Source organism: Euleptes europaea, chromosome 12, assembly GCF_029931775.1.
Source record: "Euleptes europaea isolate rEulEur1 chromosome 12, rEulEur1.hap1, whole genome shotgun sequence".
NCBI classification, from domain to species: domain Eukaryota; kingdom Metazoa; phylum Chordata; class Lepidosauria; order Squamata; family Sphaerodactylidae; genus Euleptes; species Euleptes europaea.
In genome coordinates this window covers 12,698,955-12,770,714 of record NC_079323.1, presented here as the reverse complement: position 1 = coordinate 12,770,714, position 71,760 = coordinate 12,698,955, and the positions used below count along the sequence as shown (strand labels likewise).

Here is a 71,760-nt window from a genome sequence, read left to right as displayed (position 1 = left end):
TTCTCTTTATGGAGCTGCTCCTCCAGAGGTTTACAAATTTGAGTAAGACCAAATTGTACAGAAGCGTTTTCACAGTTGATAAGTAATACCTGATGTGAACAAATGTGGCTGGAAGATACATGTACAACATCAGGGGTTTTCTTTTTGTGTTCCTATTGTGTTTTGTGTTCCTAGTATTCGATTGTGATTTTAGATAGCTGTTCAGTTTTAGTTTTGTGAGCTGCTTTGGATCCTGCTGTGCAGGAGAAAAAATTATTTAAACCTGAAATGGTACAAACGTAGGAATTCTACACCGTCTGACTTATCAGCTTTGAGCCTTGCTGGGCCTTATCTGGCTTCGTGGGAGGCTACAGCTAGCCATCTGCTCCTCAGTGATCTCTGCTGGCTTCTTTGAGTCCGAAATTATCGTATATTTCTGAATTCTCAAGCCTGTAATCAGGTGCATTCTCCACATCTATTCCTGCATTCATGTGTTACAGATGATATTTAGGAAGCTTTCTAATGTGCATTGTGGGGCTTCTGGCCGTGTCCTCTTAAGACATAATAGGAAGGTAAAAAAAGGACTGACTTATCGTGAAGAATAAGTGTAATGGGAGCAGGAATCACTGCCATTGTCAAGAGCCTCCTGGGGAGGGAGAAAGGGACGGAAAGGCTCAGAAAGATGACGGGTGTGCTACTTAAATGCACGGGGCGATGTGTTCCAATCACTCATGCAAACTGAACACATGAAGCTGCCTTATACTGAATCGGACTCTTGGTCCATCAAAGTCAGTACTGTCTACTCAGATCAGCAGCGGCTCTCCAGGGTCTCAGGCAGGGGTCTTTCATATCACCTACTTGCCTAGTCTCTTTAACTGGAGATGCCAGGGATTGAACCTGGGACCCTCTGCATGCCAAGCAGATGCTCTGCCACTGAGCCCCAGCTCCTCCCTGCAAAGAAGCAGGAACTCTTCCACCAAGCTAGGCTCTCTCTGCCTTTTACCCATCAGATGGCCCAGGCTAGCCTGGGTGATCAGAGTCTGCCTTATACCAAACAGCTAGATTTGAGTGCACTGTCACCTCAGAGACCAACAAGATTTTTGGGGTATGAACTTTTGAGAGCCAACACTCCCTTCGTCAGATACAAAGGGGGCTTTAGCCCTTGAAAGCTTATACCTCAAAAATCTCATTGATCTCTAAAGTGTTCTTGAACTCAAATCTAGCTCAAAACTAGGCTCAGAAGGATGACAGGTGAGCCACTGAAACGCATGAGGCAACGTGTTCCGCTCACTCATGCAAAGTCATCAGAGTCTGCCTTATACCAAAGAACTAGATTTGAATGCACTGGGACCTTGGAGACAAACAAGATTTTCGGGGTATGAACTTTCAAGAGTCAAAGCTCTCTTCATCAGATACAAAGGCTCTTGAAAGCTTATACCTCAAAAATCTTGTTGGTCTCTAAGGTGCTCCTGGACTCAAATCTAGCTCTTCTACTGCAGACCAACATGGCTACCCATCTGAAACTGCTGAAGAGCCAGTGTAGTGTAGTGGTTAAGAGCGGTGGTTTGGAGCGGTGGATTCTGATCTGGAGAACTGGGTTTGATCCCCCACTCCTCCACATGAGCAGCGAAGGCTAATCTGGTGAACTGGATTTGTTTCCCCACTCCTGCACATGAAGCCAGCTGGGTGACCTTGGGCCAGTCACTCTCTCAGCCCCACCCACCTCACAGGGTGTCTGTTGTGGGGTGGGGAAGGTGATTGTAAGCCGGTTTGAGTCTCCCTTAAGTGGTAGAGAAAGTCGGCATATAAAAACCAACTCGTCTTCTTCTTCTACTAAGTCAAGGTGTTGGTCTGTCGAGCCCAGTGTTGGCTCTTCTGATGGTGGTTCTCCAGGGTGACAGGGTGGTGTTCTTTCCCGTTGCACTACAGGTATTTCCCTATAACTGTAATTGATCCTGGGACCTTCTGTAGCCATGCATGGCATGCACTCTCCTGCTGTGCTACAATCCTGCCCGTTACTCTCTGCCTGGGAGGGCCTGTGGCTCAGTGACAAAGCATCTGCTTGGCATGGAGAAGGTCCCCGGTTCAATCCCTGGCATCTCCAGTTAAAGGGACCAGGTAAGTAGGCAATGTGAAAGGACCTCTGCCTGAGACCCTGGAGATTCCCTGCTGATCTGAGTAGACAGTACTGACTCTGATGGACCAAGGGGTCTGATTCAGTATAAGGCAGCTTCATGTGTTCATGTGACTTTTGTGGGGGAAATGTTCATTTTTTCATCACTTTGTGTCCCATCTAGTAAATAGATGAAAGTACAGGAAATATCTGAGCACAACTGTTTCTATTGGAAGGTGTACAAGATCAAAAAGGAATCTGACTCATCTCCTTTTAGCGGACCAAGACAGAAACCTCACTGCTTCAGTAGCTTCCTTCCTAGCTTCTGCCCTTACCGAGAAAAGCATCAAGCCCCCCCAGTTTAAGGGAACTTAAATACAATTTTATTCGATAAATATTATTTTTAATGAACAACGGAAGATTTTAATCCTATTTTCGCTGACGTTTTGGCATGTTATGTTATGATGCCAATAAAGGTGTTGTAATGGAAGGTGTTTTTCCCCCATCCCCAATCATTTGCAGGTCAGTTAAGATCAGACAGAGAAAACTTGTAGATGTTTTGCCACGGAGAGGCAACATTTATTTATACAAATTTGTACATTGGCTTTAGGTACCATGTAACAAACAGCCCATGCAATAAATTAATATTAAGAGTTCAGCATACAGCAATGGCTCTTAGTCACAGCCTTTACAGGCAGTTCTGAAATCAGTGGTTTTCAGCCTGTGTTCCAAGGAACCCTAGAGGACTCTTGAAAGTTTGTCTGGAGTCCCTAAATAAATAGATCAATAATGGCCTATAAGATCTGCTGCATTTCTGCCATCTCATCATGCTCTGCGCTGCCACAAGAGTTATGGATTGGCACCAGCAGAAAATGTGACTGCCTACCTTCCCAGTGCAGCCCAAAATTTCCCTGAAATATTGTTCTTGGGTTGAGTTGCCAACCTCCCAGAATTACAATCGATCTCCGGACCATAGGGATCAGCTCCTCTGGAGAAAATGGATGCTTTGGAGGGTGGACTCTATGGTACCCTGTTGAGGTCCCTCCCCTCCCCAACTTCTACCATCCCCAGGCTCCACCTCCAAATCTCCAGTAATTCCCCAACCTGGAATTGGCAACCCTACTCCCGGAGAACAGGTGGCTCCACAAAAATGGCAGGAGTCAGAAGTCTTCAAGAGTAGGGGGGAATTTGCCAAAGGGGGAAGTAGTGCCAATTCTGTGAGGCCTAGCCATTGTCTTGTGTGAACTGGGTATAGGCCAGGGATACACTGCAGGATTCTCTACAACACAGAGAAGTTCTGTGGCAGACATGCAAATGTATCTTGGCAGACTAGTGGAAAGGCCTCCTTCAAGGGAGGCAGTGTGGTATAGTGGTTAGAGTGTTGGACCAGTATATGAGAAACCGGAGTGCAGATTCCCATTTGCCACGACACTCACTGGGAGACCCTGGGCCAGTCATTCTCTCTCAGACTAACCTACCTCACAGGATGGTCATGAGAATAAAATGGAGGCAAGGTGACATGGCCCAGGAATCTCTACCGAGAAGCTCTGAGGAAGGCATTTTCTTGGCCAAAGGGTAAAATAAAAATGTGGTAAGATTGATGGTAGAGTTTGAAAGTGGTTGTTGTAAGCAAACCAATCTCATAGCGACTAATACACTTTGTACCATGTTAAGATCCTAATGCTTTCCTATTGCTACCACACACAGTTATATCCTTGGAAACGGGGTCCCCAACCTTTTTGAGTTGTGGGCATATTTGAAATTCTGACATGGCAGAACAGTTGGCAGGCACCAGAAAAGGAGTTAGTGGATGCCATGATGCCCATGGGCACCACATTGGGGACTCCTGCTCTGAAACAACTTACACATATTGCATTTGGGGTATATTTCCATCCCAAACTAAATTCCCCAGGTATCTTGGGGTCAAAATGTCCCACAAAGTTTTGATGTTGTTGTTACAAAGGGCTGTATCTCTCCAGAGTACCTAAAAATGGTTCCCTGGACCACTGTTTCCTTAGTAATCTCATGGGGTAGAAAAATACCCCAGTGGGGTATTTCAGTACCCCAAGAGGTTAAAAAAATTCCCCAGTGCTAAAAATGCTTAAATTATCTGGGATTTCTTTTCAACTTAGGTGCTTGAAAATCAATTACGTTCTTTGTGATGTCTGTACGTTGGGGATATTGTTTTACTACTGTACAGATGACAGAGTCCTAAGAGGCAAAGGTTGTAGAGCCACTTTTCTCTGAATTCTACCAAAAGAAGTACAAATAGGATAGGTAATTCTTCCCAACAGTGTTTTAGGGTTACGGGGAAATTCATACCATCACATTAACATGACACAGTAGTTCTTCCCAGTTGGCAGCATCCTAACCTGCTCCCTAACCCTACGTTCAAACAATCACCCCATGCAATTATAATACACCAAATAAACAGGATCCTACCAGATCACATGGGGAGGATGAAATGCAAGGACATTACAAAAAAAAGTTTCAGCTAAATGGTTACGAGTCATATCTTTTAAAAAAAACTTAAAACATTTCCCGTGAATGCCAAAGTCAGCAACTGAGTTTAAGGTGGGGGGTTCTAGAGCCACCCCGTTGCGATGATTTCTGTCGAGCCTTCTAATACTTCAGCGTTGTTAGTATGTTCCCAGGTGGCAAAAATGGAAATCTTTCCAGACCAATAGACTGGTCTTGGATCAGTTTTCAGGGCTGTCTCCAAAATGTTCTTGGAGAAATGAGGGGACACTGAAACACTATTGCTGGAAGCAGCTCCCACTTCTGTTGTTTTTGTGAAGGATAATAAATAATTTGTCAGCTTTTATTTTTAATAAATTATATCCATTGATAGGGCTATGTGAATCCCGAACGTTATCCCTCAGAAAAGACTATGGGTAACTGTTCGATTACTCGCACATGGATATCTGGTTTATAGGTATCTTGACTTGTGCTTCAGAGCCCAACTAATGCCTGTTATTAGAACACCGTTTATCTGAGATAATCCGAATTCTCTGCGCTCCTCCTCCTAGTATCACACCAGCACCTCCCTGCCACCAGAGAAGTAACTCCTTTATGTTTCGACAGGCAACCCAAAGAGGCCAGATATTTGTCCAGGCCTGCTTTGTAAAGATCGTGCCATATCTAGCGGAAGGCTAAAAAGCTGCCTATCACACATGGGAGTAAGGAAAAAATGGGATCCAGGCCCAAGTGCTGAGCGATTAAGTAATGAGAGATCATATAAACACATGCAGCTGCATCCTACCGAGACAACCACAGTTCCATCTAGCTTAGTACTTTGATCATCAGAGGCTAAGGTTTTGGGCAGGATGGAGTTTTTCCACAGGTCCCACACAACAGAAGGCAAGTACGAACTGATCTCAAGTTTCTTTTCTAGTGAACAATTACTCTTTTTTCCCCTTCCTTCGGCTTCCTCTGTTTCTCCCAGCTATCCACTTTGGAACCTACCCACGTCATGGATTTCAGCTTTTTTCCAATGTTCTTTTACAACAGAGATTGCATAAATGAATGCAACGGCATGCCCTTAGACACAGAAGGCTGAATAGGTATGTAAACATAGGTACGGTTTGTGTCTTTTGCCCTTAGTCCTAGTTCTTTCATTCTCAATCATCCATAGTTGAATATGGCGAATCCTGGAGTATCCGGCAAGACCTCTCGTAATCAACCCGTCACCAACTGGACCGCCATCAGCAAGAAGAATCCAGAAGCCTCTGACGAATCTTGCCATCTTCTTTACTTGTTCTTCCTCCCTCACCTGTCGGTGTTGGTGGTGCCAAATCTGTGAAGACAGACAAGCAATTACAAAAGGAAACTGCAATATTCTCAAGCTCCAATAAATAAAGTAAACCTTGCATAATGGGAGTGTGCTACCCCAATACGTGTAGTCACCATTTTGCGTGACTAGGGTAACACACGCTGTTTCCAGCTTTGGTACGTCTAGACGCACATCCTCAACAACCTGGGTTTTGGATCAAGCACATCAAAGCTGGAAAACACGCCCTATTCTCCCAAAACAGAATCCGCACATACTAATAAGGTCTTAGAAGAAGGAGGAGGAGGAGTTGGTTTTTATATGCCGGCTTTCTCTACCACTTAAGGGAGAATCAAACGGGCTTACAATCACCTTCCCATCCCCTCCTCTGTGAGGTAGGTGATGCTGAGAGATTGTGACTAGCCCAAGGTCACCCAGCTGGTTTCGTGTGTAGGAGTGGGGAAACCAACCCAGTTCACCAGATTAGCCTCCACCGCCCATGTGGAGGAGTGGGGAATCAAACCCGGTTCTCCAGATCAGAGTCCACCACTCCAAACCACAGCTCTTAACCACTCCATCATGCTGGCTCTCCACACAGTGTGATCGCCATCACACTTAGTGTGATCCCTCCCTTATGTCTGCTTGCATCATCAAAATTGTAATGAATGAACAAACTGATCATTGGATAGATACATTGACCAAATATGCTTGCCAGATCCAGGACAGGAACACAGGAATCTGACTTACACCGAGTCAGATCACTGGTCCATTAAGGTCAGTATTGTCATTCACATTACCTACTACTTTATTGCTTTAACTGGAGATGCCAGGGATTGAACCTGGGACCTTCTGCATGCAAGGTAGATGCTCTACCACTGAGCCACAGCCCCTCCCCTAGCAAAAGGCGCTTCATATGTCAATTTAACCCATACATGTACACAACCAAAAACAGCTTTACCCTTTAACTCGGTTGCACTCTTTGAGGGTTCTCCATCAAGTTTCTTTCCAGATTTGTCTTTGATGGTGAGTGACCTCCCGTCTGCTGCATCTGTTTTAATCATGCCAAGATTCACCAGGAGTTGCATCGCGTCAAACTTCTCTCCGGTGTCTTTCAGGCTCTCCAAAACTTTGAGGCACTTATAAGATTTAAGCTCGCTTACATTTTCCTCGAGGAAGAGGAGGTAAAGGCTCAGGTCGTCATAGTGCTTTGTTTTGACCTTGAGAACATCAAACGTGGGCAGGATTTCATATAACTGCAGTATGTCTGAACTCTGCCTGAACGGGACCAGCAAGGCATAAAGCACGACGGGCACCAACAGCACATACACAATTAAATTGATGTAACTGAGCAGCTGGAAGACACCGACTGCGATCAGTTTGCACTGGACCCGTTCCGGAATAGTTGTGTCATTCTTTAGGATCCCGGTTTTCAGGTTGCAGACGAACTCGTCGGTCATAGAGGAAAGGCTGATATAATAGCCCAGGTAGAGGCAGGCCAGCAGAATAATTGTCAGTGTTAGCAGACGGCAGACGATGTACTTGATTATCAAGTGCTTGGACCTCTTCCTTGTCTTCAGGTACTGTTCCACCATGGGGTACTTAAAGTAGCTTTCGGATATCTCCCACAAACTAGGGGAGAAAAGAGAATATCCAGAGGAATTACAGGAGGATTATAGAATCACAGAGTTGGAAGGGACCACCAGGGTCATCTAGTCCAACCCCCTGCATAATACAGGACCCCTACTCCATGCCCAGAAGATGGCCATGGCGCCCTCCCTCTCATGATCTGCCTAAGGTCATAGAATCAGCATTGCTGACAGATGGCCATCTAGCCTCTGCTTAAAAACCTCCAGGGAAGGAGAGCCCACCACCTCCCAAGGAAGCCTGTTCCACGGAGGAACTGCTCTAACTGTTAGAAAATTATTCCTAATGTCTAGATGAAAACTGTTTTGATTTAATTTCAACCCATTGGTTCTGGTCCGACCTTCTGGAGCAACAGAAAACAACTTGGCACCCTCCTCGATATGACAGCCCTTCAAGTACTTGAAGATGGTTATCATATCACCTCTCAGTCTTCTCCTATTCAGGGTAAACATAGCCAGCTCCTTCAACCTTTCCTCATTCTTTTGCTTTCAAGCCACACAAAAAAAACACAGAAAGCTGGAAAAGTAGGTCAGATTCCTTGGAGCTGGGACCAGTTTTAGACAAATGCTAATCTGGTGAAGCAACATGGCTATATGCCATGGGTGCATAACATATGACACAAAGGCCACATGGGGGCCCACAAGGACATGTTGTGTAGCCCAGGGAGGCACCAGCACTTGGAGGTTTGGAGAAATCAGAATATCCACCCCACATTTCTCACCGACCTTCCCAATTTCTGGGTGAGTCTCAGCCAACTCTCAGTGCAGAGAACAGCAGAATAGTAGCATTCTCATTGCCTCCCAGCCATTTCGCTGTTGCACCTCACGGGCTTACACGTACAGCAGAGAAATTTCCTGTGGGATAGAGGTCAGAACGCTGCCACTTCTTACTCCAGAGAAGATCTGAGAGGCTCCATTTGCCCCAAACCAGTGGGTCATACTAGAACCAAGTGAGGTCATGGGGTGGCCAGCTTAGCTCCAGAGAAGATCCATTATAGCCTAGGTAACCGTTTTGAGTAGTGCACCCCTTCTATAAACATACAGACGTAAACTTTTAATGACCATTCCTTCCTCCTAGGGAATCCCAGGAATGTGTTTGAGAGGAGCAGGAGGGAAAGTAGGTTCTAACAGAAAATTCTTAGAGCTGACCAAATTCCAGCTGCCAGGATTAACTGGGGTAAAAAACTTATGACAACTGAATGATAACCCCAACATAAATAAGTACTGTAGATGGAGCCTGTGCATTACTTCATTTTAGAAGTGGCTAGTCTGGGGAGGGGCCATAGCTCAGTGATAAGAGCATCTGCTTGGCAACCAGAAGGCCCCAGGTTCAATCCCCGGAATCTCCAGTTAAACAGATCAGGTAGTAGGTGATATGAAAGACCTCAACCTGAAACCCTGGAGAGCTGCTGCCAGTCTGCGTAGACAATGCTGACCTTGAGAGACCGATGGTCTGATTCTGTACACAGCAGCTTCATGTCGTTGGGAAAATGCTGGATGTTGCCAGAGCTTACCCTCGTCTGTCTCATGGTAAATTAGGAAATGGGGGGGGGTTTACACACCTTCAATGGCTCTCAAAACTGTATTTTGAGTCAGTGGTATTAACTTGGTTTAAAGAATGGATTACATTAAGAAATTTAAAACTCTTGGCATTCGAAGGGTTGGCATGCTTATATTTGGTATGGAAAAGAAAAAAATAAACAAAAGATTTGGTCATCATATACTGAGATTTGCAATAAGTAAGGTGTGGAATAGATATAGAAATAAATTAATGGCTAAGATCCCTTTATGGCTTTCATCACATGAGGCTCTAAGAGTAGGGCAGGTACGGGAAAACACTGGCTTACATATAAGGACTTACTATTAGAAACTATTGAAAAGGACAGAGTAGTGAGCAGTACTTTCCAACTTGAAGTCTGTTAAATAAAACAAAACGAAAACAACACAGAGATTATGGCAAGAGGGGTCATGTTACCTCTGACCTGTGTTGTCACTAATAATGGGTGGTGAGCTGGAGGGATCCTTCAAGTCCCCATTATGGCAGCTGTTGGCAGCTCTGATCGCTCTGTTGTAGGCTCTGTCAAGTTCTTCCATAATAAACTGCAGGTCGGAGCTAAGGTAGGGTGTCGCGGTGAAGCGCCAGAAGAGATATGGCAGGTACAGCAAGACAGCAAGGAGCAGAAGGATGTATGGGAAAAACTGGGGGAAAGAAGAAAATCAGGTTAGGGAAGGAACTCAGATTAGAATCCAGCTGCAATCACATGCAAGCAGGAAAAAAAAAACCATATACCTGACATCTTACAAATTCAACACATGTTCCTTCCAGCTCATGTAGGTATAATGTTCACATTACAAATTAGAAAATGCAAAAACAAGTGCATTTAGTACCATGACCTAGAATTTTTGGTTTGACCTTTGAAGATCATGGGCAGCCCATTCCTGAAGGGAGGGGAAGTTTCTTTGGAGCTGGTGTGACCCTGCGTCAGTATAGGTGCCACCTTATTATGAAATAAGGTGGCACGTACGCTGATGTGGGAGCAAACACACCGGTGTCTGGGCACCGCCAGCCCCCGGCGCCAGCGCAGCCATAGTACTTACTTCTCAGTAGACCTGTTTAGGATTGCTCCCTGTGTCTGTGAAGGTGGCGGGAAATAATCTGAACTGGCTCTTTCCTTTTTAGCTCTCAAAGGGTGCTTCATTTCTTTATCAGAGGCCTTTGTCCAGCCAGACGATCACAAATAGAGCAGTTCAGAGGGCCATGATGCTCATAAGGCAGAAATTGCTTTATGTGTCTAGGAAGGTTCACAAGCAACCCTTTTGCTTCCTATGCACAAGTATTATAGTAATCTTTGTGTGTGTGTGTATGCTGTCAAGTCACAGCTGACTTATGGCAACCCCATAGGGTTTAGGATTTTCAAGACAAGAGGCATTCGGGGGTGGTTTGCCATTGCCTGCCTCCGCGTCATGACTCTGGTGTTCCTTGGAGGTATCCCATCCAAATACTAGCCAGGGCTGACACTACTTAGCTTCCGAGATCTGACGTCAAGCTAGCCTGGGGCTATCCAGGTCAGGGCTATAATCTAAACCCATTAAATTAGAGTAACTCTTCAGAGGATTAAATGGTTGAATCTGGACTCCACTATTAACTAACATGTATGTCTTACAACTTTAACAGACATACAGAATACAGCTATAGACATGTTCTGGGAGTTCTGGACTTGGAACTTAATTATTAGATGTGTGGGGGACCCAACTTGGAGCAGGAGCAAAGAGTGGGGGCAGGAGCCTAAGCATCGCCCACCCCATGCTGTTTTTCAAACCTGAAATGGTGCCAATGAGCCACTATTTGTCCCATTATGGAAACTTACATGTAGTCCTCAGTATGCCTAATTTACCTCAGACAGTTAGTAGGTAAGGAAAATGCCACTGGGGGAAAGCTGAAGCCTCCTCTCCCTGCAGTCCTAATCTGAATTGGTCCCATGTATCCCTGAAAATTAAGTTCCAAGTACAGAGCTTCTAGAATATGTCTGTCAACAGACCTGGGAACAGTGTATTGGGCCGTTAAGCTCCGAGTCAGATGACTGGTCTCTCAACAGTGCGCATCTGTGACATGAATATTTCAATCTCACTGCCAAATGGCTGAGATTTGATGAGACATGTTATAGCAATGTGTGTGTGTGTGTGTGTGTGTGGCCACTGCTGATGGGAAAGCACCGAGAAAGAGCAAAGGCCAGCTGAAACCACTTGGGCAGGCTGACTCAAATGTTCTCTCTCAGGAAGGAAGCCAGGAAGAGAAAACATATCTGGAAAAGGTCTTCATCGCAGCGAGGAAATCAAATTGCTTTGCAAGAGTTTGCGCTCCATTGAAAACCAAGAGGAGCTATGTGTTTTAGCTTCGTATTGGTCAGAGAGTATTCTGTTTCTGGATTTTTAAGTGGGAACGCATGCTCTCTTCAATCCCAGAATGCTTTCCCCCACCATTCTGTTTAATTTTTACTTGATGTAATCTGCCGAGAGCATTGGTGTTTCTTTTGATTTCATTGTTGTACTGTTACGTTGGTTAGGACACATCCCACTCATTCTTGTGGGAATGAATGGCATTGTTTGGTACAGCTGTGAGTGGCTCAAAACTGACTATGAGGCAGGTTCTAGGAAGGCAGGTGAAGGACCATGGGGCTCAGGTGGTATTGCTGCTAGCCGTTCCTGTAGAGGGTTTTGCTAGAGAGAAGAATACTTCAGGTAAATCACTGGCTACCCAGATGACGGTGTTTAATAAAGGAAAGCCAGGCTGTGGTCCCAGAAACAAAACCTCTCTCAACACCGTCACTTGGGTAGCTAGTAATTTACCTGAAGTATTCTTCTCTCTAGCAAAGCCCTCTACAGGAAGCACTAGCAGCAATACCACCTGAGCCCCATGGTCTGTATTAATGAAGTACTAATGAAGGTACAGGATGTACTTCACATGGAAGAGGGGAAACGTGTTTGGCGTTAGTGAACATGACCAAGAGGTGTTTAAGCTAAACTCTGTGTGGTAAGATAGGGTGTGGGTGCTACGGGAGAAACTGGGGGAGTTGAGACGGTGCTTCAAAACCACAGAGAAAATCACCGGGACAGTTAATAGAGCACAATATTCACAGCTTTCAATACCAATGCTCAGAGTATGGGATATAAACAAAACAATGCTGAGCTCCCAGTGCAGGAAAGCAAAAATGACTTAATAGGTATGGTGGAGATTAGGTGGGAGACTTCCATAAAAATAATATAGTTATAACTAGAATAGTTATAACTAGAAATATATAACTAGATATAACTAGTTATATATATAAAACTAGAAATCATTGTACATCATGGCCAAGCTTCACTTTATGGCTCAGGAAAATGGCACTTGGGGTGGGGGAGGCTGGAGCCCCTCCTCTTCTGAAGCTGCAGGCCCAGTTCTTATTGTGTAGTTTGGCCTGCAGTGATTTGCTATTTGTGTGGCTCTGAGACAAACGGAAACAAGAAGGCAGCGGTGTAATGTGCTAGGGATGTTTTCCCCCCCAAAAAGCAATCATTTCTTTCAACAATATTGGAGTATTGGAGAGATTCAAACAAGCCCACGCTTGACTGACACAAACAAGACAGCCTCCCGTGCTGGCACCAAACAAAGAGCTGCTTTCACACACGTCGGATAATGCACCGTCAATGTACTTTAGCAATCGTTTGAAAATCCATTTTCCTGTTTGAAAGGATCGGAGAAATGCGTTGACAGTGTGAAAGCAGCCGGGCAAAGAACAAGGATGGGAGAGAGTCACAATCTCAGATTTCTGAGGTAAATTTTCATTTCCCTGAAGAAAGAAGAATAATTTTTTTTAATAAAAATGTATCTTTACAAACTTTATGAAGCCAGAGAGGAAGGTGTCCCGAGTCACCCCACGAAAGCTGCCTCTGTTGCACAGCTGCCCAACAGTAAGAGTCCACATAAGCTCCTTGGCGCCAGGAAAATGTACTTGGAGAATAGCAGCTCATTTGGGTACCTACGAAAGAAAGCAGGATGCACCCCTGTGAAAGGTCAACATAAAACATCCCGCAGAACAGCCCAGAAATGGAGAACTTGCAACCGATTTATATTTGCAATGTAACTATGTAGAAAACCTTTCCTCACGTGTGCAAGGGAGGCTGCCTTACTGCTCCGCTATTTAATAATAATAATAATAATAATAATAACCCTGCAATATAGAAAGCCAGCATACAAAGAAGAGCTCAGCCTAGCCCCCTTTACTTACTAATTTTCTTCAAGCAAGGAGTTCAGCGCTGTTAGCAGGGGCTAAGGTTGACTATGAAGAAGAGGAAGAATTGGTTTTTATATGCCAACTTTCTCTACCTTTTAAGAAGAATCAAACCAGTTTACAATCTCCTTCCCTTCCTCCCCCCACAACAGACCACCTTGTGAGGTAGGTGGGGCTGAGAGAGTTCTGAGAGAACCATGACTACCCCAAGGTCACCCAGCTGGCTTCATGTGTAGAAGGAAAACCAAAACCATGTGGAGGAGTGGGGAATCAAACCAGGTTCTCCAGATCAGAGTCCACCGCTCTTAACCACTACACCACGCTGGCTCTTCTTCTTAAAGCCCAAGATTTGAAAGCCTACTACAAGCCACACTTTGCATAGGTAGAAACTCTAGTTAACTTTAACTGTGGTGAACTTCAGTGCAACCAAACTGGTCTCAGGAGGGACTTTCCTCCAGGCCTACAGGTATTCCCGGAGTCTAATTCCCTGATTTGTTAACTGGGATTAGCAAGGAGCCAGAATTACATTTGCTCCGAAATCAGCTCTTTCCTTATCAGTGAAGGGAGCTCTTGGATTCAGCTTCCGACTCCAGAATTGATCTTAAGAGGAACAAATCCCGTGTGTGTATGTTAAGTGCTGTCAAGTCGCTTCTGACTGACTCATGGCGACTCTATGAATCAATGTCCTCCAAAACATCCTTTCTTTAACAGCCTTGCTCAGGTCTTGCAAACTGAGGGCTATGGCTTCCTTTATAGAGTCAATCCATCTCTTGTGGGGTCTTCCACTTTTCCGGCTGCCCTCAGCTTTTCCTAGCATGGTTGTCTTTTCCACTGACTCTTGTCTTCTCATAATGTGACCAAAGTTCGATACCCTCAGTTTAGTCATTTTAGCTTCTAGGGTCAGTTCAGGCTTGATTTGATCTAGAACCCACTGATTTGTTTTTTTTTTGGCAGTCCATGGTATCCGTAACACTCTCTTCCAACACCACATTTCAAAGGAATCTACAAATCCCATACATGACAAAAATCACACTTATAGTTTTAGAGTGGTACCTATTTCTTGTGCCTCTAGCTATTTTCCTTGCTAATCTGGCCATGCTTGGTACCTTATCGGTGCCACCTTTTGTGTTCTCTCACATGAAAATAGGTACACTCTTTTGTATTTTTATTTACATTAGAGAAACACTGGGGCTGCAGATGTTCTCCATACAGACGTCTCCATCCCTTCGCTGTCTGGCGTTTTCAGAACAAAGAACGATCGCGGACTCTCCCAACACAAATCCAGATCTGTTTGTGCATTATAAAGATCGCCTTTTGTAACAAAGGCCGACGGCACTACATCATAGCTCATGTGTAAATTGCATGAAATGTCCAAAATCTGGATCATTTTGCACAATCCTTCTGCGTGAAACCGAGAAACTGTAGGGGCTCTGTTCATAATGAGAATAAAAAGAGTTTGCATGAATCGTGGTTGTCATGTAATTCAAAGGCCTGTTGTCATAGCGTGGAGATACGCTCTTATTGGACACAGGACTCCTTGATGAAAACAGTAACTTGTTTATCTGAGTTACGGGATGGTGAGGGGGGGGGGGATAAAACAGACCTAGCTCAGTTGGGAGAGACCCCAACAGTTCCTTTTTTCTGTCAGTCGGGTGGGGGAAAGGGACTTGCCCAAAAGTTCTGCTATCATTTAGGCCGTCAAAACAAAGGGATGCTCAGAATGGCCAAACACCAGATGCCTTCTTGTTATATAAACAGTATCCATATTTTTTTAGGAGAATGAGGTATAGTGGTAGGAGACGTATTACTATTTTAGATTGATATGAATCAATAATTCAGTTCAGTTTTAAAAGGCTGTAGGTCTTTTGCTCCTTGATTCCCAAGTTGGTTTGTCCCTTACACATTGAGTCAGTCCAGGTGTAACATGTATGTGGTTTATTTTAAGTAGGGTTTGCTCAGAAAACTAGGCTCAGCTCAGGTTCAAATCCTGGGTCGCCTTGAAAAATCCTGGCTTCGTCATGTTTGCTATTTCCCTTGCCCTCTCTCACATTGACCTAGCTGGAATCCCCAGCCGGGGAGAATGTCTGCATTCATATGAACCATCAACTCGCAACCGATTTATGGCGACCCTTCCTCTTAAGAGTGTTACTTGGTGGTCTACAATCCAAGTACTGACCCTGATTAGCTTCTGAGACCTGACATAATCAGGTTAAACCATTCTATTCCACATTGTGTCTGCATACATACAATCCATGAAACCATAGTTCAGACTAAGTGTGGCTAATAAATTAACTTCAAGCCATGGTTTCAGATGTTGGTTTGATGGACCCTAAAGTATTATAGTTAGTGGAGCGTTAATTACACTAAACACAGTTTAATGAAACTGTAATTGTGCATGATGTGAGTGTTCTTTTCATTCTTCATTTTTTCATTCTTCATTTTTGAAGGCAAATGAGCCTTAAAAAATGATTATACCATAACTATTTTCACTATCCTGCTAGCTCTACACATGTAATAGTGCTCTGAATGAAAAAAGGGGAACCAACTTTTGTTCTACCCTAGAAACTATTATCTCTCAATATGGGCTGCATCCACACAGTGAGGGTTTGTTGTTTGGCATTCATTGCCATGACAAATGCAGAGGCATTTCCATTGGCGATTGGGTGTCTTTCTATGCCATTTCCCCTGCATTCCCTCCCATTACACAAACCAGAGGCCTCTTTTCTTTAACTGATTACCGATTTTAAAGAATAACCCTGAAAACGCCCTCCCACACTGTGACAGAGGAAATGGTGAATGGGAGGGGCTGGTGGGAGGGGAAATGGCAGTGATGCGCTTGTGAGCGCAGAAAGCCAGGACATAAATTTTGTAAATAAATAAATTAATGTGGGCGGGACCTTTAAAAATGTACACCATCTTGTACAGACTGTATACTGACACACTTGGACTGTGTTCTTCCCCAAAAGAAGACTTGATTTTTATACCCCGCTTTTTTCTACTGAAAGGAGTCTCAAAGCGGGTTACAATCACAATCCCTTCCTCTCCCCCACAACAGACACCTTGTAAAGTATGTGGGGCTGAGAGAGTTCTGAGAGAACTGTGACAGGCCCAAGGTCACCCAGCAGGCTGCATGTGGAAGAGTGGGGAATCGAACCCAGTTCTCCAGATTAGAGTCCCCCACTCTCAACCACTACACCATGCTGGCTCTCAAAAGATTAAGCAAAGAACGTTTGAGAGACATGCTCAGAACAGGGGGAAACTGGGAAGTGGATGATTAGAGGATAACATGTGGATAGTCCCAAAAACAGAGCCCCAGTTCAGGAACGAACACAGAGAAAAACATTGGTGTGGAAGCACCCGCAGGTGACCAGGTAAGCTGCTACTTACAAGCTGGCTATAAGGCCCATAGGCCAGTGTAAGAGCTGGAGGAGGAATTCAAAAGACAGCTGCAGCGATATTATTAACTGCTGTCAGTGCAGGTTTTGCAGCTAAATATAAATTAGAGAGTGAAACTCCAAAGAAACAGACATCCTTAGGAGGAAGCTGAAATGAAAAGAGAGTGAGTGTTGAGCATTGAGCAGATTTGGTGGGGCAAAACAGTAGAGAAAAAGTTACTCTGTCAGTAGAGGGAAAGAAAAACTGTGGCACTGAAGTTAAACAAAGATTTTTGCTTTGTGTCTCATGTAATCTTGGCCTCGCCCACACTAAGTATAAACTCTGGCAAACAGTGATGCTTCATCATTCCTAATTCTTGGAAAGTCCCGCTACCAATTCTCAGTGAAAAAGATCTGCAAAAAGATCTGCAAAATGAGGGTTGCCAGCTCTGGGTTGGGAAATACCTAGATATTTTGGGGGTGGAGCCTGAGGAGGGCAGGGATTGGGGAGGAACTTCAATGGGGTATAAACCACAACTCGCCAAAACATGAGACCAACTTTTAATATAAACATATATTTGTAGCAGTAGAAAAGAGCAAGAGTCCAGCAGCACCTTAGAGGCTAACAAAATTTCTGGCAGGGTATGAGCTTTCATGAGCTATAGCTCAATTCTGAAGACAGACAAATATGGCTATCCATCGTGATATATTTATAGGATTGCCAATGGACCTAGGGAAAAGAAATCCTGTCCCTTTAACAGAGGCTTAATGGGTTAGCTCCATCCAGGTTTTTCCACTCAGTTCCTCATCTTACTACAACCCCTATCTCACATGATTTTTGTAGAAGAAGGGTTGGTTTTCATATCCCGACTTTCTCTACCACTTAAGGAAGAATCAAACCGCCTTTCCTTCCCCTCAACAGACACCCTGACTGGAGCACAATAATCTAATCTACTTTACAGTGCTGTTGTGAGGATAATCCTCCCTCCTCCATGCGTGCTGCCCAGAGCTTACTGGAGGAAGAAGGAGATTTTTTTAAAAAGTGATAAAGAGAAACTAGCAGAGTCACAATTCTCAACATTTTCCTGACTCACTTTAGGGTGGTAGTTTAAATATCTGGTCCATCCTAGGAATTTCACTCAACATATGAGATGGAGAAATAACAAGGACCAAGACTGAAAGGGGAAAAAGAGGCTGCAATCCTATGCATGCTTAGCTGGTAGCAAGCCCCTCTGAATAAAATGGGTCTTACTTTTGCGTAAACATTCATAGACTTACATGGTTCCAGTGCAATCCTAAACAGAGTCATGCACTTCTAAGACTATTACTCTCTTCCTTTCCATCCTTTCTTTGCCTGCAATGTGGACGTTTACTAGCAAAATAAACTTTTATGCTAGACTTCATAAAGAATGGTGTACATCCCTTTTCCTAAGTGGATTATCTTTGTGTAGGAAATAAATGTTACAGATGACTGGTGTGAGCTTTTATCTACCTTGCTCTCAAGAATGACTTTGTTACAAGCAGATAAAAACAGCAACGTCATTCAAAGGCAAGGGTGAATACATGCTACATGCTAATGTTTTCTTTCTGGACTTTGAAACTAAGTACTTTGTTTACATTTTATGTTGCCTTCATTCATATAAAGCACACCTACATAAGTAGTTTAAGTAGTTCAGAGAAAATCAAAGGGGACAGGGATCTCCACAAAGGGAGAATATGAAGAAAATTAGGGGATAACTGAACTAGCTAAGTAATCAAACACAGGTTTGATTACTTAACTAGCAGCAGAGAAACTGGCTGATAGCAAAACAAAAGTAGTAGCTCCACAAAGCTACTTTACTGGCGAATTATGGGTTACAGCTAGGGTTGCCACCCTCCAGGTGACACCTGGGGATCTCCTGCTATTAAAATTGATCTCCAGATGACCAAGATCATTACACCCTACTGAGGTCACTCCCCTCCCCAACCCCCCTCCTCCAAGCTCCAGCCCCCAAAACCTCCAGGTATTTCCCAATCCAGAGCTGGCAACCCTAGCCACAACCTAATCTAAAAACAAAATAAGCCACCCTTTGATTTAACCAGCTTTTCACACTACTTCAGTCTCCCATGTGACCAGTGGGTAGGGATAAGATTACTCTGAAGTCCTCTTGTTAAATAAATTGCTATTTTGTTTTATTTATTTATTTGATGTGATTTGATTTATACCTTGCCCTTTCCCAGTGGGTGGCTAACAACAACATAATTACAAAGTAATTAATATAAACAAGGATATAAAGCATAAAAACATACAAAGTAATTTCTAATAAATCTTAAAACCTAATCTAACTGAAGAGACGGCTTGTTATGATGATGTATTTTAAGTAACCCTGTCCTTGGGTGGGACCAAGGCTCAGGGAGACAGCTCCTGTTTGGCATGTAGGAGTTCCCAGGTTTGCATGTAGAAGGTCCCCTGGCATCTCCAGGTAAGAGGATCTCATAGTATGTGATAATGATGTGAAAGACCTCAGCCTGAGACCCTGGAGTGCTGCTGCCAGACAGAGCAAACAATACTGCCCCATGGGTCCGACTCAGTATGGTCCAACTCAGTATAATCGTGTGTATTCTGATTTCCTGCCAAACAGTAATATGATAGCCAGTCTTTCAACATGCAGGGCCTGTATCTATTACAGTAGCATCAAGTACAGTTTTTCAGATACCTGAAGCACTGTGACATCTGCTGGAACTCTGTCTTCTCTTACATCGCTCTTAAAGGTTGAGATGAGATGTCTTGACAGGGAAAAGGCCTTCTCAGCCACAGGTGGGGTTGCCAACCTCCAGGTGGTGGCTGGAGATCTCCTGCTATTACAACCGATCTCCAGCCAATAAAAATCAGTTCACCTGGAGAAAATGGCTGCTTTGGCAACTGGACTCTATATAGCATTGAAGTCCCTCCCCAAACCTCAGGCTCCACCTCAAAAACCTCCCACCAGTGGCAAAGAGGGACCTGGTAACCCTAGCCACAGGTCCAAGACTGTAGAACTCCCTGCTATGGGAGCCCCCTCCCCTGTCCTGAGACATTTTCTATTTCATTCCAGTGCACATCTGAGAGAGTTTAACGTTTATATCTCTGGTTACTGGTTTGTTTACCCACCAACCCATTCCCTAGTGAGAAAATATGGCTTTGGGACAAAGAAGGAAAGTGGTTTTCGAGTGAGTCATAGCTCACTGAGAGTGACAGTCCATTTTCAGATGCAGCTAGCTAAGTTAAGCTAGCTTCAGGCAAACAATTAAAATGTAAGGGGAGGGGAGAGAAGAAAAGTTAAACAACTCCAGATCTAGGTCAGGATGCACACGCACACACACACACAAAGCACAAAAATCTTAGAAGCAAAGTCAGGGGTAAAGCAAGTAAACTGTCTTTTGGGGAAGCAGTAGTATTTTCTGCTTCTTCAACAGGTTTTTAGTTCAATGCTTTTAGTGAATAGTCTGGGAGCATTTGATTCTGTAAAATCACTAAGCTTAAGTAGGCCCAGACCATGGACAAGAGAGCAAAATTAGTCATACCCTGTGAGTTAAACGCATAGGGTTTCGCTAATTTTTGTCCTCTTTTCCAGCAGTCAGATCTCAAACTTCTTTTCAATAGCATGTCAATTTGCTTTTCTTCAGGTTTCTCTGCATCATTACTCTTTGACTATTCTGATACAAACAAAGGCAACATATTAATGACACAGGTTCACCCTGACACATAATGCAGGGGCACTTACAGAACTTAGAGAATTTCTTTTCTGCCAAGGCTTTCACTGCTGTTTACTATTTAAAATTCTCTGATGAAAATGTTTACTTCCTCAAAGACAAAACAATGAAACAGCTGAATTTCCTCAGGGGATTTGTTGGAAATCTATTCAAGAAATGAACTCCTCTTGCCTAGGCTTCCTGTATGAAGTGGCAATGAAGAATAAGAGGATCTATAGAGTGGCTCTTCTCCTTGCAGTACTCAGAAATCCCAGCCAAACATTTGGGCTCGAAGGGCCGTGCTTCTAAAACAGGGGACAGGGACTTCAGTGTGTGTGTGTGTGTGTTAAGTACTATGAAGTTGCTTCCGACTGATGGTGACCCTAATGATAGTCCTCCAAAATGTCCAATCTTTGACAGCCTTGCTCAGATCTTGCAAATTGAGGGCCGGGGCTTCCTTTATTGAGTCAATCCATCTCTTGTTGGGTCTTCCTCTTTTCCTGCTGCCCTCAACTTTTCCTAGCATGACCGTCTTTTCCAGTGCCTCTTGTCTTCTCATAATGTGACCAAAGTACGATAGCCTCAGTTTAGTCCTTTCAGCTTCTAGGATCAGTTCAGGCTTGATTTGATCTATAACCCACTAATTTGTTTTTAGTTTTTTTGGCAGTCCACGGTATCTGTAACACTCTCCTCCAACACCACATTTCAAAGGAATCTACTTTCTTCCTATCAGCTTTCTTCAATGTCCAGCTTTCACACCCATACATAGTAATAGGGAATACGATGGCACAAATTAACTTGATCTTTCACAGTGGGTAGCCATGTTAGTCTGTCTGCAGTAGTAGAAAAGAGCAAGAGTCCAGTAGCACCTTAAAGACTAACAAAAATATTTTCTGGCAGGATATGAGCTTTCGCGAGCCACAACTCTCTTCTTCAGATACTTGATCTTGGTGGCCAGTGACACATCCTTACACTTCAGAATCTTTTCTAGCTCCTTCATGCCTGCCCTTCCCAGTCTCAGCCCTATGATGAGACCTTTATTTACTTGCAGTGAATTGTATGCAAGTGCGCGCGCATGCGCTTTTTTAAAAAAAGCACCCCCCCCCCTGCAGTGGTCCAGTCCCTTCAGGGCTGGCCGAGCTGGAGCCCCGTCGGTTCCCACTACCTCCTGGGGAGGCGCTTTCCCGCCGGCCGGTGCCCCCCACCCCACCCCGCTCACCTAGGGAGATCTCCTGGGCGAAGGCCAGCGAGATGAGCAGGATGGGCAGCCCGACGGCGATGCAGGTGACCAGCTTGTCGACGGCCAGCTCCAGCCGCAGCCCCTTGTACTTGCCCTCCGACGGCTCCTTCAGCAAGAAGTCCGAGAAGAGGTACTCGGAGGCGATGTGGGCGATGGCCATCTTGGCGGCGGGGAGGGGCGGGGGCGGCTAGCCCAGGGCGACCCTCCGGCCCGGCGCCGCGCTGCCCGTCCGGGCTGGGCTGGGCTCCTGCGGCTGCCTCCTGCCCTCCCCGAGCGCCACGGGGGTCGCCGGCGCGCCAGGCAGGCAGGCAGGCAGGCGGCACCGGGCGCGCACGGCCTCCGCTTTGTGCTTTCTCGCGCCCCCCCTTCGCCTCCCCCCCACCGACCCACCCACCCACGCACGCCTCTGCTAAGAGGCGGGAACTGGCTGCGAGAGGCTTGGCGAGGCGCGCGCGCTGCCAGGATGAGAAGCAGCCCGGGCTGGGCTTGGAGAGGTCGCGCGCCCTCGGCTGCCTCCTTCGCGGAGCGCGCCTCTTGCCCAAAGCGTCGCCCCATCCAGGGGCGTGCGTAAGAAACGTCAGGAAAGCCCCTCTGGGTCAGACGCAGGCCCCAGGGTCTCCCCAAACAAGACGACTGCAGCACCGTCCTGCCTGTGTTCCACTGCACCTAATATAAGAGGTCTGATCCTGGAGAGAATAGGGACGCATCGTGAACATAAGAAAAGCCCTGCTGGCTCAGACCAAGGCCCCTCAAGTCCAGCAGTCTGTTCACACAGCGGCCAACCAGGGGCCTCTAGGAAGCCCCCAAACAAGACGACTGCAGCAGCACCATCCTGCCTGTGTTCCACAGCACCTGATATAATAGGCATGCTCAAGAATATAAGAACGGCCATGCTGGATCAGACCAAGGCCCTCAAGTCCAGCAGTCTTTTCTCACAGTGGCCAACCAGGGGCCTCTAGGAAGCCCCCAAACAAGACGGCTGCGGCAGCATTGTCCTGCCTCTGTTCCACAGCACCTGATATAATAGGCATGCTCACAAGAATATAAGAAAGGCCATGCTGGATCAGACCAAGGCCCCTCAAGTCCAGCAGTCTGTTCACACAGTGGCCAACCAGGGGCCTCTAGGAAGCCCACAAACAAGATGACTGCAGCAGCATTATCCTGCCTGTGTTCCAAAGCACCTGATATAATAGGCCTGCTCCTCTGATCCTGGAGAGAATAGGGATGCATCGTGCACATAAGAAAAGCCATGCTGGATCAGACCAAGCCCCCTCAAGTCCAGCAGCCTGTTCACACAGCGGCCGACCAGGGGCTCCCCAAACAAGACGGCTGCACCACCGTCCTGCCTGTGTTCCACTTCACCTAATATAAGAGGTCTGATCCTGGAGAGAATAGGGACACATCGTGAACATAAGAAAAGCCCTGCTGGCTCAGACCAAGGCCCCTCAAGTCCAGCAGTCTGTTCACACAGCGGCCAACCAGGGGCCTCTAGGAAGCCCACCAACAAGACGACTGCAGCAGCACCATCCTGCCTGTGTTCCACAGCACCTGATATAATAGGCATGCTCAAGAATATAAGAACGGCCATGCTGGATCAGACCAAGGCCCTCAAGTCCAGCAGTCTTTTCTCACAGTGGCCAACCAGGGGCCTCTAGGAAGCCCACAAGCAAGACCACTGCAGCAGCACTGTCCTGGCTGTGTTCCACAGCACCTGATATAATAGGCATGCTCACAAGAATATGAGAAAGGCCATGCTGGATCAGACCAAGCCCCCTCAAGTCCAGCAGTCTTTTCTCACAGTGGCCAACCAGGGGCCTCTAGGAAGCCCCCAAACAAGACGGCTGCGGCAGCATTGTCCTGCCTCTGTTCCACAGCACCTGATATAATAGGCATGCTCACAAGAATATAAGAAAGGCCCTGCTGGATCAGACCAAGGCCCCTCAAGTCCAGCAGTCTGTTCACACAGTGGCCAACCAAGGGCCTCTAGGAAGCCCACAAACAAGATGACTGCGGCAGCATTATCCTGCCTGTGTTCCAAAGCACCTGATATAATAGGCATTACCCTCCGATACTGGAGAGAATAGGTATGCATCATGACTAGCATCCATTTTAACTAGTAGCCATGGATAGCCCTCTCCTCCATGAACATGGCCACTCCCCTCTTAAAGCCTTCCAAGTTGGCAGCCATCACCACATCCTGGGGCAGGGAGTTCCACCATTTAACTATGCGTTGTGTGAAGAAATACTTCCTTTTATCGGTTTTGAATCTCTCACTCTCCAGCTTCAGCAGACAACTCCGCGTTCTAGTGTTATGAGAGAGGGAGAAAAGCTTTTCCCTGTCCTCTCTCCAAACCATGCATAATTTTATAGATCTCTATCATGTCTCTCCGTAGCCGCCTTCTTTCCAAGCTAAACAGCCCTAAGTGTTTTAACTGCTCCTCATAGGGCACTTGCTCTAGTAGTCCCCGCTGGATCAGACCAAGGCCCATCAAGTCCAGCAGTTTGTTCACACAGAGGTTAGCCAGGTGCCTCTAGGAAGCCTACAAAGACGACGGCAGCATTATTATAGTCTTTCCCACTTGTAGCCTGCCTAGAGCATGTCATCCTGTAATCCCTAGTGATTTAATGCTGTGCTTTATTTGACTAATGTGCAAAATGTTTCATATTTAGCCAGATGGTGCAGTGAGGAAAAGTGTTAGAAAATAGTCCTGCTCTGTTTATACCTGTGAATTTGATATTTCTCTGAGAAATAATTCTGCCTGATAATTCTGTGTAACTAGAAAGCTTGCATATTGCCTACCAACTAAAGGTTATCCTTTTGGGTTCAATATGGCAGTACAGTAGGTGAGCAAATAATGGGTGGCAACGCAGCTAAAATTAGGCCTCTTGCAGCGCAATCTTCAGCATGTGTACTCAAAAGTAAAATCCCATTGAGTTCAATGGGACTTGTTCCCGGGTAAAGGTGTTTTGGAGCCCTGAAGTTCCAGTATGTTTCATTCTTTCATTCTAACCACTGGGGCATAAAAGGTGCTTAGACGTAATATGTGCACAGTAACAAAAGGCCCCCAAATCTTCTACATCCCTCCAGTCTTAAGATAATATGTTTCCCATTTTGGTTGGCTACATATTAATCATTTTTGTATGAAGGGGATTGAAATCATAGTTCTCTACAGTGTTCATATTTAAGGAGAAGAAGAGTTGGTTTTTACATGCTGACTTTCTCTACCACTTAAGGAAGAATCAAACCGGCTTACAACCACCTTCCCTCCCCCTCCCCACAACAGACACCCTATGACCGTGTTGGCGAACCTATGGCACGTGTGCCGGACTTGGCACGCCGAGCCCTCTCTGTGGGCACGTGCGGGTAAGTTGAGCAGCCGTCACATCTGCCTTCCCTGGACTCCCTGCCGCCCAGCTTAGGGGCTTTGAACAAACATTAATTGTTCAAAAGCATGCCAAATGCAAACTTTTACCTTTCAATAAAAAGTTGTTTGTATCACTGAAAGCTCTGTTATTGTGTTTTTCTTTTATGGCAAAAGATGTTAATAATGTATGTGTTGTTTTTTCTAAACCTCAGTATTCAGGTTAAATTGGCGTGTTGGCACTTTGCGATAAATAAGTGGGTTTTGAGTTGCGGTTTGGGCACTCGGTCTCTAAAAGGTTCCCCATCACTGCCCTAAGAGGTAGGTAAGGCTGAAAGAGGACACCCAGCTGGCTTCATGTGTAGGAGTGGGGAATCAAACCCGGTTCTCCAGATCAGAGTCCACCGCTCCAAACCACCACTGTTAACCACTACACTACTGTGTAGCTGTGTAGCATTTTCACAATTTACAACAAGCTTGTAAAAATTGGACAAATGTACAAAATCGGATAAAGTACTTCACAGAAATTTTATTAAAAGGCTCTTCTGATTGAAAATGGATCCTCTGAAAGGGTTTTTCCCAGCAAGAAGCAAGATAGAACAGCTTTCCTCCTACTAAAGCACATGAACCCCTGCTGCTAAAATAGCCCCTTGAGATTTTGAACATACTGGAAAGAAAATCAAAAAGTACTGGTAGTATGATAGAAGTATTCTAACCCTTGGCAAAATGCATACACATCTTTAATCCTCTGGAGGCTCTTTTCAAACAGCGTTGAAAAGCCATTACTAAAAGGATATTGCAATTAGAAAAGGTACAGAAAAGGGCAACCGGAACAATCAGCCTGAGACTTAATTGCAAGGAAAAGGCTAAAGAGTTTGAGGCATCTCAGTTTAGGGGGGAAAAAAAGATTGCTAAAAGAGGACAAGATGTGTGTTATGTCCCGTCAAGTTTGCTTCCGACTTGGTGACAATTATCAATTAATGACCTCCAAAGCATCTTCTCATCGACAGCCCTGCTCAGGTCTTGCAAACCGAAAGCTGCGGCTTCCTTTACTGAAACAATCCATTTCATGGAAGGTCTTTGTCTTTCCCTGCTGCTGTCACCTTTTTCATTATTGTCTTTTCCAGTAAGTCTTGTCTTCTGATGATGTGACCAAAGTATAAGAGCCTCAGTTTAGTCCAGGGGTCCCCAGCGTGTTACCCATGGGCACCATGGCAAGCACTGACATCTTTTTTTGGTGCCCACCAAGTGTTTTTAGAAGGTGGGTGGGGGCCCAGTGAAAAGCCATGCAGATTAAGAGGCTATGCAGATTAATATTGTTTTCACAGCAGTTGCTAGCTAAGTGGCTTTAAAAGGAAGATTAGGCGATCCATGGCTGTTAGCCATGATTATGGCTAACTGGAATGCCCGTGTTCAGGGGCAGTGCCCCCTGAATGCCAGTTCCTGGGAGAGGAGAACAGCTTCCATGAACATCCGGGTGGTCAATATGTTAACAGGATGCTGGACTAATTGTCTGCATTATTTTCTTCACATCCTGAAATGTTGGACACCATATACAAGGTGTGAGCTGTGAGCCATGTTTTAAGGCACATGGACTATTTTAGCTTAAAGCCACACAGAATAAAAGGTTTTTATATATATTTTTACCTTGTACAACGTTTGTGTATATGTCAGGATGTGTACTGTAAAATTGTGTAGATATGACCACTGAGGAAAGCCTATAAAAGGCCAAAAGGCATCTGGTCAGATTTCGGTCAGTTTATGTACTAACGTCAACTATTATGTGTTGGTAATATTTGTAACTATGTATGTGCTTTTCAGGAAGCCTGTATTTTAGGCCCTGTATTTTTATATACAATTGTGCATGATATGTAATAAAAATAGCTTTATTGGTTCTTATATTAAATCATACACCCTGACCTGGATGGCCCAGGCTAGCCTGATCTCATCAGATCTCGAAAGCTAAGCAGGGTCAGCCCTGGTTAGTATTTGGATGGGAGACCACCAAGGAATACCAGGGTTGCTGTGCGGAGGAAGGCACTGGCAAAACCACCTCTGTTAGTCTCTTGCCATGAAAACCCCAAAAGGGGTTGCCATAAGTCGGCTGCGACTTGAAGGCACTTTACACACACACACACACACACATATTAGATCATGTTTAGCTCAACCCCTTTGCTTTCCCCTGGTTGTTTATCCAGTAGGTCTCTTCTTATGTTCTTCAAAGTTGTTTGTCAGAGGAGATTCTGGAATGAGTGTATTCACCACAGACAACAACTCTCTGGTAGTACCTTCAAAACTCTGAGCAAATCGTCTGTCTCTCATCCTATTATTACTGTGATGGCCTGATTCTAACACTCCTACATCTTCACTTACAGAAATGAAGATTACACAGGAGTCCGGTGGCACCTTAGAGACAAACAAGCTTTGATTCCCATGTCAGATTTGGTGGACTAGAACTTACTTTGTCAGAGATGCATGTAATGTCTGCCAAGTGAGGATTGCCCTCATGCAACTAATGAAGCAGGCAACCGTCCACCCAAAAACAAACAACCCTATGCTTGAACAAACTCTTGGTAAAAATATTGTCGAAGGCTTTCACGGTCAGAGTTCATTGGTTCTTGTAGGTTATCCGGGCTGTGTAACCGTGGTCTTGGAATTTTCTTTCCTGACGTTTCGCCAGCAACTGTGGCAGGCATCTTCAGAGTAGTGCTCTGAAGATGCCTGCCACAGTTGCTGGCGAAACGTCAGGAAAGAAAATTCCAAGACCACGGTTACACAGCCCGGATAAGAACCAATAAACTCTTGGTAATCTTTAGGTACCACTAGGCTCTTGTTTTATTTTAACATAGCACATAGCTGGCTAAACTGAGGGCTATGCAAGCTGCTGACTTTTGTGTAAACCAGCATACTAAAACAGATAAAAGGAAGTATTTCTTCACACAAAGCATAGTTAAATTGTGGAACTCCTTGCCCCAGGATGTGGTGATGGCTACCAACTTGGAAGGCTTTAAGAAGGGAGTCGACGTGTTCATGGAGGAGAAGGGTATCCATGGCTACTAGTCAAAATGGATACTAGTCATGATGTATACTTATTATCTCCAGGATCAGAGGAGCAGGCCTATTATATTAGGTGCTGTGGAGCACAGGCAGGATAATGCTGCTGCTGTCGTCTTGTTGGTGGGCTTCCTAGAGGCACCTGGTTGGCCACTGTTTGAACAGACTGCTGGACTTGATGGACCTTCCTTATGTTCTTACACAATTCCTTCATTTTTTGGGGTGACATTTGTATCCTCTCCCTTGTTTTGAGAAACTCAGGGTACCCATCATGAATTCCTATTTTACTTTCACAATGGGCCTTTTATGATAAGAGGCTGCAGACTTCACGCACTTACTAGGGAGTAAGCCCCAGTGAGCTCTTTGGGGCTTCTTCAGACTGCAGTACAAGAGGATGACTTTCCCAAGGCTGTTCAGTGAATTATTTATTTATTTGAAGTGTTTCTATCTCGCCTTCTCTCATACTCAAGGCACAGTTATGAGCAAACAATGATACCCTCAGGACCAAGTCTACCCAACCCACCACCAACATGCTTTCATTTAAATAAATATGACTTGGTTCACGCTTGAGGAGAATGAGGTGGCAGAACTCTGAGGTAGTAAATGGACAATACCATTTCTTCAGGATTGCAGCTTTAAATGTTCTTTCATGTTTTTTTTTTTTTTGGGGGGGGGACTCTTTGCAAGTAGACAAGCAGAACTGCAGAGAGAAAAGTTCTGCCACTTCCTGTACTGATTTCCTGTCTGCAAGAAGTTGAAAGCATAGGAGAGCATTCCAAAACGTGATCCACCTGCACTCTGATGTTGGTACAGGCCATTCAGCCCAACTGTAAGATTATGCTCCCTCTTTCTCTTCCATGCGTGAATCAAGTCTGTGAGGCAAAATGAGCATCATTACAGTACCTCATTTAGATATGAACTCATACACATGAACCTGCCTTATACTGAATCAGACCCTTGGTCCATCAAAGTCAGCATTGTCTGCTCAGACCAGCAGCGGCTCTCCAGGGTCTCAGGCTGAGGTCTTTCACATCACCTACTTGCCTGGTCCCTTTAACTGGAGATGCCGGGGATTGAACCTGGGACCTTCTGCATGCCAAGCAGAGGCTCTACCACTGAGCCACAGCCCCTCCCCAGTGGCTGCACTGAACTGCATATTTATAACCTGAGAGAAGCTCATAATGATTGCATGTTAAGAATTAGCTAGGACCCAGCTTCTGGCTATGCTAGGCCTCTGGGTGCTGTTCAACCTCTACTAGAAGGGGAATATATACATAGTTCATTTCTTCCATAGAAATCTATATCAGTCATTCAGCTCTATGGGTGTAAGCGAGGTCCATACTACAAGTGATAAAAATCTTTTGTGGTTTTTTTAAATTAAGCTAATTAACAGCAGATGCCTTGGAGAAGAGGAATTTGTCTGCCACTTGTCTTTCTGTATACCTAACTGTAACTTCAAAGGGGCTATTTAAATATCATGGAACAGGCAGGAGAGGAAAGGTTAAACACTACCTACTACCTCTGCAACCTGGCCTGATATTTAAGGCAGTCTTGTGGGACATCTAATTTAAAACATCATCAACAACAACAACAAACCCTGAGTGATTCTAATCACACAATTCTTGTGTGAGGTGTGTAGTTCGGTCCTAAAGCAGCTGCAATTAATTGAGGTGTGGGAGAAACCTGAGCCCTATTCAAGATATTTGAGTCAGCACTGTGTAGGGCAGAGAACGTGTTTTTCTCTGCCTTCAGTTGCTATCTCTAATCCCGTAGCATTTGATTTTATTCATAAGAAGTAATGTTAGCAATTCCCATTATCCCTTGACCACTTGAACTGGAGTAAAAACAAACTTGCTTTCGATATTTGTAACTGTCCTTTTATGCCTACCCAGTTTTGAATAGAAGAAGAGGAAGAAGAAGAGTTGGTTTTTATATGCCGACTTTCGCTACCACTTAAGGAGGAATCAAACCGGTTTACAATCACCTTCCCTCCTCCCCCCACAACAGACACCCTGTGAGGTAGGTTGGGCTGGGAGAGTGTGACTAGCCCAAGGTCACCTATTTGGCTTTGTGTGTAGGAGTGAGGTAACAAATCCAGTTCACCAGATTAGCGTCCACCGCTCATGTGAAGGAGTGGGGAATGAAACCTGGTTCTCCAGAGTCCACCGCTCTTAACCGCTACACCACATTGGCTCTCATTGCATACATTGGGTACAGCAGGTGTCCCTGTCATAGTTTCTTATGTTGCATACTTCAAGGCACATTGCTGATGGTATAGGCCCCTTCAGGAGCGGCACTATTTGATTTACTTTATTTATACCCCATTTTTCTCCCCAATGGGGACCCAAAGTGGCTTACAACATTCTTCCCTCCTCCATTTATCCTCACAACACCCCTGTGAGGTAGGTTAGGCTGAGAGTCTGTGACTGGTCCAAGATCAGCCAGTAAGCTTCCGTGGCAGGGCGGGGATTAGAACGTGGGTTTCCAGACCCTAGCACAACACTCTAACCACTATACCACACTGGTTTTATTAGGATTTGGCGATAGCTGAGCTATTATAGGTTTTTCCCACTTCATTAGGTTGGTGACTGTGTACAGCAAGTGTCTAAACAGATTTTTTATATAGCACTTGCAAACAGGAAAATCGTCGCCAGCTGCAAAACTGAAATTTTGGTCTATTTACTGATAGATTTTCTTGTATGGATGTCTGATTTGGGATTATTATCTTGGCAACAAAATTGAAGGACTTTTGAGTTTTAGTTAAGCAATTAACTTACAGTTGTTGTGAAGTTGCCTGGAGAATATGTTCTCTGGAATGAATCTGGAGCCACACAAGGCCCATCTCGGAACCATTTTTTTTTTGTTCCACTTATCCTGCATCTTAGTCCGAAATGGATTCCCAGGGACAGGTCTCCCTAAATTCAACTCACTTAAGCAGGCATCTCTAGTTTCTATCTGTAAATGTATCACTTTTTCCTTTTTGGCTTATTGCAAGGTATACCGACAATGTAATAGGGCACATTGAATGAAAACCTCTGTAAAGTCAAATGCCTGATTATAAAGATTCCATTGGAAGATCACATTTCTGTCCGACTGCTATATATTGGGTCTTTTTTTTCTGGCAAGCAATAAAGACCATAAGGATTAGGAGGGTAGCCAGAAGAACAAGTCCAGTGGCAAAAAGAGTGTTCAAAACCAAGCTTGCTTCTTCTAGGTTCAGAGATTTTCCCAAAAAATCTATTCTTCCTCTGCCATTATCTGTTGAACGAGAGAGGCTTGTGTGAGAATTCATTCCAGTAAAACAGGAACACTATTAAGAGCTGTTTCACACATTACAAGTTTTTAGATGGCTGAAAATGTACTGGACAAAAGTGAAGAAACTTGCATTTGCAAACATATGCTTTGTACTCATATATTCAACTAGGTCTGCCCCCACATAAAAACCCAACATCATACCTTGAACACCAGTCCCACCAAGGACAGTGGATGTATTGTATGTTGTGGTTGTGTCCCCATGATCTGAGAAAAGAGGGAGGGAAATTAGTGCATTATTAATACACAGTATTTTAACACTCTGCTCTCAGCGAATCTAAGCAGAAATCTTCATTATGAATGGTGGATGCACGTATTCTGCATCTATTTGCATTTATTACCACATGCTGGTAAACCATGAGTTGTCTTGAAGAAGTGGATTAGACCCACCGAGATCCCCTTGACATTTGGTCCATATAGCTGTGAGGTTTAGAAATGAGAACTTTCCTATAAGGATAGTGCGTATTCTCAGGAGAAGAGACCCATCAGATTCTGTCTCCAGGTTCATATTCTGTGTCTTCAGAAAAACGATTCAACTGTCTCATTTTGTGATACGTCTTACTTTTCATCTCTGTCGCGAGCAGCTTGACAGAGTAAAGTACTAACTGATTTTAATGAGTCAATTCACGTTCCTTTTTGCTATAGTGCTTTTTTGGGCATCGGCCACAGAGAGAGATGTTGGCAGGCATAGAAACCGGAGTGCATTCTCTCTTGTGCTCAAACGACCTGATCGCCAACCCTTTCTCTCCTATGTAATTTGTGCATTCATGACATAATTTTTAAAAGGCTTTTAAGTTGGTGGTTCAGGTGCAGTGATCACTGAAAATTGTTGGCAATTCTCAGAGCAGCTGTGATTTATGGGCATTATAGTATGCCAAGTTAATTGTAGAAAGGCTTATGCCATTGTTTACCAAGATTCTGATACCAACCTGAAGCACACATATTTTCTGAATTATAACTGGAGGCACTCTTCTTCACTTGTTCATTATAAAACTTTTATTTCTACGGTAAGGACTTAATTAGATCAGATGGTGAAGAGTTCCATGACTCTCCCATCTTTTCAATTTGGTATTTAAAGGAGTTGGGAGGGAATGGGGGATTTGGATTGGAACAGCATTTCTGTGGAAGTTGGTTCAACATTCCCATCCCTGATATACAACCCTTTCCCCCCCCCCTCATATAAATCATGAACACATGAAGCTGCCCTATACTGAATCAGACCATTGATCTATCAAGGTCAGTACTGTCTATTAAGACTGGCAGCGGCTCTCCAGTGTCTCAGACAGAGATCTTTCACATCACATGAACACATGAAGCTGCCTTATAATGAATCAGACCCTTGGTCCATCAAAGTCAGTATTGTCCACTCAGACCGGCAGCAGCTCTCCAGGTTCTCAGGTGGAGGTCTTTCACATCACCTACTTGCCTGGTCCCTTTAACTGGAGATGCCGGAGATTGAACCTAGGAGCTTCTGCATGCCAAGCAGAGGCTCTACCACTGAGCCACAGCCCCTCCCACCCAGTCCATTTAACTGGTGATGCCTAGGATTTTACTGGGGATCTTCCGCAAGCAAAACAGATGCCCCACCACTTCCCCTCTTCTCTCCCAGTTGCTATTTACCCAAGCAGGGTAAAAAAAACCCACCAGGTACTTTGTATCTTTCCCTTATTGAAACAACTAACGTGCACATGTTTGTGTGTGTAAAAATCACATTGGGAAAATTATGTGGGTGTAAGGGGAAGGATCCTTACCTTTCCCAGCACCAATTAAAAGAGGTGGGTGCGCAACTGCTTTTAAGAGACAACAGAAAAGGAGAACAGAAGTTCATCGTGCTTAATTTAGCCCCTGAGACTAAATTATCTGTCCTCCAAGGAGCCAAACTTCATGAAGCATTGATATGGGTTGTGACTGCTGACTGAAGCTAATTTAGAGCAGGGACTCATGCAGAGACTCAGTAGGCAGCCTCCTCTGAAAACCAATAATTCTGATGAGATTTTTTGCTTTAGGAACACCATGTGATCCAAGCATATCTGATGGAGAGGCAAGGCAGAATCATGCCTAGTAGAAGCAGACTGGAAGGAGAGATGGCCAGGGTGGTAAATCGTGTGCAGATGCCTCAGGGAAGCCTCTGTGGGAGAGGAATTTAGACTCAGAAGTACATTTTACTAATTAATTAATCAATCATGGCCCACTAGCTGTTCTCTCACTGGTGTACCCTGGCACATAGCTTGGGATTTACTAGCTTACCCAGATGATAAAACATCTGGATTTCACCCTAATGTTAGGGTCATGCCAGCGCTGGTTCAGTGGCAATAGAATAGTATCATGCCCAGATGCAATGTTTTTGTGGGAAGAACAGTCTTGCCGTACAAAAATTGATCTCTGTTTTTTTTAGTGCCAAAGAACAGCAGAGGAGATGTGTAGAGAAAGGGGTGGACATTCTTCGACAGAAAATTTAAAAAGAAAAGAAGCAAAGGCTTCTTTTGTAATCTGCCTCACTAAGGCTCAAGGCGGTTACACAGAGTAAGTCAATACAATCAACAAGATGTAACATCTGATAAACCAGGACTGCCCAACCTTTTTCAGCCTTTGAGAACATCTGGAATTCTAACACGGCATGGTGGGCGCAGCAACAAAATGGCTTCCACAAAATGGCTGCTGCAGGAGGCGGAGCCATCCACAAAATGATGATTGCCACAGCTTAACTTCAGCAACACAGTGCAGATCTTTGTGTTGTGGTGGCAGCTGCTGCCAAAGCAACATTTAAAAAAAAATCAACTCTCCAGGAGTCAGTCAGAAGCCTTGCCGGGCAAAAACCCGATCTGGCCTCACCCACTTCCTAAAAAAGCTTGGCGGGTGCCAGAAAAGGTGACAGCGGGAGCCATGGCTAGACTTCAGAAATCTGAATCAGGCAGAAATCTAAAACAGCTAAAACAAACTTGAAACACAGCACAAACATTTAAACATGACACATTAAATGGTGTAGAAACCACAGAGATGGACACTTTCAGTGATAAGAAGCAGTACAGTAATACAGTAATCCCGATCCCATTACCTATGCAGCTTTCTGAACCATTACATTACAGTACAGCCCCATTACCTGTGCAAAAAAGTCCTCTTGAATAATTCCGTTTTGCACAGATTGCCTAAAGCCAGGATCTTGGGAGCCGTGGCTCAGTGGCAGAGCATCTGTTTGGCACCCAAAAGGTCCCGGGTTCATTCCCCGGCATCTCCAATTAAAAAGATCGGGCAGTAGGTGATGTGAAAGACTTCTGCTTGACACCCTGGAGAGCCACTGCCAGTCTGAGTAGACAATATTGACCTTGATGGACCGATGGTGTGATTCAATAAAAGGCTGCTTCATGTGTGTTCCTCACCTCCTCAGGTAGCCCATGCTATAAGGTGGGTGCTACAACAGAGGGCGTATGTATAGGTAGCTATTGATTTTGCCCATTTGCAGATAGTAAGTAAATAACAGAATGGTCAGGTGTCATTACAAGTAATGGGATAATCTTGCTTGTGTTCTCCAAAGTTTGTTGTATGACCAGGAGTGGTACCAGGAAGGAGTACAGCTCTGTAGCCCCATGGAGGCTACTTTAAAGTCACTCCACATGATGGTGGTTACTGTGTGTGAGCAATGGCTAGCTAAGCAAACCAGGCAATTTTCAACATACTGTTTCAGAGATCCCAGATGCTTTGCTTAACACTTAACCTTAAAAACAACAACCCCTTTTCGACCTGTGGGTCTTTTTCTACAAAAATTTACATCACCATCTGTTTGCTGCGCTGATTCTGGCCCTGTGGCTTCCCAAAGTATGTAATATGTGAGCCTACCATCTGTTATCCCAGAACAGCCTTTTCAAATATTGTTACCAGAGCTGAAGATGGTGTAGGTCGTCTCCATCCCGGCGTGGATGTGGTCATTCACGTGGCAATGTAAAAGCCATGTCCCAGGATTACAGGCGACAAGTTCCACGGTCTGAAAGGTCCCTGGGAAAAGGTCATACACATCCCCTCTGTGTTCATGCTCAGTCTGTGGCGAGAGATAAAGAGCGTTGTCAAGGAAAGTTCTACCGCTAGCAAGTCAAAGACATCACAAATAAGTAAAAACTGGATGCTGTTTGAGAAGGCTCAGCAATTCTATGCTGGGGGGCAATGACACATTTCTGTAACCTCTCTGCTCTCAGAAGATTACAGCGCTGGCCGTTTATTCAGAAAGCACCCAGGACAAGATTGCAAAGTGAAAACAGCCCAGGTGCAAACCAAGCTGAATGGCCCCTATGTATTTGAAGCTCTTTGGACCCTGGAAGTGCTATAGAAATGTTTGTTACAAATAAACACAGTATCCCTTCGAACACTTGCGCTTCCTGCAGAAATTATCCCTGTTCGTGCAAATTGGATCTGTGATACTTTTTTTTTTTTTTTTTTACTGTGAAGTCGCCTCCAACTTATGGTGATCCTATAGGGTTTTCAAGGCAAGAGACATTCAGAGGGGGTTTGCCATTGTCTGCCTCTGCGTAGTGACTCTGGTATTCCTTTGTGTTCTCCCAACAAAATACTGACCGGGGCTGACCCTGCTTAGCTTCTGAGATCTGACAAGATTGGGCTAGCCTGAGTTACCCAGGTCAGGAGGTGATTGCCTTATAAATAACAGCTCCCAAGGAGAATTGGGATACAGTCAAAACAATTCAAAGTTGAAATGATTTCAGAGAAATCATTGAAATGATTTCAGAATGCAAAGGCACCGAAGTGCCCTCCCTAGTTTATTTATTTTATTTATTTCGATTTTTATCCCGCCCTCAATCCCTGGCCTAAGCTGGGCTCAGGGCAGCTAAGAACATAATACATAAAATGCAATAAAACACACGAAAATCATGACATAAAAATAAAGCCATAACACAATTTAACCGCCCCATAAAAATATTCATATTAAAATAATAAACACATGGCACTCATTTTTGAGGCATAGAGACCACTATAGGGCCTGAAAAAGAGTCAGAACCCCCACATTTTAGTTATGACCGTTTCAGTATTTGAAGGGCTGTCATTTAGAGGAGGGCAGGAAGCTGTTCCTGTTGGCAACAGAGGATAGGACTCACAATAATGGGTTTAAATTGAGGGTGGGAAGGTACTGGCTGGACATTAGGAACATTTTTTTTACAGTAAGAGTTGTTCGACAGTGGAATCAGCTACCTCGGGAGATGGTGAGCTCCTCACTGGCAGTCTTTAAGCAGAGGCTGGGTAAGCACTAGTCAGGGATGTTCTAGGCTGATCCTGCGTTGAGCAGAGGGTTGGACTAGATGGCCTGTATGGCCCCATCCAACTCTATGATTCTATACAGCAACAAGGGGGGAAGAGTGGTAGGAAGGCCAGCTGTGATGGAAAACCGTAGCTGCCCTCAACTGTAGCCCGGAATAACTCCATTATACAAGCCCTGCAGAATACTTTGAGGTTCCCCAGGGCCCTGGTCTCATTAGAACGGGAGTTCCACCCGGCCAGAGCCACAGCCGAAAAAGCCCTGGCCCTAGTCAAGGACAGCTGGATGCTCTTTGGGCCAGGGACCACCGGGAGGTTGTTAGTAGCAGAACGTAATGCTCCAATTTCTTTTTACACGTGGCCGGCGGCAAGGCCAAGGGAAACAGCAGACCCTATTTTTGTGTTCTTGCAATGTTCATTTATAATGGCATTGTTTTGATGATACCAACCTTGAAGAGGAAGGTCTCTCCGTGGAAATGGGCAGTATGAAGGTCAATTTCATTTCCCATCCCTATTAAATACCAGTTTGTGTCTTCCCCTTCCTTCATGGTTAACCCAGGGAGGTTGTAATAGATCTTTCCGTTGATTGCTGAAATAATTACAGGGAGAGATTTGCAGTACTGAATTAACAGTTATATCAAAACACTTCATTGCCATTAGAAGAAAGAGTACACTATTTGTAATGCCCTCTCTTACTCAACTGTTTATTCCCTACACTCATTACTAGGACCTTACATCTAATTACTGATAAATGTATAAAATGCTGGTTTGGGCATGCATATTTTGGCAGGGAAAGCAGGGTGTAAAAAAGAAGAGTTGTTTTTTATATGCCAACTTTTTCTACCTTTTAAGGAGAATCAAAGCGGCTTACGATCTCCTTCCCGTCCTCTCCCCACAACAGACACCTTGTGAGGTAGGTGGGGCTGAGAGGGCTCTAAGAGAACTGTGACTAGCCCAAGGTCACCTACCTGGCTTCATGTGGAGGAATGGGGAATCAAACCCGGTTCTCCAGATTAGAGTCCACCGCTCCTAACCACCGCTTTTAACGACTACACCATGCTGGCTCCACCCAGAGTGTCCAGATGAATGCCCTTCTCACAGCTGTCTTGCAGCTGTTGCTTCAGAGCAAACGAGTATTACATTTTCTCCAGTGTGCAGGCGGGGGGCGGCGGAAGAGCCAGATGGGTCATGATGTCATCTAGACACTTCCCTTTACTGCGTTTCCTGATATTTGGGTGGGTGAGTGGGTGGGTAGGGGGAATTTCCATGTGGAAGAGGTCTAGTACATTTCTATTTGAGGTGTAACTAAGTGCACAGATTTTATTTTGTTTAGACATAGGTAGTGGTCAAACATGCATCCTCCCACCATGACAGACTAAAGTGATACAGTCCCAAGAGCGCTGTAATGTGATTGTTCTGAATACACAGATTCATTTTTGATTTGTGAAAGCTGCCTTGTAATGGTGAATCTGTTGTGCTGGGAGGCTAAATACAATGCTTCACGAAATGATACTTTAAAAACCAATCCTTCGATGCCCTCTAGTGAACAACGTACCATGCATCATGTTTCCTTCCATAAAATCATCGGTGTGATTGAATTTCTTTGGATTCTTGAGTAGATATTTTTCAATGTTTTCTTTCAAGTACCAGGACTTATTTTCATCAAAAACCATGAACAGAAGAACAAACTCACGATCTACGTCTCTCCTTAAACCCTCTGCATTTAATACTCCCTTTCTGCAGATTATAAGTGGCCCAATTAAACCACTGCTCATATCCTGGAATGAAAAAGAAAAATGGGAAGTAGGGGGGATTATCGTATATATTATCTTGTTAAATTGCACAATTAAATGACCATTATATCTCTTTTAGCACTGACACAAATGCTTATTTTTACACAGCAACCTTCACTGAAAAAGTCAAACTGGAAAACAAAGACATGTGAAGAGATTACAGGAAAACAATACCGTGACAGTGGCAGCTTTCCCTAAAAGAATGTAGGTAGGTAGGTACAGATTTATTGTATAGCCAAAGGCCATTACAATCAAGTAGACACCTAAAAGAATGTTGTGGTATATGAAGCTCTTGGCAACAACTACATAGCATCATCTGTAGTTTCTGCAATTAATTTTTAAGTACTTAAAATGATAGGCCCACGTGGGCAGGGGGAACCCTGTGATATTGAAGATGTTTTCTTCTATTTTTATCCTGCCCTTCCTCCAAGGTGCCCAGAGCAGCATACACGCCTCTTCCATCCTCTGTTTTATTCTCACAACAACCCTGTAAGGTAGGCTGGGAGAAAACAGCTGGCCCAACATCATCTGGTGAACTTTATGGCAGAGTGAGGCCTTGGCTCCTGATCACTACACCACACCTGCCTTTGCTTTATTTTATTTATTTATTTCATTTCAGGGTGACTTTAGAAGATCATTTATTTACAATGCAATCCTAAGCAGAGTTGCACCCTGGTAAGCCCCCTGATTTCAATGGATTTAGAAGGGTATAGCTCTGCTAATAATTGTAGCACAATTCTTTTTTCTTCATAGGAGACGGAGCTGCCTGCCAGTAAGATATTCATGGAAGACACTTGAAGGAGAAAATAAGACAAATCAGAAAACCTGCTTCTAAATCAGACCTTGAAGGAAGCAATTTAACCCTGAATGGCCTGGCTCACGGTCTTGAACATTGGCCTCCCTCACTGAAACAATGGCCCACTTGACTCCCTAATATCCCTGAATACCAAATAAGCATATATATTTTTTAAAGAAATGCTTGTGCTCAGGCCTTGGGGAGTCAGCAAGAGAAATGTTGATGAAGATTCCATGTGTGTTTTCCCTTCTCTACTGCATGCTTGTCCTGTCCTTGGTGTAACACCATTCCAGTCTGTTCAGGAAAGCCATGACCCAGGTATGGCTTTTCTAACAAGTTCTACTGTCACGTTTACACAAATAAGTCTCTCAGGCCTTGAAGTTTATCCTCAGGAAAGCAGTTGTCAACCAACCTGTAACTGGGCATGTTAAAAGGTTTCCATGGGTGTTCCCAGAGAAGTTATACATAAAATAAACCTCCTGCCCCAATTTTCTCATTTACCTTTACAAAATGCACTGTTGAATAGTAAACCCAAGTGATACAATTAGGATCGGTGATGCCAGGACCTGACCTTTCTGGAACGTTCCATCGGTAAACGCTTATTGCTCCTGAGGAGTGTACATGTTTAAGACAGAACAAGAAAGTTGATACAGAATTTGGTCCAAAATTCAGTTCAGTAAATTTGTGATTTGTACATGCAAGCCTGCAGGGAAAACTCAAATGTGGCATCTTTCAGTTAAAAGGAAATGGAAGTTTCTAATCGTTATGAAATTGGGAATGCAATGGCTAAGATTTCTATGAGGATGTAAAAGGTAAATCACATGCACGCAGAGCCCTGTTTCAGATCAGGGCTATGCAGAAAAGGGGACAGGAAGTTTAATGCTTATTCAGTTTTGCTGGTGACAGTGGAAAGTGCTGTCAAGTGGCAACTGATGTGGCAACCCCATAGGGTTCTCGAGGCATGAGAGAGCAGAGATGGTTTGCCATCCCCTGTCTCTGCATAGCAACCCTGGTATTCTTCTGTAGTATCCCATGCAAGTACTAATCAGGGCTTACCTTGCTTAGCTTCTGAGATCTGACAAGATCAGGCTAACCTGGGCCATCTAGGTCAGGGCACAGTTCTGCTAATTGCTATTATTAACATTTTAAAGGGGCGAGGGGGAGACCTGCTTAAAAACCTTGTGCTTTCACCTTTAACATAAGGCTCATGGCTGTCTTTTTTATCTGGCAATTTAGGTCATTTATGCATTGGTACTTTCACTCACGTTCGCCCCCGGTCTGTCTCTATTGTTCTTTAGAGTTATGAATGAGTTTTCCATCCATTAGGGATTACCTCGCTGCCAGCCCTCGCAAATCCTGGACTTTCCAGTTCCTCTGTTAACCTGATTCTTCCCTCTCCCCTGAGCTCAGCCCAGGTGAAATCCCTGTGCATAAGGCAAAGCATGGGACATGCAAGCTTGGCTTCTCTCACAGCCAATTACAAAGCAGCATGTAAAGAGGCGGGGATTCAAATGCTTCCTGCCTCCTTGGAGCTCTTTCGGAGCAGAAGAAAGGCTTTTTAAAACTGAGGCTTGGATTCCCCCCCCCTCCTTTCAGATTGTTCCTTTTTTGGTTTTTTGTTCTTAAAGTGCTTTTTTATTCAGCAATTGGGGTTTTTTGGGGGGAAATTTATCTCACAGTAATATCTACAGAGTAAGCCATTTACAAAGCAGCATTTAAAGGGGCAGGGACTTGATTTGAGCTTGGAGACTGCTAATGCATAGATTCCCAACAGGAAAGTGTGGGTCCAGCCAGCAATGAACATCAGGTAAAACTCCCATGCATAAACGACCATGGTCTCCCAACCCCTTACCTGGCATAGTGATGCGTGTTTCTATACCACCTGCTTCTTCTACGCCGTGTGCTGCTACTGAATAAGGCCTGCTCGCTTTATTCTTAAACACAATCAGTATCGAGTCACCAACCTCAGCACGGATCAGGGGCCCTAATTAAAAAAACACACAATGAGTTATGGAAGGCGACAATGTTAAAAAGACGAGAAATGAATGGAAACAATTTCACCCCCAAAACTCCATAAGAAACAATGGCTCATGACACCGCTGTATACTGAGCCAGATGACTGGTCCGCAGAACAGAAGATGCTACCTCCCTGTCTGGGTCCAGAAGGAGGAAAAAGCATCAATAACGGATGGGAGCCACAGCTCCAAAATTGTATGGTAGGTATTACCGCAAACATGTCTTCCTAACATCCTAGCTGGAATCCCTTCAAATTAGGAGTCAGGTTAGGAACCCCTTCTTCCAAATAGGACTAAGAAAATTGTTTTTGCTAAGAATGAGACACGGTTTAAGGGAACACCTCTTTCTGTCTCAATGGAACACCAGTGGGACATGATTCAAGTCCAGTAACATCTTAGAAACCAACAAGAGCTTTGACTTTCGAAAGCTTATACTCTAGAAATCTCACTGGTCTCTAAATTGCTACTGGACTCTAGTCTTGCTCTTCTACTGCTACCCACTTGAAACTATCAATAGTGGATCATGACAACACTGATTTGCCCCAATTAAATGGAAGATGAAGAAGAGTTGGTTTTTATGTGCCGACTTTCTCTACCACTTAAGATAGACTCAAACCGGCTTACAATCACCTTCCCTCCCCCTCCTCACAACAGACACCCTGTGAGGTAGGTGGGGCTGAGAGAGCTCTAAGAGAGTTGTAACTTGCCCAAGGTCACCCAGCTGGCTTTGTGTGTAGGAGTGGGGAAACAAATCCAGTTCACCAGATTAGCCTCCGCAGCTCATGTGGAGGAGTGGGGAATCAAACCCGGTTCTCCAGATCAGACTCCACTGCTCTAAACCACCTCTCTTAACCACTACACCACACTGGTGCTGGGCTAGCAAAACTGTCATCTTGGAGGACACCATACTAGATACAAGGAATGTCTTCGCAGGGCCCTTTTTGCCTAGACGATACAGAAAATCTCTGGAAGACTAACCAGTCATACTGACTCGAACCAGGGCAAACTCTCTCAGCAAATTAGTTTCATTAGTGTACCAGAACCAACTATAAGGTTGGTGATTAATTACACCTCTACTTCATTCTGCTCTGTTAACAACAGAATGAAAGCAAGGGTGTGGATAGCATAGGAAGGAATGCGCGATTCCCACCCCTCCGCTGTGGTTGAAGCACTTCTCCGGCTATATGTTGCCTTGATCAGATCATTTTTGCACCCGATCACCAAATCATCCAGAATTCTTCACGTTCGACCTCAGAATGGGCACAATTTTTTAAATTAAGAAGTATTTGAAACTTGGATCCTTCACTCCAAACGCCTGCCTCAATGGAAAGTTGCCTGACCTATTTTTAATGAGACATTGGTTTGACACACACGTTCCCCCTACTCTTTCAAAATCTCTTCAACAATATCATCACATAGCCCCAGTATAAAGGAGATTCTACGGGGATATTGCTCCATCTCCTGGTAGGAAGCTTGATTTGCAACCTGCTGCCTCTCTATTGATAAAAGGGGATGCATCTAGACCAGAAAAGAACCCCGAGGCGCAGAGTGGAAAGCTGCAGTACTGCAGTCAAAGCCCATTGATTTAGAATCACATTTTGTTCATTTGGAGTAGAGGCATCCTAAGGACCATCTCTTCCATCTCCCTCCCCCCCCCCACTGTTTTGTGTTTTCAGGCAATGGATCTCCTACAATGTTTGGTTGCTCATCCAAGTTTCTCACCAAGAATTTGTAGATGTAGCTCCCTTGCAGTCCTCTTTTTGTACTCTGTAAAATCCCCGCTTTTGTATTCTCTGTAAACCACCTTCTTGTACTTTGAACCTATGCGATCTTCACCTTGGCTCACAAACACATGCCCATAACTGGAAAGGAAGGAAGGAAGAAAGATTAAGATTCAAAATCTTAAGTGGAATAAAAAGAATGGGATCATTGAAAGGAACAAGCATCAGATAGCTTGATGGGTAAATATTGGCCTGTACTATGCACAGTCTGAAGGTGAAGTGGCTCTTCTTCCTATGGTAGGGTTGCCAACTGGCTAAGAGAAAAATATCCTTTCTCTTAATTTACCTCCATGCCATAAAAAAACCTCAGCTGCCCATTTCCACACATTAAGCCTCTTCTCAAGGGACAAGACTTTTTTCTGCAGGCCAGCTGGCAACCCTATCCAACACAGCACCATGACGTTCATGAAGAAGAACGAGCTGTTGAGTCTCAACCAACTCGTGGTGGCCCCATCCACAAGATAAGCAGAGGTGGTTTGCCCTTGCATTCCTCTGACATCCTCTGGTTCTCACAGTCCTCTATAAATAAGGAATAAATCTACCTCTCAGAACCATCAAATTAGATGTTAAGAACACTCTACAGGTCTATTGTGAAATTTATATAATTTCTAAAGTGAGAGGTAGCTGGCCTTAACAGTCTTCTGGAAAGCCATACTATTTGACCTGGGAGACAATTGCCATGTATATATACATTGCTGTCAAGACACAGCTGACTTATGGGGCCCTGTAGGGTTTTCAAGGCATGAGACGTTCACAGGTGGTTTGCCGTTGTCTACCTCCACATCACAACCCTGGTGTTCCTTGGAGGTCTTTGCCAGGGTGAAGGCTGAGAGTGTGTGACTGGCCCAAGGTCACCCACCAAGTTTCTACGACAGAATGAGGATCAAACCTGGGTTTCCCAGATCCTAGTCCAACACTTAACCACCACGCAGACTCTCTCTCTCTCTCTCCGTCCGAGTCCATCTATCTATCTACCTACCTACCTACCTACCTACCTACCTACCTACCTACCATCTTCCATCTACCTAATTTAGGTGGTGAGGGCCACACACTTTACATATTCTGGGGGGATAAGGCTTAGCACTGAAAGAGGTACTGGGACAGAGCTAAGGGGAGGCCCATTTCAAACTGAGCCAAGTCTTCTACCTCCCTGCTGCCATCCCGAGAGCTGCGAGGCATTTAATAGGATTTCACAATCTTCAGCAGAGGGTTTCAGGGATTACAGGGGGAAGTCGGAGAAGCTCCACTACTTGAGGTTTATAGGATCCAACACTGCGGTATAAAAGATGTGGATCATTCTTGATGGGAGGGAAGGCAGCAAGGCACAGCCCAATTTCATCAGATCTCAGAAGCTAAGCAGGATCAGTACTTGGAAGGGAGACCACCAAGGAAGACTCTGCAGAGGAAGGCAATGGCAAGGCACCTCTGCTTCTCACTTGCCTTGAAAGCCCCTAGCTGGGGTTGCTGTAAGTAGGTTGTTACTAGATAGCACATACATCCGTATGTTTCTCATCTTCTTGAAGTTGCTTTTCAAATAACTTATTTCATAATAGAACATGTTCTGCTGCAATGTCCCTTCTACAATGACATAAGATCACAGTACATTCTCCCCATATTGTCAGACTTTCCTGGGAGATCGGAAGAAGCTAAAGTTTCCCTTCTCTTAGCAGGCTCCTCTCGGGAGATAACCATTCAAGTAGCCAAATTTTGCTTCCGGTCTAGTGGGATTCATAAATGGCTAATTGAAAACCTTTCCCCATAGAAGATCTTTCCTCTTCTTCTTCAAATCATCCCTCCCAGAATCATCAACTTTTATTATTTTATTTTATTATTTTAACCTAACTTTGATTTTTATCCAGAGCTGATTTTGTATCGAAATAAAACTTGATTGATTGATTGAACTTCTTTCACTGGATTCTGAGAATTGAAATGCTTATTGCCTGTGCATACAGCCAGCTCAGAATCAGGACTGAGGAGAAGGGGGCTATTTGGAATCCCAAAGCATGGCCACAAATCGAACCTTCGGTACCTCTCCTCTTTGCTCATGGAGTTCTCCTTCTCTGCCCAGGACTTGTTAGGAGCATAATCCCATTCCACTTCTTCTGCAGCAAGGTAGTGCGTTCTGACGGTGCCGTACCACCTCCCATCTTCAGCAGCCTTGTGACAGGCCTTAACTTTATACAGCTGCTTCATCCCGCCAGTAAAGTGGTCAAAGGTTCTGCAGACCACTTGGAAAGTCCCTGAAAGGCAATGACGATGTTTATCGAGAGGGAGAGAGGGAAAGTATCCCATTACTAAGAAATTGGTTGGATAAACTCGCAGACTATGCGGTGATGGCCAAGCTCGTGAACACTGTCAACAAAAGACCCAGAGAAGATTTTTTAAAGAATTGGAAACTGTATTTTGAATGTATAGCTAAGTAATATAGAAATAAAATATTAGGGTGTGTCAAACAGTGATGGTTATAATTGTGTGTGTGTGTAAAGTGCCTTCAAGTCGCAGCTGACTTATGGCGACCCCTTTTTGGGGTTTTCATAGCAAGAGACTAACAGAGGTAGTTTTGCCAGTGCCTTCCTCTACACAGCAACCCTGGTATTCCTTGGTGGTCTCCCATCCAAATACTAACCAGGGCTTACCCTGCTTAGCTTCTGAGATCTGACGAGATCAGGCTAGCCTGGGCCATCCAGGTCAGGGCGATGGTTATAATTAGTAATTAATAATTAAGTCGCCTTGTATTAACCTCATGTATCAATGATATATTTTTAGGAAATAATATATTTGTTATAAGGATAAATCTTTTTAATTATTGTTTTTCTCCTGCCACCGCTTGGAGTGGCAGTGGCAACTGGACCTGGCTTTGGGGGATTCCTCGCCCCAACATGGACTGGTAAACCCATGTCAGACTAGGATGAGGATAGATCTGGGTTTAAACCCCTGTTCAGCTACAAAGCTGACATGGACATACTGAGCCAGTCACTTTCTCGCTCAACCTGACCTTCCCCACAGAGTTGAGGTAAGAAAAACCGGGGAGAGGAGAACTCTGTATGTTTGCCCGAACTCTTTCGAGAAAGGCTGGGATAAAAATATTACGGAGGGAGGAAGAGATGGAGATGGAAGAATTCCTGAATGGCTGGAAAGCCTCTAAGTGTAAATGGGGGAATAACATTCACTTGACTTTCACACATCCTGAATAATGCACCTTCAATCCACTTTTAATCCATTTTAACAATCATTCGCAAGTGGATTTTCCTGTTTCACACAGTAAAATCCAGCTGCAAAGTGCATTGAAAGTGGATTGAAAGTGCATTATTTAGGATGTGTGAAAGCACCCTTAATCTTATTGGCCAACCCTAAGTGGCTGCTGTAAGAACGACTGAAATACTATCTGCGAAGCCCTTGGACATTTGGAACACACTACCTAAACTGTAACTATTATTATAAGTTAAGATAGTTTACAAGTTCAGGCAGGCATAGAGGCGTTGTACAAAGTACGATGTACTTTGCCAGATGGTTCGGTGTAGAGATTCTTCCTGATGAATCGATGCTTTGAAGGGATATGCAAAAACTGTGAGGATAATTGCAATGTTTTGCTATGTATTCTCTGTGTGTTTTATTTCTGCGAATTAATGTGGGGTTCTATATGTATGCTTGCTGTGGTTTCAAACGCAGGCCTCTAAGCTAAGCAACGGAGGCTGGGTGGGTGAGCAAAGTGTGTTATCATTGGATGGTAGGTGTACCCAAGGGGGCAGAATTGTCCGGGTTTGTTCAGAATAATATTTTAAGAATAAGGTCTTGGTTTCTTATGTCCTGTGATTTATGTTTTTTTATTGGTTATTTTATTGCAAACCCCCTTTAGGAAGGGTGGGAGAGCCTGAGCCCAAACAGCAGCATAGAAACAAAATAAGGGAATTCAGCTTCTCAAACCTACCTACTCGGTCTGGCTGCATCAGCGCCGTCATCGACGTGTGTGGGAACAAGGCAAGGGTATCCCTGTTTCTGCTGCCCAAGTGAATGGTGTTCCCTTGGAAATGGATGCCATGCATGTTTACCACTGCGCCCAGTCCAATTGCATGCCAAGAAACAATGTCGTCCTTGCACATCGTGAGGCCAGGCAAGTTACCGAAGAGGTACCCGTTTACGGCTGAAAGGGAAAAAGGAATTCGGATGTGAAAAGTCCTGTACCTATTTTGCACTTGCAAATAAGAATGGCCCCTGTGTATGTGTGTGTGTTTCAAAGCACTGTTGGTATGAGGCAAGCAGAAGAAGCAGAAGAAGTAGCAGAAGCAGCAGCAGAAGAAGCAGAAGCAGAAGAAACTGGCAAAAACTTAAAGATACATGTGCTATTGTAGCATAGGGTGCAGCAGTTTCTCAAGTATTGGGTATAATTTCACTTTTTCTTACAGAAAACAAAAACAAAGTCACCTTGAGCCCAACCTTGGTTGGGAAAAGGCGGGGTAGAAGTCAAATAAATAAATGTATACTTTTAAATTCTATAAATATGACAAGTAGTACAGTTTTACAGGCTCACTATAAATTATGCATTTGATGTCATTAAATCAGCAAAATGTGTTTAACTTGATGGGAAAATATGTACTGGATAGAGTCCAATCCCCCCCCATTTTCTTTTCTGGAACACTCCTCCTCAGCCCACAAATAGCTGGCATAGAAGAAGAAGTTGGTTTTTATATAACGACTTTCTCTACCACTTTAGGGAGACTCAAACCGGCTTACAATCACCTTCCCCTCCCTACAACAGACATCCTGTGAGGTGGGTGGGGCTGAGAGAGTGTGACAAGCCCAAGGTCACCCAGATGGCTTCACGTGAAGGAGTGGGGAAACAAATCCAGTTTACCAGATTAGCCTCCGCCGCTCATGTGGAGGAGTGGGGAATCAAACCCGGTTCTCCAGATCAGAATCCACCGCTCCAAACCACTGCTCTTAACCACTACACCACTCTGGCTCTCGTCCACGCTGGCTCTCGTCAATGGGTGAGTGTCATGGGTTTTCTTTTAAAATGCCTTGTAAATGTCCTTTTTCCCGGCTGGGAAGCCTTTCAGGAGGCAGCATGGCTGCGCCATTTCTGGCCCGTCGTGTATCTACCCCACTGCCACTTTGAATTAGGCTGTAAATTGGGAACATTTGGCTCTGCCCTAAATGGAGACCTCTACTGTAAATGCCCTCTGGATTTCCCCCCACATACAGGCCATTTGGTTGGATCTCTGGAAATCCTCGTCTTCCTTATCAACCTTAGATGGATCACCAGTAAACGCATTGATGTTTGTGTCAATATAGTGGCTCATATTCTCATCGAAGATGGTAAACAGCAGATAGAATTCTTTGTCCACCCCTTTCTGTAGACAAAAAAATAAATAAACATAAAACATGTTATAACAAATGGTGTGTGTGTTTTTATAAACTTTAAACATGTCAGAAAAGAGTCCACTCGACTTCCGGTAGAGCTGCTGACCGAAGCACATGTCTCTCTGGGGAGCTCCCCGGAGAGAACCTAGAAACGTCCTTGATAGAGATGCAAAACGCGCCTCTACCCACTCCTAAAAAGTGGAACGGGAATTTCAGGAATTCTCCTGCAGCCGAAAAGAGCAGTGTTGACTCCTGTGCTCTCCAAGAGTGCTTTTTTAAGACTGCCGGAGGCCCAGATGTTGTCCCGCCGGCTTGAGGGGATTTAACTTCGCTGCGGATGTCTCGTTGGAATTAGGCTTCGATCTCCTCTATCTACTACCATCTAATCAACTATATTATTGGAAGAAAACCCCACCCTCCGAAATCTGAGTGAGCTTAAAGACCCCTTTTGTCTTACCGGGTAACGAGACAACTGAGAATCAAATAACGAAAATATACTAAATCCGTACCTCCCAGACAACCGCATGGTAGAACTAGAAGCTATAAAAACAATAAATTAAAACGGCAGAATACTTATCAAATTTTCCTGGAGATAGACAAAACAATCGGGACTTGAAATTGACATCCCAACCTCCAATTAATAGTTGAGGCGAAAGAAGGGGAAGATAGAAGTTAGCAGAAGTCCCTCCTCTTACGCCAGCGACTTCCGATGTAAAGGTCCTCCAGCTATGTTGTTGGTCATAGCGGCCGATTGAAAACAACCGGAAGGCGGAGGGAAGGTGGAAAGAGAAGACCGGTAAGGCAGAGAAGACTGGGATCAAGGCGACATCGTAAGACCGGAAGTGCGTTTCCCTGTGTAACGGGTAAATACGTCCTGCACCCTTTGACTACAGAGAGGAGACGGCAGAAGGTCTGCGATTACTTCCTACTTCCTGCCCAGTGCTGTGCTAGAGCGTCCTTCCACTCTATGATACTTCAATATTGAAAATCGGCTTTTTACATTAATTGGAGGGTGAAAAATACTTGCAACCATGGCGAATCAGTTGGGATGTTAAAGATAATGACATTGACTTAAGGAAAATATATTTTGAAGCTCTGTCTGTTTATAAGGGAACAAATTGCCGGAATTTATGTCTGGACAATGTCAACGTTCTGGATCACTGCACAGTCCTGCATTAACTAAAGGTAAAGAATCTTCCATAGATACAGCAATGGAGAAGACAGAAAAGAAAAAGCAAGAACTTTTAGCCAAACAAACAGAAGCCTTTACTAAGCAGATGGAACAAATGTCTAAACAGAAAGAAAAGCAGATGAATCAGCTGACAGAGATGCTAGCTGTCAAACTGGATACTGTCACAAAAGAAGTGAAGGAGGTAAAGGCACAAGTTACATCACTGCAATCAGATATGAAGACAATGGATGCATCTGTCAAGAAAATGTCTGAAGAACAGAAGTGAAGAAAAAAGTGGAGAACTATGAAAAACAGCTAGAAACAATGCAAACACAAGAAGCCACAAAAGACCAACTTGCTATGATGGATTTGATAGTGAGGGAATCTAACTTACGCATACGAAATCTTCCTGAAGATTGTGGTGACATGAGAGAATCATTGGTGAAAGCACTAACTTCCCTATTTCATATAGAGGAACAAGAGGTGGACCGAGCAATCAACAGAATTTACAGGATGCCTCTGCCCTCAAGAATGAGAAGGGCAAAGGCAAGAGATGTTATGATTTCCTTTTATGATGTTAGAATGAAAGACACTATCATACAATTGCATTAAAAAGATCCAATAGTTTTGGAAGGTAACCCATTAATACTTCTCAAGGATATACCCAGACATCTGATGACAAAGAGAAGTATTTTTAAGGATTTTACAACGACACTGAGGAAGAATGGAATAAGATATAGATGGCTTTTACCTCAAGGACTTATATTCACTTATAAAGAAGTAAAATGTGTCATTATAACGAAGGAAGATGTTGGGAAGTTTCTGCGTAAATACAGGAAGGAACTGACTGACCTCTCATTAGACCAAGGAGAAGACCAAACTCAAGAAGAAGAAGAGGACTCGGCAAAAGGAGCAACAGGAGGAATATAAACTTATGTAAATTCAGTCAAAATGGTCAAAGTAATTTCGTGGAATGTAAATGGATTAAATGAAAAAGTGAAGAGAGGAAGGATTTTTAAATTTCTACAGAAACAAAAATATTCAATATGTTTGCAAGAAACTCATATTTCAAAGAAAGACAAGAAGTATTTAGAAAGAAATGCGTTGGGACATGCCTTTATTTCCTCACCTAAAACAAAGACCAAAGCATGCCTCAAGGACTCCTAAACTTGTATGTAAAGATGAGGAAGGCAGAATACTTATAATTAGAACTGAAATATTAGGTCAAAAGACATTGGTGGTAGGGATCTACGCACCCAATGAAGGAAAAGCACAATTTTATAAACAACTTCATGATGTCCTATTACAACATGCTGAAGAACAGGTATTGTTAATGGGTGATTTCAATGGAGTTATAGACACTGTGATTGATAAAAAGACAAAAGCTAAAGATGACAAGGAAAGCTGCCTTCCTAAGATTTTTTTTTTCAAATCACTGAGGAATTTAAAATTAAAGACATTTGGAGAACAATGAATATATCAGCAAGGGAATATACCTTTTTTTCAGCAAGACATGAACCACACTCCCATATAGATATGATATGGGCAAGTAAGTCTATCTTTACACAACTGCGAAAGGTACATATAATACCAAGAACTTTCTCAGATCATAATCCGGTCTCTTTTGAATGGAATGACAGACAAGCATTCAGATGGACACTAAATGATAGACTTTTGAGAGATGTAAAAAAAAAATCTGAATTACTTACGTTAATTAAAGACTTCTTTGAGATAAACATGGTGAAACTGATTTAAATATAATTTGGGATGCTTTTAAGGCAGTATTAAGGGGCTTTATGATTCAGAAAAATACCGCATGGAAGAAGAAACAACTACAGCAAACAAATGAGATACTCTGGGAGTTACAAAACTTGGAGCAACAATTGATTTTAGAAACCCGAGATTCCCAGAGGAAAGACATTTTGTTAAAGATTAAACTGGTTAAACACCAGCTTAATTTAGCGGTCACTGAGGAAATGAACAAGAACATGAAAGATGTGAAGCAAAGATATTTTGAACATGCAAATCGCCCAGGCAAACCTTTGGCTAGTCAATTAAGAGACTGTGCAGAGGAAGATCATTGGGAAAATACAGACAGCAAAAGGTCCAGTTTATACAACAATTGATATACAGAAAGAATTTACATCCTTTTATCAAAACTGTACCAAAGAGACAATATTTCAGAAAAAAATGGATAAATATTTAAAATCAATAAATATTAATAAATTATCTTTTGACCAACAAAAAACTATGGATGCTCCAATAACAAAAGCAGAATTAGAAGGCGCAATAGCAAGACAAAAAACGGATAAGACACCTGGCCCAGATGGAATTACGGCTATGTTTTACAAGTTATTTAAAGATTTTTTAGTAAATCCTTTTCTGGTGGTCTGCAATACTATACTAGATACGGGATCTTCCCCAGAGACATGGACTAATACTTTTATATCGCTAATTCATAAAACAGGAAACAACACAGAAAAAGTAACCAATTACAGGCCCATTCCTCTATTGAATGTGGATTATAAAATTTATGCCTCTGTATTATCGAGTAGACTTAAACAATTTATTAGAAATTTAATTCATGAAGACCAGGCGGGCTTTGTTCCTGGAGGACAGATAAAAGATAACCTTAGAGTTTTACTTGATGCAATGGAATATTACGAACATAATAATCAACATAAAGATGCTTTTATTTTTTTAGATGTGGAAAAAGCTTTCGATATGGTTTCTTGGGATACATGAAAAAAGTCTTGGAAAAATTGAACTTTGGAGATAGATTTTGAACTGGAATAAATGCTATATACATGACCTAGAAAGCCAAAATTTTAGTGAATGAGTTAATATCCAATAACTGTGAAATACGGAAAGGAACTAGACAAGGTTGCCCGCTTTCTCCTCTGCTCTTTATTTTAGTCCAAGAAACTTTATGTTGTAAAATACGGGACACAGATGCTATTCATGGTCTGAAGATAAACAAACATGAATTTAAAATGAGAGCATTTGCAGATGACTTATTGTTGATCTTAAACAACCCGAATCAATCTATCAACTTCTTGTTAGATCTATTATAGCAATATGGTGATCTTTCGGGAGTCAAGATCAATCAAGATAAAACCCAAGTATTGTTTAAAAACTTGTCAAGTAAGGAGCAAAAAATTTTTATATCTCTTTCAGGATGGGAGAAAACAACCAAAGTGAAATATTTGGGCACTTGGATTACAAATAAAAATAAAGACTTTTCAAGGTAAGAGATGGTTGGAAGTGGTTTGCCATTGCCTGCCTCCATGTCATGACCCTGGTATTTCTTGGAGGTTGCCCATCCAAGTACTAACCAGGGCCAACCCTGCTTAACTTCTGAGATCGGATGAGATCAGGCTAGCCTGGGGCTACCCAGGTCAGGGCACTCTGGCCTCTACACATCCTTAAAGCCCCATATTCCACATTATGGAGAGTCTGTGTTATGTTATAGGACCATAGGGGCTGTGGCTCAGTCATGGAGCATCTGTGTGGTCCCAGGTTCAATCCCTGGTGTCTACGGTTAAAAGGATCAAATGATGTGAAACACCTCAGACCCTGGAGAACTGCTGCCAGTCTGAGTAGACAATACTAACTTTGATGAACCAGTGGTCCTATTCAGTAAAATGCAACTTCATGTGTTCATGTATGCAGCTCAAGTTCACAATTTTGCACTTAAAAATGAAGCATCTGATAAGGCTCTGTTACAGACAGAAAGTGGCACTAAATCCAGTGTTACAGAGTGGTTGTATAGTGTAACCACTATTGGACTAGGACTGGCAAGATACGTACTTAATACCCCACTCAGTCATGTAGCTTACTGGATTAACTTGGGCCAGTGAATCTCTCTCAGCCTAATATTCTTCACCAGAGTGTTGTAAAGATAAAGTGGAGAAAAAGAAGAATGTGCCACTGAGTCACAACCTACTTATGGTGACCTTAGGTGCTGTGAAACACAGGCAAGATGCTGCTGCAGTCGTCTTGTTTGTGGGCTTCCTAGAGGCACCTGGTTGGCCACTGTGTGAAAAGACTGCTGGACTTGATGGGCCTTCGTCTAATCCAGCAGGGCTTTTCTTATGTTCTTACCTTATCTATGGGGTGTTCCAAGCAAGAGACAAGCAGAGGTGGTTTGTCATTGCCTTCCTCTGCTTAGCAACTGTGGTCTTCCATGGTACTTCCTGGTAGTAACCATGGCCAACCCTGCTTAGCATCCAAAGTCTTACAAGATCAAGCTAAGATGGGGTATTCAGGCTGCTGAAATGGAGTAAAGGGAGAACTATATACACCGCCTTGAACTCCTCAGAGGAAGGGCAAGATAAAAATTTCAACTTTAGGTGGATAGGCTATGCTCTTATCTAGCAAGGCACTCCTTGACATTAGTGGGCCCAGGCCGTACTCTTCAGTTCCGGCCTAGATTTGCAGAGCACACAACTTTCTTATATGTTCTCAATCAGAGGACCAATCAATGTTTCTCATATGCATGAAGCATCTTGAATACATGGCCCTGTCACTACCTGTCTTCCATCAGGTTCCAGAGTACCCTTCTTACAAATGAGTAAAGGCCCCACAAGACCAGATTGGGTGTCCTTCACTGGATCAGTTGCTGAATAATATAGGTAAGTGAGACATGGTGGATCGCTGTCTGTTGGGCCAATGCTTTCAGGAACGCTCCACTTGTACTCAAAGATCTCACCAGGTTCAACATGGGCTCCTGGCTTCTGATGCCCTAAAAGCAAGTGGAAAACGAGAAAACGCTTTCTAAAGTTAAGCTATTACTAATGCGCTGATAATGTTCAGGAACAGCAATCAGAAAATGTATGCTACCATTACATTCAATGAGACAGAAATGTGTCAATTTGGCTGAAGCAGGCTAATTTCCCCCTCTTGAAGGTTTCCTGATGATATGTCTTGTGAAAGCTCTTTTTAGTGCCTTGTTTTAGGCTGTTTTTAGAGATTGGAAAAAAAAACCCCATCTGGATTATAAACTGCTGTAGGCAAGATTTCACGGAAAAGGAGTGGGAAATTGTATTGAATAAATACATTAGCATTTTGTCAAAATCACAGCTCTCCCTCCTTTGCTAGTTAGACAGCTAGAGTCTCTGTCTCTCAGCTTTCCTATTCTAAAATAGGAAAATAAAGCAATAAAGAGCTACTTTATCTTTAATCAGTGAGTCTGACACTTTTCAGAGTACTTAGCACTCTGCCAACAGTGGAAACTTGACAATGGCTTGATAGAGTTGCCAATCTCCAGGTACTAGCTGGAGATCTCCTGCTATTACAACTGATCTCGAGCCAATAGAGATCAGTTCACCTGGAGAAAACGGCAGCTTTGGAGATTGGACTCTATGGCATTGAAGTCTCTCCCCTCACCAAATCCTGCCCTCCTGAGGCTCTGCCCCAAAAACCTCCCGCTGGTGGCAAAGAGGCACCTGGCAACCCTATGGCTTGATAATGGCGCTTTCATCGACAAATACCATCGCAACTTACCATCCCAATAAGGGATTCCTTCTGATGACTTGTTGAAGGCCACGCCATGTGGCGTCATGCTGAAGTTCCTGTCTGCCTTGTTGGCAAAAGTAACCAAAATTGTATCTCCAACTTCAGCTTTGATAACTGGGCCTGGGAAACAAGAGGCCGGAAATGCCAAATTAAAACAAACCACAACAGAATTCCCTTCCTCACCTCCTCTGCTTTGCTAATTGAAGTCGGGCTTCAGACACTCTTATTAACGTTTCAAAGAAAAGAGTTTTTAAACAGGCACCTCTTCTCCTCCCTTTAAAACTGCTAATAGCACAAAACTGCTGCTAACCAAAATTGTATCTCCAACTTCAGCTTTGATAACTGGGCCTGGCAAACAGGAGGCGGGAAATGCCAAATTAAATCAAACCACAACAGAATTCACTTCTTCGCCTGCTTTGTTTTGCTAATTGAAGTTGGGCTTCAGGTATTCTTATTAACATTTCAAAGAAAAGAGATTTTAAACTGGCACCTCTTCTCCTCCTCCCTTTAAAACTGCTAATAGCACAAAAGTGGGAATAACCAAAATTGTATCTCCAACTTCAGATATGACGACTGGGCCTGGAAAACAGGAGGTGAGAAATGCCAAATGAAAACAACCACCACAAAATTCCCTTCCTCTCCTGCTCTGTTTTGCTAACTGAAGTTGGGCTTTTAAGGAGTGACACTGTTTTGCTAATTGAAGTTCCAATTTTGAGGAGTAGGGTTGCCAGGTCGCTCTTCGCCATCGACGGGAGGTTTTGAGGGCAGAGCTTGAGGAGGGTGGGGATTGGGGAGGGGAGGGGCTTAAATGCCATAGAGTCCAGTGGCCAAAGTGGACATTTTCTCCAGGGGAACTGACCTCTATCGGCTGGAAATCAGTTGTAATAGCAGGAGATCTCCAGCTAGTACCTGGAGGTTGGCAAACCTATTGAGGAGTGACACTGAACAGTACTTGAAGGATAAAACTCCTTCTTCCATTCCAAATGGCAGCTTTATATGTGCCCAATCTACTGTTTATGGGTTGATGGAGATCTGAGATCTCTATTTTGTCTCTTTGGGCCCTCCAACTGCTGGTTAATACACAAATTACTGAACGCTCCTCTGTAAAATAAAAATGTCCTCCATACAGAAAACCAGGTAAAGGTTCAGTCACTCCCCAAAGTGGTACAAATCCAGCCACAGGTTTACAGCCTCTCTGAGAACTAGGCTATAGTCTTACCATTGTTGGGCATTACTCTGGAGGGGAGATATTCTCAGGATGCATGTCTCTATGAGGGTCGCCATGAGTCGGAAGCGACTTGACGGCACTTAACACACACATGTCTCTATGGGAATGACGTGTCTGAAATCTTCAGCATAAGAAAACTCAAAAGACTGAAATTATAATCCTTACCAAGTATGCCAAGATGGGTGGCAGATTCAGGTTGTTCCTTTCGTCTGGCAAACTTTTCATCAGTGTACAGGACATAGTGAACTTTCCAATAGCTGCCTCCTATTCGGTCATCCCCTTGTATAAAGTAAGGTGCTGAATCGCTGTGAGAGAATAAAGCATTCAAGCTGGTTACAAAGTTGGCCAGGGAGACATAATGGGTTACCACACTTTGTATTCCCAGCGATGTATTAAGAGTTTGAAAAAGTTATAAAAAACATCGCTTTAAAAGGGTTTTTGGATACCACGGCTTATAAATGGTTGGAAGACGTCTTCACAGCTAAAGGGGCCAAACAAAGTGCGAACAGTATTTTTTATAACGTTTTCAAACCCTTAATACATCGCTGGGAATACAAGTGCGGTAACCCCCATAAAATCCCCTTTTCAAGCAGCCTCAAACTGTTCAGGAGGGAATTTGTATGAAGTGAATAAGGTTGTGGTTAATGTAGTTAATTCCGTGGCGTTTAAGGTAGTCTTCACTATGTAGTGTTCTCTGGGTTTTTTTTTAACATCTGTTAGTTTTGTAATCCATCCTTATCATTTTCTTTGTGATATAAAATATTTTTCACAACATGGTCCTCCAATCTTGTCATGCTGGTTATTGTCTGTGCTGTTGGAGCTATGTATTGCATTGTTAGGGTTGCCAACCTCCAGGTGAGTCCTAGAGATCTCCTGGAATTACAGCTGATCTCCAGATATCAGTTTCCCTGGCCACTTTGGGAGAGGAACTCCATGGCATCATACTCACCCTTCCCCCATTATACTCTCCACTCCCCGAACCCCATCTTCCCCAGGCTGAACCCCCCAAATCCCCAGAATTTTCCCAAACTGTAGTTGGCAGCCCTGCATTTTTTTTAGTTGTAATCTGCCTTGAGTCTCCAAGATAATAGAGGGCTACAAATGTAAATACATACATTATGCAAGGTGCATTTGTTTCCTTTGTATGTCACCTTTCCTTCAGAAAGCTCATGACTAAGAGATGTAAGAGCCTGGGGGAGTTAGAAAACATTGGGGGGGGGGTTTCCTGAGGAGAATTGAGAAAATACTGAAAATAAACTCCTATGCATTATTTTCTTTTTTAGAACAAAAAAAATACTCCCTAAGGAAAGGGTTTTCATACTTAAAATGTATAACATGAACAAGTTTCCATTGAGAAAACTGGGAAATTTGGAGGAGAACTGGAAAAAAAAACCTCCTATGAAATATTTTCTCTTTTTGAGTGAGAAAAATCATATCTAACAAAGCATTCCACTCATACAGCATGAAAAAGTCTGAGGACTTCCTTAATTCTCCCGATGGAAAATTTGGGGGGAGCATTAAAAAGATCTTATACTGGAACATTTTCAAGATTTTTTTGTTTTTGTTTACATGTAATCATTTTGGCAACAATTAATAAGTTATAATATGTTTAATGATAATACATTATTTAAAAGTTCAGTGCTTTCATAAAATTAATACCCATATATGCTGGCAGTCCTACCTATTTAGACTTTATGAGAGGTTCGGTCCAAATAATATACTTCCTTTTGTTTCCTACAAATTTCATTTTGTACCAGGGCACTTACCTGTCTGTGGCGTTTAAAGGTTGCCCTGTGAATTTATCAATCCCATCAGGTCCATAATCCCACAGAATCATTTCAACAGCGATGAAGTATCTTCTCTCCTGACCATTCTGTAGAGGCTTGGGTTCGTTTTGGTCACATGCCTTGACATGGTACAACCCCTGCATACCAGCTGCAGAGCACACAATGAAAGGGTTTTTAAACTGGAGTTTCCTTATGTTTCCTCATAAGATTTTTATCCCACCCTTTTCCCATGGATCTCGGGGCAGCATAATGATTTATTTCCCCCGATAATTTTATTCTTGCAAGAACCCTATGAGGTAAGTTAAGCAGAAAAGATGGCGACTGGCCTAAAGTCGCCAGAGAGTTTCATGAGTGAACTCAAAATTACGTACTTGGACAGCGTTATTTCTGAAAGGATCATAGTAAAGCAGGCTTGGGAAAAGAGTGTTTTAAGAGAAAGCCTGGAGAAAGGACGATAACAGATGGATGCCATGGGGAAGTGTCCCAAAAAAGTGCTCCAGATTGGAAGCCAAGGTCGAGAAAAACCTCAACCTCGATTAACCTCTTCTTGAGCAGCCTTGGCTTCCCATATAGAGGTGGCTTCAGGTGGGTAGCCATGTTGCATCTAGCCCGCTAGCACCTTAAAGACCAAAATGATTTCCAGAATATAAGCTTTCGAGAGTCAAAGTTCCCTTTGTCAGAGACCTGTATCTGACAAAAGGAGCATCAACTCGCAAAAGCTTACACACTAGAAGTCTTCTTCGTCTTTAAGGTGCTACTGGACTTGAATCTTGCTCTTCCATGTGGGAGGGGAATTCCTAATCAGTGTCCTGCTGGGAGAACTGTTAGTTAAGAGCTGCTCCTGTGAAGAGGACTGCTTCATAGAGCTCTTTACTTGTTCTCCTTTTCGGAAGTTTATGGGAAGACTCCGCGTAAAATAAAACGCTACAGCAATTTTAATTCTTTAGAACATCCACCTCGAGAATGTGAAAAAATTGCCAGAATTCTGTTTCTAGCAGCAGCCAGGTAAAAGGATCTGGGTACTCACAAGCAGGGCTTGAAGGTGATGCCCACTAAAAACTGAAATTGGGTATTCTATTTTGATAGGCATAGGGGGCAACAGGTGTCAATTACAGCTGAAGTGAGGCATAATAATACCAATACCAATACTGCTACTACTACTACTACTACTACTAATAATAATAATAATCATACATGAACACATGAAGCAGCCTTACTGAATCAGACCCTTGGTCCATCAAAGTCAGTATTGTCTACTCAGACTGGCAACAGCTCTCCAGGTTCTCAGGCAGAGGTCTTTCACATCACCTCCTTGCCTAGTCCCTTTAACTGGAGATGCCAGGGATTGAACCGGGAACCAAGCAGATGCTCTACCGCTAAGCCATGGCCCCTCCCCACTGGAAGAAGGCTAAACATTTGCTTAACCTTTTCTTTGGAATCTATCAATGAGACTAAAAAGCACTTAAGTTTGGTTGGATTGTGGGGATGTCTAATAGTTGTCCCATCTGGACGAATGTATTTACTAGAAATGAGCCTCTGGGTCCTAGACATGGGATATATCCTAGCCAAAAGGCAACTTACTCTGGGCCAGAGGAAGTGATTCCTGTGTATCACTTGCCAGGTGGCAAGTGCTTACCGTTATAGAATTGGAAAGATAAGAACACACACAGTCCCTGTACACCATTGGATGGAGAATCTAACTTCTCTTTCCACATATTAACTGGTTTACCAGTGACAGCACTTGATGGACTCATACCGTGCAATACAGACAGCTGACAGGGAGACACTGGTCTCGGGTAGCTAATGCTCGAAACCGGTTATCACATCTGTCACTTAATTGTAATGCAGAACTTTCAGCTTACTGATATATTGCCATACTTTGTAGGTGTTCATTGACTAGGCAGGTTAAAAGCCACGTCCCAACGTTCTCCACCAACATTTCTGCTGTGACAAATGTGGCTGGAAACAGGCTGACGACATCTGCCCGGTGTCCTTGATTGACGAAGGTGTGGCCGAAGAAATGGGCGGAGTGAATGTCAATCTCGGTCCCCAACCCGAACATATGCCAGAACACCCGTTCACCAGCACACATCTCCAGGCCAGGAAGATTCCCAAAAGTATAGCCATTAATTGCTTTAAGTACCAAAAAAGAGAAGGGAACCAATGAGTTAGAAGACAGGTTCATTTACTTGAAACCAACAAACATCGTTTCGTAAACCCAACAACCTTGTTTTAAAAAATGGCACCTGCAAGCCATCATGCATTTGGTGTTTGTTAACACAACATCCTCCATGGCAAAACAGCCATCTGGGCTTCTCCTTTTGGTGTGAAAGAAGTAGCACAGTTATTTCCCCCAGGAATGCCGACATACCTCGGAGCCAGCGTGGTGCAGTGGTTAAGAGTGGTAGTTTGGAGCAGTGGACTGTGATCTGGAGAACCGTTTCGCAGCTTTTTTTGTTTTCAACGGGGCCAAAAGCCCCATTGAAAACAGCGAGGCTGCGCCTGATAAATAGCAGGCGCAGCACCACCGTTCCCTGGGATAGGAGGCCGCCTAACTGGTGGCTCCTCCCCCCAGTCCGCCCCAGGCCTTTCCCCCTGCGCCGGCGCAGCCTCTCTATGCCATTGCCGGCACCACAGAGAGGCCATGCCAGCGGAGAGGCGAGGCGCGGTCTCGCAGCACTCTCCCGCCAACGGGACTGGCCTCGCTGCCAGCGTCAGTACGTGTAATCGCGCGATTACATGCACTTATGCTGGCGGCGAGGTCACGCCTCCTCCTAAGGACTTTCGGCCCATTTTTTCAGGAACGGGCTGTAATAGACTTATCTTTGCCAGACAGCAGATAAATTAAATGGTCATCATGAGAACAAACAGAAAAATGTGAAATCAATGGGGTGATAAAAGACGATCTTAAAGAAGAATATAAATCACAACTGAATAAGAATAAGAGTTGGTTTTTATATGCCAACTTTCTCTATCACTTAAAGAAGATTCAAACCAGCTTACAATCACCTTCTCTTCCCCTCCCCACAACAGACACCCTGTGAGGTAGGTGGAGGAGAGGGGAATCAAACCTGGTTCTCCAGATCAGACTCTACCGCTCCAGACCACCACTCTTAACCACTACACCACAGTAGGTGTTTCTGTCTTTGCCTTTCCACACAGGCAGAGTCTCTCCTCGTTTGGACTGTCTAAGAATCTGCCATATAATTCGTTGAGAGGTAAGGCATTATGTCTGGCCAAGAAGACAAGTCTTCAAAAGGTTGGAATAGTTAGGAATTTTAGATAGTCTGGAAGCACTGGAAAAGATGGGGTAATCTGTCCCCAGGAAGAGGGAGCACATTTCCTTATGGCATCCCCACATAATTCACGATGGTCCCTATGTTCTAAATCTGAGTATCTTGTTCATTACTAGAGAAAGGTCTGAGGGGAAACTTGGGTAGGAATTCTGAAGGCTTGAAAGTCACTCTAACCTAAGCTCCTCTTTCACCAGTTTCCAAGGAGTAAGCAATTTGTAGCAGCCTGAATAGCCCAATTTAGCCCAAGTTCATCAGAACCTGAATGCTAAGCAGAGTCATCAGCCACAGTTAGTACTTCAATGGGATACCGCCAAGGGAGACTGGGGTTTCTGGTCAGAGGCAGGCAATGGCTAAACCGCCTCTGTTTGTCTCTTGCCTCGAGAACCCTACAGGTTGCCAAGAACCTTACAAGAGCCAGCATAGTGTAGTGGTTAAAAGTGGTGGTTTGGAGCGGTGGACTCTGATCTAGAGAACCGGGTTTGATTCCCCACTCTTCCACATGAGTGGCAGAGGCTAATCTGGTGAACTGGATTTGTTTCCCCACTTCTACACATGAAGCCAGCTGGGTGACCTTGGGCAAGTTACAGCTCTGTTAGAGCTCTCTCAGCCCCACCTACCTCACAGGGTAGCTGTTGTGGGGAGGGGAAGGGAAGGTGATTGTAAGCTGGTTTGAGTCTCCCTTAAGTGATAGAGAAAGTCGGCATATAAAAACCAACTCTTCTTGCCATAAGTCAGCTGCGATTTAATGGCGCTTTCCACCACCAAGCCATTTGCTGCTAGGTCAAACACCAAAGAAAAGGCAGAGTCTGAAATGGAAGACGCCTATTTTTGTATGGCCTGCTTTTCAAGCCGCATACATTTCAAATGGAAGGCCTGAATATCCTGACTCAGCCCTGCCTTATGTTTCTGAAGCTCTCAAGTTAATAAAGGAAGTTCGCCATGCCTGTTGAGCAAACCAGAAGTCACACCTCAATGTACTTACCATTGTAAAACAAAAAAATCTGCCTACTGACTCACCGTGCATCTCATTGCTAAGCCGGAAATCTTCGTCGTCTTTATCAACAGTGCTTGGATCTGAGCAGAATGTGTTTATATTCTCATCCAAGTACCAGCTGAGATTTTCATCTACAATGCTGAACATCACAGCAAAGCCTTTAGGCATACCGGCCACTGGTGCAGAAGCACTGTCTAATGAACCTTTACAAAGCAAACAAACAAGGAATTTAGAAAGTTGATGACTCTTTCACACATGCTGAATAATACACTTTCAACCCACTTTAATGACTGGCTGTTACCGTACTAGGTATTCCCAGCGATGTATTAAGAGTTTGGAAATGTTATAAAAAAATACTGTTCGCACTTTCTATGTATTAAGAGTTTGAAACTGTTATAAAAAATACTGTTCGCACTTTGTTTGGCCCCTTTAGCTGTGAAGACATCTTCCAACCATTTTTTAGCCGTAGTATCCAAAAACCCTTTTAAAGTGATGTTTTTTATAACATTTCCAAACTCTTGATACATCGCTGGGAATACCTAGTGCGGTAACAGCCACAGTTTGCAAGTCGATTTTGCCATTTCTAACAGGCCATTTATGCAGGGTCAATTTTGATGCTTGCTCAAAGCTGCTTTTTTAAAATCTGCCCTTTAAAATGACTATTCACGGTCCAGATGCAAGACGAGAAATCCCTTCCCCCTACTCCCCTGCTCCTTAGTTCCTTCGTTTGCATAGCCATTAGCAGTGGTTATTTGCATAGCTAAGCCGTGGCTGTGATTTTTCATGGTTCCTTCAGTAAATGCTTCAATGTGGGGGCAGAGCAAATACAAAAGGCCACGTTAAAGGGGCTCTTAAGAAATGCGAAGCAGGTAGGCGCCGGCTTTGCCGTGATGGCTGGAATGACAGTTCAGCGTGAAGAAAAAAATATATGTGGGGCACTTCAGAGTGGAACACGCTGCTAATTACCAAGCATAAATGGCTTTTATGCCTGCCTGGAACTGCAAAAATGGGGATGGTGAGGTGTCAAACAGATCACAGTTCATGTCTAGTGAACTGTGTTTGGCTTGGTGAGTCATAAGTGGCAAAGGCCTATTTTAAAGGAACAGTAGCTGGGACAGCAGATGTCAAGATCAAACCACACCAAGAGGCAAAGTTTTGGTGCTTTCAGTTCTGTACCTTTCTTGCAAACCAGCAGTGGTCCGATTAACCCAGAGCTGATATCTTTTGGCGTATCAATGTGCGAATGATAAATCCAAGTCAGACACCTGGGGTCTGCCGCTGTTGGAGCAAAATCATCTGTCACACGCCATGTATACGTATAATTTCCACCGGGCAGTACAAAATCATCTTCTTTACTTTTGCCCCCTGTGCCGTCAGGGTAGAGGGCTCCTGTTAGAAACAGGGAAGAAACACAGTTAAAATAATAAAAATTAAAAGTATGCATCCCACAGCATGACCCAGAATCCTTTGCAACTTGCAGAGTTTCTGTGGCGGATTTAGAGGACTTCCTCAGCAGACTAGTGGATGTGAAAACTGTTCCCTGAAGTTAGGAAATTAGAAAGTCACTGATATAGGCTAATAGAGAGAGAGAGAGAGAGACTTGCTCAAGATCACTTGACAGCTGAACACAGACTTGAACTCAGCACTACTCAGGCCATGTCTAAACACTATCCAGTGGCTCTCGAGAGTAAGGGACAATAAAGATATTTTTGTTTTACCTTCAGAATCTTTCTTATATAAGATCCCATGTGGATGCACAGAATAAGGCCGAGAACCAAAGTTCTTCAGGTGAATGATGAACGTGTCTCTTTCCTCAGCTCTCAGCACTGGTCCAAGAAAACCCAGCCAAGATGGTTTGGCGATTTCCTGAGAGAAGGCCTCATCTACGAATTGTCTGAAAATGGCCTTTTTGTAAACACGGCCTATCCTGTCAGGTCCTCTTTCCACATATTTAATGGCTTCTCTGGAAAGAAAATTGGGGGTCAGGTTAAGGCACTATTTTAATCAATCATTGAAACCTTCCGGATGTGATAATTCGAGTTCAAATTCTGTTTCAGCTTTGGCGGATGGGGCTAACTCTCCCAACTTGGATGGAAATGAATTGTAAACCACATGTATGACATGACATCACGTACAGTGATGCCTTGTTTCCTGGGGTTGCCAACCTTCAGGTAGTAGCTGGAGGTCTCCTGCTATTAAACTGATCTCCAGCCAATAGAGATCAGTTCCCTTGGAGAAAATGGTCGCTTTGGCAATTGGACTCTATGGCATTGAAGTCCTTCTCCTCCCCAAACCCCACCCTCCCCTGGCTCCACCCCAAAAACCTCCTACTGGTGGTGAAGAGGGGCCTGGCAACCCTACTATTTCTGCGTGTGGCAGCCAATGAAATTGTATGGGAGCAAGAAAATGGTGAAGTTATTGGTACTATATTGTACACTGGCTTCAGCTAAATATAACTGGAAGATACATGGCAGAGATGTGGATTGACAGTCAGATGTTTAATATAACTTTTATTGGCCCCAAGGGTAAATTCACCTGACCTTTTTGTCTCACTTTTTTCATACTATCTTGTCATAAAATCAGTGTAGAATATTGCAAAGCAGCCTACTCTTATTTATCTCCTCCGCCACCATGGATCAGTGATACGGCATCTAGGTCCCAGGTTCAGTCCTCAGCATCTCCAGTTAAAAGGATCAGATGCGAAAGATCTCTACCTGATACCCTGGACAGCTGCTGCCAGTCAGAGCAGGCAATACAGACCTTGAAAGATGATTGGTCTGACTCAGTATATGGCAGTATCATATGTTCATATGGGTTCACACATTGAGCTAGCCTGAAAAATCTGATTTGTTCTGTGCATTGTGGCTGGGAAGCCAAGCACTTGATATTGTGTTGCATGTATCTAGTATATTTTTTTATCCTATCTTTACATTAAGGAGCTCAGGGAGGCATACATGTTTCTCTCTTCCTCTTTTTAACCTCACAGCAACCCTGTGAAGTAGTCTAGGTTGACAGTGTGCCTAGTCCAAGGCCCCCAGGGAGCTAAATGGCAGTGTTGGAAACTGAACCTACATCTCCCAGATGCTACTCTGAGACTCTAACCACTACTCTACACTGGGTCTCCAGTACCAGTTTATTTATTTATGAACTTCATTTATTGTTCACCTTCCACACTGTGGCTGAAGGCGGATTACATAGGGTAAGTCAATGCTTACAGAAACATAGAGCTGGAAGGGACCTCAAGGGTCATCTAGTCCAACCCCCTGTACAGTACAGGAAATTCACAATTACCTCCCCTCTCCACTCCCCCAGTGACCTCTGCTCTGTGCCCAGAGGAAGGCAAACATTCTCCAGGATTCCTGGCCAATCTGGCCTGCAGGAAAATTCCTTCCTGACCCCAAAGTGGCAATCGGCATTATCCTGGGCATGTAAGAAAGGGCCACGAGAGCCGAGCACTGACGCAACCCTCCCTGCCCTCCCTCTTATGATCTGCCTAAGTTCACAGAATCAGCATTGCTGTCAGATGGCCATCTAGCCTCTGCTTTAAAACCTCCAAAGAAGGAGAGCCCACCACCTCCTGAGGAAGCCTGTTCCATTGAGGAACCGCTCTAAATGACAGGAAGTTCTTCCTAATGTTTAGCCGAAAACTCTTTTGATTTAATTTCAACCCGTTGGTTCTGGTCTGACCTTCTGGGGCAACGGAAAACAACTCGGCACCATCCTCTATATGACAGCCCTTAAAATACTTGAAAATGGCCATCATATTACCTCTCAGTCATCTCCTTCCCAGGCTAAACATTCCCAGATCCTTCAACCTTTACTCATAGGACTTTTATCTCTTAAAGGTAAAGGTAAAGGTCCCCTGTGCAAGCACCAGGTCATTCCTGACTCATTTAGTGGCAAAGTTCTGTTATGAAGCCAGTAAGATATGGAGGTACTCAGTTGGGGTTTTAAAACTGTAATTTTGTACTGATACTTGCTGGTCAAATGACTGTAAATAAACTGAACTGAACACTCTTTGGATACAATCTGTCAACCAGTTACAGAAGGTAAAGATCTCAGGATAGCATGACAGAAATAAATGTTTCCTGTGTTATGTGTTAAGTGCCGTCAAGTCGCTTCCGACTCATGGCAACCCTATGAATCAATGTCCTCCAAAATGTCCTATCTTTGACAGCCTTGCTCAGATCTTGCAAATTGAGGGCTGTGGCTTTCTTTATAGAGTCAATCCATCTCTTGTTGGGTCTTTTTCTTTTCCTGCTGCCTTCAACTTTTCCTAGCATGATTGTCTTTTCCAATGACTCTTGTCTTCTCATAATGTGACCAAAGTATGACAGCCTCAGTTTAGTCATTTTAGCTTCTAGGGTCAGTTCCGGCTTGATTTGATCTAGAACCCACTGATTTGGTTTTTTTGGCAGTCCATGGTATCCGTAACACTCTCTTCCAACACCACATTTCAAAGGAATCTATTTTCTTCCTATCCGCTTTCTTCAATGTCCAGTTTTCACACCCATGCATAGTAATAGGGAATACGATGGCAGGAATTAACTTAATCTTGGTGGCCAGTGACACATCCTTACACTTCAGAATCTTCTGAAATCTGAAATGTTGCCTGCTAAGGGGAATAAATAAACACCGCCTACTGGAGGGAAGAACAAAGCAACTGTGAACAAATGCATAATTACATTGTTAAAGCAGAGTAAACGTTTTGAGTTGTTACAGTTTTCCCATTCTGGGAGCTTACCTTGCTTAACTCCAATGACCCCAGAAGTGGCAGCCTAACATCTGGCCAAGAGTTGCCTACAGAGGTTTGATTTTCCACATTCCTGCTTTGGAATCCTAAGAATTTGCTCTGCTCAACACAGCATCCCTCTCAACCAGTGAAAACCAGAAGCAAATAATTTAAAGACGGATAAACAACATTTTAAAACCCAATGAAGATTAAGAAGATAACTGAAAGATTCAGCTTTCCGGGCCTGTTCAGTTCAAGGCATTAGAACTGAGTTTGAACCTATACAGTCCATATTATTGCAGAATGACTTTTAACATCGCATATACTCTTAATACCAGTGACTAGGGTTGCCAGGTCCCTTTTCACCACTGGCGGGAGGTTTTTGGGGCGGAGCCTGAGGAGGGTGGGGTTTGGGGAGGGGAGGGACTTCAATGCCATAGAGTCCAATTGCCAAAGTGGCCATTTTCTCCAGGGGAACTGATCTCTATCGGTTGATGATATTTGATGTTGGTGGATATTGTAAAAATATAGCCTTAATATAGTTGGCATAAGTTTACAGCTGTATTCCTGTATTGAATTTCTCATCTGTTGATATATATACAGAGGTGTCTATTGTTCTCTTCACTACCTGGAGGTTGGCAACCCTACCAGTGAATGAAGCCCCATTTCATAAGTGTGGCAGCGTCTTCTTAAAAGCAATTTTTTCCTTTTCAGTTATCTGCGATCGCTCAAGGACATGAAGAATGCAAGTTTTTTAGAATAGATGCGATGCAGAAAATATTTTGCTTTTGAGAGCTACCACTACCTGGATTTGGCATTCCATTAATGATTTACACCAAAATGCTACTTCTCTCTGTGGTTTATAATCAGGGACTTCAACAGTGCATGTCCTATCGATTTCAGGCAGCTTCAACTGGAGTAACTCCATGTAGGAAAAGTTTTTGCCCTTTTCTCAGGGTCATTTTTGATACTTTCCCCATGATTCAAGCACCAATGTATAAATGGAGAAATAGTGTAAAATTAAACATGTGCATGTTATTTATTTAATTAATTAATTTATACCCTGCCATTCTCCTCAGGTGGGACTTGAAGTACCATTCTCCCCTCCTCCATTTTATCCTCACAAAAACCCTGTAAGGTAGATTACATTGAGAATGTGTGACTAGCCCAAGGTCACCCAGCAAGCTTCCACAGCAGAGTAGAGATTCAAACCTGCATCTCCCAGATCCTAGTCTGATGCTCTAACCACTATACCACAAGGGCTTCCGTTGCTCTTTTTATACACAGTGGCCTTCCAATGCAAATACACAGAGCTAACCAAAAAAGAAAAATAATAATACACTTGTGTACTTTACTTGAGCATTATAACCCCCATAAAAGAAAAGAAGACACTAATATACTTTACTTGAGCATTATAAACTTGATCCTAAATATGGCTAACCCTAACCCCATGGAGCCCTGACCTGGATGGCCCAGGCTAGCCTGATCTCATCATATCTCAGAAGCTAAGTAGGTTCTGCCCTGGTTAGTATTTGGATGGGAGACCACCAAGAAATACCAGTGCTTCTATGCAGAGGAAGGCAATGGCAAACCACCTCTGTTAATCTCTTGCCTTGAAAATAGGGATGCCAGCCTCCAGGTACTAGCTGGGGATCTCCTGCTATTACAACTGATCTCCAGCCGACAGATCAGTTCACCTGGAGAAAATGGCCGCTTTAGCAATTGGACTCTATGGCATTGAAGTCCCTCCCTTCCCCAAACCCCTCCCTCCTTAGGCTCCGCCCCAAAAATCTCCAGGTATTTCCCAACCCGGAGCTGGCAACCCTACTTGAAAACCCTTTGGGGTCGCCATAAGTCAGCTGCAACTTGCACTTTACATACACACACAACCCCATGGAACATAAATCCCAAGGAGTTCAGCAGTGCTTGACCTCTTGGTATCTATGTTTAGGATTGTAGCTATATATAATCCCCATGCTGCCAAAACAAATTATGGCAAAAGGTCACTGAGGGCTAGATGCCCTTCCATGGCTGGGGATACTACCCCGTTTGGCTTCTATTAACTCTACCTAGGACATTAAGAACATAAGAAAGGCCATGCTGGATCAGACCCAGGCCCATCAAGTCCAGCAGTCTGTTCACACAGTGGCCAACCAGGTGCCTCTGGGAAGCCCACAAACAAGACGACTGCAGCAGCATTTATCCTGCCTGTGTTCCACAGCACCTAATATAATAGGCATGGTCCTCTGATCCCTCCTTTGATAAGGGTTGCCAGGTCCCTCTTCGCAACTGGTGGGAGGTTTTTGGGGTGGAGACTGAGGAGGGCGGTGTTTGGGGAGGGGAGGGACTTCAATGCCATAGAGTCCAATTGCCAAAGCGGCAATTTTCTCCAAGCGAACTGATCTCTATCGGCTGGAGATAAGTTGTATTAGCGGGAGATCTCCAGCTACTACCTGGAGGTTGGCAACGCTACCTCTGATCCTGGACATTGCCTAAAATTAATCCCAAGGTCCACATCTTTTTCTCCTCTCTCTGCCTTCCAAGGGGCCGCTGTGTACTGATTAGCGCCGTGGAGAAATCGGATTAAACGTTACCTGTGGAGAATGGTCTGTTTTTGTTTTACTACTGTACATTTTGGGGTATCTTGAAACCTGTTTTGCACCCAACAACGTGCAATGCAATTAAGTCTGGAGCATCTTCTGCGCTCCTTTTGACTCACCAGACCTGGGGCTAATCCATCATCTCTCTCTGAGAGAGTCTCTGCCTGAAAGGAGGACTGCAAATGACTTAAGTCAATAAACATCCTGAAACACTGTTTTCCCTTCTCTCCCTCCCCCCCCTTCACACACCCCATGAAGAGCTCTGGGTAACTCAAAAGCTTGCTTGCTGTTTTGTGTGTTGTAGTTGTCTTTAATTGTCCTGTTACTGAGAATCTTGCAATTGTTGGAAATCTGAAAGAACGTGTCTCGAATATAGACAATGCGAACATCAAGGACACGCATTAGAAATAACCAAAATTCCCCATTACTTTTCATCAACATGCAGCCTCATCCATTTTAAGCATTTCTGTTGAATGGTTCAAATCGGCTTCCTGGAGGCTGGGGGGAGGAGGGTGGGAAACCCCAACCCCAACCAATCTGGAAGCCACGGAGTCCAAGATGCACCTCTGTTACAAAACTGTTGCTTATAGAAAAACCCCAGAGCAACATAAGTTGAGACTTACTCATTCTCTGTCAGGTTTTTCCCTGTGATGAGATCCTTCCCGGTTGGAGCGTAGTCCCAGTACTCTTCCACAATCCCAAGGAAGTAAATCCGGTTGACGGCTTCTCCTAAAGCTAAACCCCAGAGGATCATACAAGTCAGTGCTTGCTTCAGGGTCGGCATTTGTGAGCATAAGTTAGAACTCAGGCGCCGAGCCAGATAGCATGCGTGCCGCTCACCTCTGCTGGCCAACTACTTTCCCAAATCAGAGAAGAGGACTGTATGAAGCCAAGCTCCGCCTCTACCAGCCACCAATTTGGGCAAGTCCAAGCCCCAAACATTTGAGCAAACAAATGTTAGACCCATGGGGGGGGGGGGGAGGGAAGTTGCTATGCCAACGAGGCCTCCTGCCAGGCTTGGAGGGACAATGTGAAATGTGAAATTTGTCCCTCTGGATAAGACGGTGAAGAAAGCATGGCTTTGTTTTATAGATTAGGATGCTTTCTCGGCCCTCCGGAGCATCTGAAAGGGATGTGGTCTTAAATGGGCCCGCAGAATTGTGCAGCTACGTGTTCTGATGAGATCAGATTAATCGTTCATTCATTCATAGACTTTTATTGGTCTTTGACCGCAAATAAAATTCATTCATTCATTCATTCATTCATTCATTCGAGATCATTTCTAGAGTCGCCAACCTCCAGGTAGTAGCTGGAGATCTCCTGCTATTTCAGCTGATTTCCAGACGATAGAGTTCAGTTCACCTGGAGACAATGGCCGCTTTGGCAATTGGACTCTATGGCATTGAAGTCCCTCCCCTCCCTAAATCCCGCCCACACTGAAAATCTCCAGGTATTTCCCAACCTAGATCTGGCAACCATGGGTGAAAGCACATGGTCACTTTAACCTCCTTTATTCCCTGTTTCCACCAGGATTCAGCCAGGATCGAACGCACGTTCGGCGAAAATGCATGCGTTTGATCCTGGCTGAATCCTGGCTGAAACAGGGAATAAAGGAGGCTAAAGCGACCATGCATTTTCGCCCCATATTTCCATGGCAGTGTGGGGATTCAAACCAGGGTTTTCCAGAATCTAGTCCCACACTCTGGCTCACTTGCATAATTTTTTATCATTGTACCTCCATCTCTTTTTTAGCTTCTGCTGCTCTCCTTATAATAACTTTCATTTTTATCTTGCCCTTTGCGCTTGGAACTCAAGGGCAACATACATTAATACAGGATTAGAGGTACAAATAACAGAAGTAATTTACAAAACTGTAGTCATCATTTGGCTCCAGAGAAAAACTCATACCATTTTTTGTGTGGGCAATAAACCCCAGTGTTAATGTAATCTGTTATCTCAGACTATAATCTTTGTTAGTGGGTTTAGTGCTGTATCAGCAATAAACCATCTTGCACTTCAGTTAAATGCCTGAGCCTGCTTTTTGCTTTTGCTTTTCCTGAAGTTAATTGGTACTTATTGCCTCATAAAACATGTGCATATATTCATTA

The 71,760-nt window shown here is 43.9% G+C and overlaps 2 protein-coding genes and 1 non-coding gene across 3 annotated transcripts; all 3 read right to left on the bottom strand.

Moving 5' to 3' along the window:
* Positions 1-5,773: 5,773 nt before the first annotated feature.
* PANX1 (pannexin 1) lies at positions 5,774-21,758 on the bottom strand. The gene is made up of 5 exons (XM_056858505.1): positions 21,577-21,758; positions 12,881-13,020; positions 9,480-9,703; positions 6,820-7,490; positions 5,774-5,888 (listed from the first exon to the last, which is right to left on the bottom strand). The coding sequence occupies exons 1-5, from the start codon at positions 21,755-21,757 to the stop codon at positions 5,797-5,799; spliced, it is 1,308 nt and encodes a 435-aa protein (XP_056714483.1). The 5' UTR covers position 21,758; the 3' UTR covers positions 5,774-5,796.
* On the bottom strand, positions 6,680-6,751 carry TRNAA-UGC (transfer RNA alanine (anticodon UGC)). Its single transcript has one exon. It is a non-coding gene; the product is annotated as a tRNA-Ala (tRNA).
* Positions 21,759-31,068: 9,310 nt separating the features above from the next.
* HEPHL1 (hephaestin like 1) lies at positions 31,069-70,436 on the bottom strand. The gene is made up of 20 exons (XM_056858354.1): positions 70,276-70,436; positions 64,039-64,283; positions 63,497-63,709; positions 62,344-62,523; positions 59,909-60,163; positions 58,010-58,178; positions 56,409-56,548; positions 55,004-55,135; positions 54,031-54,242; positions 48,167-48,317; positions 46,895-47,107; positions 44,996-45,206; positions 42,908-43,047; positions 41,023-41,154; positions 39,672-39,778; positions 38,137-38,359; positions 37,031-37,170; positions 35,199-35,358; positions 31,470-31,532; positions 31,069-31,271 (listed from the first exon to the last, which is right to left on the bottom strand). Exons 1-20 carry the CDS (start codon positions 70,434-70,436, stop codon positions 31,069-31,071), a joined length of 3,450 nt encoding a protein of 1,149 aa, XP_056714332.1.
* Positions 70,437-71,760: the final 1,324 nt, after the last annotated feature.

Bases quoted from the DNA above. Each gene is read 5' to 3' on its own strand.
- PANX1 (XM_056858505.1), bottom strand. From the start codon at position 21,757: ATGGCCATCGCCCACATCGCCTCCGAGTACCTCTTCTCGGACTTCTTG. The intron at 7,491-9,479 runs GTAACATGACCC...TTTCTCCCCTAG, and splicing joins AGTGACAACACAGGTCAGAG to TTTGTGGGAGATATCCGAAA. The intron at 5,889-6,819 runs GTAAAGCTGTTT...CTGTCTTCACAG, and splicing joins GAGTGCAACCGAGTTAAAGG to ATTTGGCACCACCAACACCG.
- HEPHL1 (XM_056858354.1), bottom strand. From the start codon at position 70,436: ATGCCGACCCTGAAGCAAGCACTGACTTGTATGATCCTCTGGGGTTTA. The intron at 64,284-70,275 runs GTAAGTCTCAAC...TTTTCTTTCCAG, and splicing joins AAAAACCTGACAGAGAATGA to AGAAGCCATTAAATATGTGG. The intron at 58,179-59,908 runs GTATGGCAATAT...TGTGCTCTGCAG, and splicing joins AGTCAATGAACACCTACAAA to CTGGTATGCAGGGGTTGTAC.